This window comes from Rhinoderma darwinii, chromosome 4 (assembly GCF_050947455.1).
Source record: "Rhinoderma darwinii isolate aRhiDar2 chromosome 4, aRhiDar2.hap1, whole genome shotgun sequence".
Classification (NCBI taxonomy): Eukaryota; Metazoa; Chordata; class Amphibia; order Anura; family Rhinodermatidae; genus Rhinoderma; species Rhinoderma darwinii.
The window spans coordinates 172,683,103-172,755,191 of NC_134690.1; the positions used below are offsets into that span (position 1 = coordinate 172,683,103).

At 44.1% G+C, this 72,089-nt stretch overlaps 1 protein-coding gene across 1 annotated transcript; it reads left to right on the top strand.

Moving 5' to 3' along the window:
- Positions 1 to 21,406: 21,406 nt before the first annotated feature.
- PSMD2 (proteasome 26S subunit ubiquitin receptor, non-ATPase 2) lies at positions 21,407 to 52,010 on the top strand. Its single transcript, XM_075861904.1, has 21 exons — positions 21,407 to 21,601; positions 36,921 to 36,977; positions 37,097 to 37,261; positions 37,950 to 38,071; positions 38,375 to 38,599; positions 40,030 to 40,188; positions 42,574 to 42,718; positions 42,807 to 42,867; positions 42,956 to 43,102; positions 43,183 to 43,289; positions 45,414 to 45,541; positions 46,589 to 46,676; positions 47,329 to 47,491; positions 47,600 to 47,701; positions 48,664 to 48,797; positions 48,940 to 49,023; positions 49,683 to 49,851; positions 49,942 to 50,036; positions 50,263 to 50,389; positions 50,485 to 50,603; positions 51,006 to 52,010. Exons 1-21 carry the CDS (start codon positions 21,485 to 21,487, stop codon positions 51,186 to 51,188), a joined length of 2,697 nt encoding a protein of 898 aa, XP_075718019.1. The 5' UTR covers positions 21,407 to 21,484; the 3' UTR covers positions 51,189 to 52,010.
- Positions 52,011 to 72,089: the final 20,079 nt, after the last annotated feature.

Consider the following 72,089-nt stretch of genomic DNA (forward strand, 5'->3'; position numbering starts at 1 on the left):
TTTTATTGAAAAGTGAGTTTGTTTTATCACATTATGAAGTATACAAAAAAAAACAAATGTATAGGACAACAGCGTCCCAATCAATACAACTAAGCACTCGCAGGTGCTGTACAAATCTCAACAATATTGCCATCCTGTTTACTTCACTACCCAAAAGAGGCATAATAAAAATTCACAGATATTACATCCATTCACTTACATTTTCACAACTGTATAATGTTTGTACAATATGTTTATATGTGAGAGGTCCGGGAGATCCACTACTTTATCCGTCTCTTCCCTACCTGTCTATCGTCTCCTCCCTCCCCTCCTCGCATCCACTGCCATCTCTAGTTCCCTCGGGGTGTACGTTGTCTCAGTGCTGTTGCACCATATGTCCCATATTTTATGGAAGTTGTCCGGCCGATCTCTATGTTTAAAAATGATACGTTCATATGATATAGTGGAATTAACCATCTGCTTCCATGCTGCAACCTTAGGAGGTCGGCGATCCATCCATCTCATAGAGATGCCTTTGCGGGCCAAGAAAAGGGTCTCCTGCAGAAATATTTTGGTATGACGGGACCATATGTCTTCCTCCAGTATTCCAAATAGACACAATTCTGGAGTCCCTTCAACAGGAAAAGGTAGCATTAAGTTGAGGAAACCAATAATCTCTGACCAGTAAGAGCGGAGGTGTGGGCACATCCATACCATATGCCAGAAGTCAGCTGGGGCATGTGAACATTTCGGGCAAGCCGGTTCTGGTATGTATTTCATTTGAAATAGGCGCTGAGGCGTCAGATACGCCTGATGGATATAGTACAGCTGGATGAGCTTATTATTAGCAGCAGGTGACACATGTAAGTGTGATTGTAGTAGGTCTTCAATGGAGTCCTCCGTCAAAGAAGGGATTAGTTGAGACCACCTGGAAATAATCGGCAGTGGAGTCGCATTAGCCTTCTGTTCAATCAAGTGAGCGTAAATAGTAGAGATCAGACCTCTGGGGCCCTGTGACCGGACCACCCCGATGAGTGGGTAGGAGGAGATGGGTTGACGCTGTCTCGGGAACTGCTCAGCAAGGAGGTGACGCATCTGCAGATATTTGAAGAAATGTTGTCGAGGAAGCCGAAATTTTTCTTGCATTTGTTCGAAAGACAGAAGGATATTATTTTCATACACGTCTCCGAGCACTGTGACACCTGCATCAATCCAGTATGCGGCATCTGGGAACTTTACCAAGGATTCCAACACCGTGTTATGCCACAGAGGAGTTTCCGCGGGGATGTCTGAAGAACTCGAGATAGTCATAGCCACTTTCCAGACTTCCCTTGCCACTCGACAGACAGGCAGTAAAGAGGATCTTGGCACGTCCTGATGAAACAACACCGGCCACAATGACTTATGTGCAGAATAGTCCAGTAACATACCCTCAAGGCCCGGGGGGCGTTTGGCTTGCGTCCAGGTGCCTAGGTATTTGAGTTGGCCGGCCAGATAGTTGTAATGGATCTGCCAGGCACTACGTCTGTGGAGACTCCCAGGGTTAATCAGTCGACACCTGAGGCCAGACCTCTTAGACTGACACCGGCTCCCACCAATCAGGGTGGCAGGCTCAGGAGTGGGAGAGCCTATCGCGGCCTGGTCAGTCAGAGTTAGCTCCGCCCCCTGTCCATTTATACCTGCAGTTTTCTCTTCCTCATTGCTTGTTATTCTTTTGGATTCCTGGCCCCACTGCTGCTTGCTCCAGCCTGCTTCTGCCGTGCTTCTGCCTTGCTGCAGTTCCCCTTGTCTTGCTTTGCTTTGCCCCTGGCTTGCTTCTGTCTCCGTGCCCGCTCGGGTTACTCACTTCGTCCTGGTCCTGACTGTTCGTTCGCCGCTCCGTTTCCTCGTGGCGTTCCGTGGCTACTGCCCCTTCCCTTGCGTGTTCCCTGTTTGTTTTCCTGTGCACTTAGACAGCGTAGGGACCGCCGCCCAGTTGTACCTCGTCGCCTAGGGCGGGTCGTTGCAAGTAGGCAGGGACAGGGCGGTGGGTAGATTAGGGCTCACTTTCCCTTCACCTCCTTCCTGCCATCACAGAATAACAAGCCCTTACCTAGTCTACCATTTCTCCTACGCTGTCGCTATCATGGACCCCCTTGAGACCCTGACCCAGCAGATGCAGGGCCTCTCCCTACAGGTCCAGGCCCTGGCCCAAGGGGTTGGGCGCACCACCTCACCTCTAGAACCCGACCTCAAGTTACCTGACCGGTTTTCAGGGGACCGTAAGACGTTTCTCTCCTTCCGGGAGAGTTGCAGACTATATTTCCGCCTTAAGCCCCACTCCTCAGGTTCCGAGAACCAGCGGGTGGGTATCATCATATCCCGACTCCAGGAAGGGCCCCAAGAGTGGGCCTTCTCCTTGGCTCCTGACGCCCCTGAACTTTCCTCTGTTGATCGTTTTTTCTCTGCCCTCGGACTCATTTACGACGAGACTGACAGGACTGCTTTAGCCGAGAGTCAGCTGGTGACCTTACGTCAGGGTAGGAGACCGGTTGAGGAATACTGTTCTGATTTTAGGAAGTGGTGCGTAGCTTCTCAGTGGAACGATCCGGCCCTAAGGTGCCAGTTTAGGTTAGGATTATCTGACGCCCTGAAGGATCTGCTGGTTAGTTACCCCTCGTCTGACTCCCTTGACCAGGTTATGGCCCTAGCAGTACGACTTGACCGACGTCTCAGGGAACGTCAGCTAGAACGCTTCAGTGTGCTCCCCTCTGACTTTTCTGCGATCCCCCCCGAGGTCCCGCCTCCTCGCCCCTCCACGGAGGACTCGGAGGTACCCATGCAACTCGGGGCCTCCATGTCCCCTCGACAACGTAGGGAGTTTCGCAGAATGAACGGTCTCTGCTTCTACTGTGGGGACGACAAGCATCTACTGAACACCTGTCCCAGGCGCAAGAATAAGAAGCCGGAAAACCTTCCGCGCCTAAGTGATCATCGGGGAGGTCACTTGGGCGCACAGGTATTTCCCGTTAATGTGAAACGCAATAAAATTTTGCTTCCCTTTCAGGTCTCGTTTGCTGGCCGGTCTGCCACGGGCAGTGCTTTCGTGGATTCTGGTTCATCTGCTAATATCATGTCTGTGGAATTTGCTATGTCTCTAAAGATGCCTTGTATTGATTTACCTTATCCTATCCCTGTAGTAGGTATCGACTCGACTCCCCTTGCTAATGGTTATTTTACTCAGCATACTCCTGTTTTTGAACTCCTTGTTGGCTCCATGCATTTGGAGCAGTGCTCTGTACTGGTGATGCAGGGATTATCGTCTGATCTGGTATTAGGTCTTCCCTGGTTGCAGTTGCATAATCCCACGTTTGATTGGAATACTGGGGATCTCACCAAATGGGGTAATGAATGTCTTACGTCATGTCTCTCTGTTAACTCTATTTCTCCCCGGGAGGAGGTAAACACGCTTCCTGAGTTTGTTCAGGACTTCGCCGATGTGTTTTCTAAGGAGGCCTCCGAGGTGTTGCCCCCCCATAGAGATTACGATTGCGCTATCGATTTGGTGCCTGGTGCCAAGCTTCCTAAGGGTAGGATATTTAATCTTTCATGTCCTGAACGTGAAGCCATGAGGGTGTATATCCAGGAATGCCTGGCCAAGGGTTTCATTCGCCCGTCGACTTCTCCTGTAGGTGCTGGCTTCTTCTTCGTGGGGAAGAAGGATGGTGGTCTTAGGCCGTGCATTGATTATCGTAACCTGAATAAGGTCACTGTAAGGAACCAGTACCCACTTCCTTTGATTCCGGATCTTTTTAATCAGGTTCAGGGAGCCCAATGGTTTTCTAAGTTCGATCTACGGGGGGCATATAACCTTATCCGCATCAAAGAGGGGGATGAGTGGAAAACTGCGTTCAACACACCCGAGGGTCATTTCGAATACCTGGTCATGCCCTTTGGGTTGTGTAACGCCCCTGCTGTCTTCCAGAATTTTATTAATGAAATCCTGAGAGAGTACCTGGGTAATTTTCTTGTTGTGTACCTTGATGACATACTGGTGTTTTCCAAGGACTGGTCCTCTCACGTGGAGCATGTCAGGAAGGTGCTCCAGGTCCTTCGGGAGAATAATCTGTTTGCTAAGACTGAAAAATGTGTCTTTGGGGTACAGGAGATACCATTTTTAGGGCAAATCCTCACTCCTCATGAATTCCGCATGGACCCTGCCAAGGTTCAAGCTGTAGCGGAATGGGTCCAACCTGCCTCCCTTAAGGCGTTACAGTGTTTTTTAGGGTTCGCCAACTATTACAGGAGATTTATTGCCAACTTCTCGGTCGTCGCTAAGCCTCTTACGGACCTTACCCGCAAGGGTGCTGATGTCCTCCATTGGCCCCCTGAGGCCGTCCAGGCCTTTGAGACTCTCAAGAAGTGCTTTATCTCGGCCCCCGTGCTGATTCAGCCCAACCAAGAGGAGCCATTTATTGTGGAGGTTGACGCTTCCGAGGTGGGAGTGGGGGCCGTCTTGTCCCAGGGTACCAGCTCCCTCACCCATCTCCGCCCCTGTGCTTACTTCTCTAGGAAGTTTTCGCCCACGGAGAGTAACTATGATATTGGCAACCGCGAACTTCTAGCCATTAAATGGGCTTTTGAGGAGTGGCGGCACTTCCTGGAGGGGGCCAGACACCAGGTAACGGTCCTTACGGATCACAAGAATCTGGTTTTCCTAGAATCGGCCCGGAGGCTTAATCCTAGACAAGCTCGGTGGGCACTATTCTTTACCAGATTTAATTTCTTGGTTACCTATAGGGCTGGGTCCAAGAATATTAAGGCTGATGCTCTGTCACGTAGTTTCATGGCCAATCCTCCTTCCGAGAAGGATCCCGCTTGTATTTTACCCCCTGGTATAATCGTCTCTGCCACGGATTCTGATTTAGCTTCTGATATCGCGGCTGATCAGGGTGCAGCTCCCGGGAACGCCCCTGGGGACAAACTGTTTGTTCCCCTGCAATACCGGCTGAGGGTACTCAGGGAAAACCATGACTCCGCTCTATCTGGTCATCCTGGCATCTTGGGCACCAAACACCTCATTACCAGAAACTATTGGTGGCCTGGGTTGCCTAAAGATGTTAGGGCTTACGTCGCCGCTTGTGAGGTTTGCGCTAGGTCCAAAACCCCTAGGTCCCGACCTGCGGGCCTACTACGTCCCTTGCCCATTCCCCAGAGACCTTGGACCCATATCTCCATGGATTTTATCACCGATTTGCCTCCATCTCAGGGCAAGTCGGTGGTGTGGGTGGTAGTCGACCGCTTCAGCAAGATGTGCCACTTTGTGCCCCTTAAGAAGCTACCTAACGCCAAGACGTTAGCTTCTTTGTTTGTGAAGCACATCCTGCGTCTCCATGGGGCCCCAGTCAATATCGTTTCGGACAGAGGGGTACAATTTGTTTCCTTATTTTGGAGAGCCTTTTGTAAAAAGTTGGAGATTGATCTGTCCTTCTCCTCCGCCTTCCATCCCGAAACTAACGGCCAAACGGAAAGGACCAACCAATCCCTGGAACAATATTTAAGGTGTTTCATCTCTGACTGTCAATTCGATTGGGTCTCATTCCTTCCCCTTGCTGAATTTTCCCTGAATAACCGGGTCAGTAACTCGTCAGGGGTCTCCCCGTTTTTCTGTAATTTCGGGTTTAACCCAAGGTTCTCCTCCGTCTCCCCTGGTTGTTCCAATAATCCTGAGGTAGAGGATGTTCATCGGGAACTGTGCACTGTCTGGGCCCAGGTTCAGAAGAACCTAGAGGCGTCCCAGAGCGCACAAAAGATTCAGGCAGATAGTAGACGTTCTGCTAACCCCCGGTTTGTCGTCGGGGATTTGGTCTGGTTGTCGTCCAGGAACTTGCGCCTTAAGGTCTCGTCCAGGAAGTTTGCTCCCCGATTTATTGGGCCTTATAAGGTCATTGAAGTCCTCAACCCTGTATCCTTCCGTCTGGAGCTGCCCCCATCCTTCCGCATACACGACGTCTTTCATGCCTCCCTCCTTAAACGCTGCTCCCCGTCCTGGTCCCCCTCTAGGAAACCTCCTGTTCCCGTTCTCACCCCTGAGGGGGTGGAATTCGAGGTGGCCAAGATTGTGGACAGTAGGATGATCCAGGGCTCCCTCCAGTACCTGGTCCATTGGAGAGGATACGGGCCGGAGGAGAGGACTTGGGTACCTGCTCGAGATGTTCACGCTGGGGTATTGGTCAGGAGGTTCCACCTTCTCTTCCCCACTAAACCGGGTCCTCTTAGTAAGGGTCCGGTGGCCCCTCATAAAAGGGGGAGTACTGTAATGGATCTGCCAGGCACTACGTCTGTGGAGACTCCCAGGGTTAATCAGTCGACACCTGAGGCCAGACCTCTTAGACTGACACCGGCTCCCACCAATCAGGGTGGCAGGCTCAGGAGTGGGAGAGCCTATCGCGGCCTGGTCAGTCAGAGTTAGCTCCGCCCCCTGTCCATTTATACCTGCAGTTTTCTCTTCCTCATTGCTTGTTATTCTTTTGGATTCCTGGCCCCACTGCTGCTTGCTCCAGCCTGCTTCTGCCGTGCTTCTGCCTTGCTGCAGTTCCCCTTGTCTTGCTTTGCTTTGCCCCTGGCTTGCTTCTGTCTCCGTGCCCGCTCGGGTTACTCACTTCGTCCTGGTCCTGACTGTTCGTTCGCCGCTCCGTTTCCTCGTGGCGTTCCGTGGCTACTGCCCCTTCCCTTGCGTGTTCCCTGTTTGTTTTCCTGTGCACTTAGACAGCGTAGGGACCGCCGCCCAGTTGTACCTCGTCGCCTAGGGCGGGTCGTTGCAAGTAGGCAGGGACAGGGCGGTGGGTAGATTAGGGCTCACTTTCCCTTCACCTCCTTCCTGCCATCACAATAGTATAGATAAATGTCTGGGAGAGCAATACCAGCCATCTCCTTCGGTCTTTGTAGCTTCTGTAAGGCCAGTTTTGACCTAGACCTTCCCCAAATAAAGGAAATGATGAGGGACTCCAGTTGCCGGAAGAAGGACTTTGGTATAGGAGTGAATATATGTTGCAGAATATAAAGACTCTTAGGAAGTATCACCATTTTAATCAGATTAATTCGTCCCATGACCGACAATGGGAGGGCCGCCCATATCTTAAACTTTTCTCTGGCAATGGATAATAGAGGATACACATTGAGTTGTAGGTAGAGTGCCGCCTTTCTGGTAATAAGTATACCCAGGTATTTAAATTGGTCAACTACAGCAAGTCCTTCTCTCGTGGAGCCCGCCGACTGCGTATCCCCTGGCTGTAAAAACAAGATGGTCGATTTGGACCAGTTAATGCGAAGTCCAGAGTAATCTCCAAAGGTGTTGATAAGATGCATCATTCTCGGAAGGGAAGACTGTATCTGTGAAACAAATAACATAATATCATCTGCGTACAGTGCAATACGGTCCTCACCCGTCTTGTTTGGGACCCCTTTTACTTCCGGGTCTGATCTGATGAGTATTGCCAATGGTTCCATTGCCAGTGCAAAGAGCAGGGGTGACAGGGGGCAGCCCTGCCTAGTTCCCCTACCTAGGTCAAAGGAGGTAGATGTGAGGCCATTCAACGCTATATTAGCCCTGGGATGCTTGTAAATTATCTGTATCCATGACACAAATGCAGGGCCAAATCCAAAACTAGACAGAACACTGGCTAAGTAGGTCCATTCCACAGAGTCGAAAGCCTTAGCCACATCCAAGGAGGCCAGGGCCCAGTCATTTTTGTTACGTTCGCCTATCTGCGCCACCGTCTGGACTCTCCTCAGGTTATCAGACGTACTCCTCCCAGGAATGAACCCAGATTGATCCGGGTAAATAATATCAGAGATGACGGAGTTTAGTCTAAGTGCCAGTACTTTAGTCAGCAGTTTGTAATCTGTGTTGAGCAGAGAGATGGGCCTGTAAGATCCGCAATCCATTGGTGTTTTATCCGGCTTCAGAAGTACAATTATAGTCGCATCATACATTGAGGCTGGCAGAGTCCCTTTTCCAAAGGAGGCATTCAGTATTTCTAGCAATTGTGGTAGGCGTTGCTCCTGATATTTGGTGTATACCTCCAGGGGGAGTCCATCAGGGCCCGAGGCCTTGCCCTTTGCCATGGTGGTCAAAGCTTCCGATAGTTCAGGTAGCGTAATAGGGGCTTCCATATACTCCCTCTGTGACTCCGTTAGTTGTGGAATATCCATGTCCAACAGGTAATCCCTGATGTTCTGTGGAGACACCTGTATTTTAGATTCGTAGAGTTCTTTGTAGAATTCAGCGAAACGAGACATAATCCGCTCATTGTCGTGTACCACTTCCCCTGTCGCGGAGTGAATACGCAATATTGCTGGCGAGGTCGAATTACTATGAATCATGTGTGCCAGCAGACTGCTGGATTGATTACCCAGTTCAAAGTATTTCTGGTTGGAGAAGAATATGCGACGCTTTGTTTTTTCCTGAAGGAGATGTGTAAAGGATCTGCCAGGCACTACGTCTGGGTATACTCCCAGGATTAATCAGTCGACACCTGAGGCCAGACCTCTGAGACTGACACCTGCTCCCACCAATCAGGGTGGCAGGCTCAGGAGTGGGAGAGCCTATCGCGGCCTGGTCAGTCAGAGTTAGCTCCGCCCCCTGTCCATTTATACCTGCCGTTTTCTCTTCCTCCTTGCTTGTTATTCTTCTTGGATTCCTGGCCCCACTGCTGCCTTGCTCCAGCCTGCTTCTGCCGTGCTTCTGCCTTGCTTCAGTTCCGTTTATCCTGCGTTGCTCTGCCCCTGGCTTGCTTCTGCTCCGTGCTCCCGTTTGTATACTACACTACTTCCTGATCCTGACTGGCTCATTCACCGCTCCGTTTCCTCGCGGCGTTCCGTGGGCTACTGTATTCCCTTGTGTGTTCCCTGTTTGTACTCCTTGCACTTAGACAGCGTAGGGACCGCCGCCAAGTTGTACCCCGTCGCCTAGGGCGGGTCGTTGCAAGTAGGCAGGGACAGGGCGGTGGGTAGATTAGGGCTCACTTGTTCCCTTCACCTCCTTCCTGCCATTACATAATAACAAGCCCTTACCTAGTCTACCATTTCTTCTACGCTGACGCTATCATGGACCCCCTTGAGACCCTGACCCAGCAGATGCAGGGCCTCTCCCTACAGGTCCAGGCCCTGGCTCAGAGGGTCAATCAGTCTGACGCTGCCTTTGTAGTACCCCTCACCTCACCTTTAGAACCCAACCTCAAGTTACCTGACCGGTTCTCAGGGGACCGTAAGACTTTTCTCTCCTTCCGGGAGAGTTGCAGACTTTATTTCCGCCTAAGACCTCACTCCTCAGGTTCCGAGAACCAGCGGGTGGGTATCATTATATCCCGACTCCAGGAAGGGCCCCAAGAGTGGACCTTCTCCTTGGCTCCTGATGCCCCTGAACTTTCCTCCGTTGATCGGTTTTTCTCTGCCCTCGGTCTCATTTACGACGAGACTGACAGGACTGCCTTAGCCGAGAGTCAGCTGGTGACCTTACGTCAGGGTAGGAGACCTGTTGAGGAATACTGTTCTGATTTTAGAAAGTGGTGCGTAGCTTCTCGGTGGAACGACCCGGCCCTAAAGTGCCAGTTTAGGTTAGGATTATCTGACGCCCTGAAGGATCTGCTGGTTAGCTACGCCTCTTCTGACTCCCTAGACCAGGTTATGGCCCTAGCTGTACGACTTGACCGACGTCTCAGGGAACGTCAGCTTGAACGTTTCAATGTTTTCCCCTCTGACTGCCCTGCGATTCCCCCCAAGGTCCCGTCTCCTCGCTCTTCCACGGAGGACTCGGAGGTACCTATGCAACTCGGGGCCTCCATGTCCCCTCGACAACGTAGAGAGTTTCGCAGGAAGAATGGTCTCTGCTTCTATTGTGGGGACGACAAGCATCTACTGAACACCTGTCCCAGGCGCAAGAATAAGCAGCCGGAAAACTTCCACGCCTAAGTGATCATCGGGGAGGTCACTTGGGCGCACAGGTATTTCCCGTTAATACTAAACGCAATAAGATTTTGCTTCCCTTTCAGGTCTCGTTTGCTGGCCGGTCTGCCACTGGCAGTGCCTTCGTGGATTCGGGCTCATCTGCTAATATCATGTCCGTGGAATTTGCTATGTCTCTAAAAATGCCTTTTATTGATTTACCTTATCCTATCCCGGTAGTGGGTATCGACTCCACTCCTCTTGCTAATGGTTATTTTACTCAGCATACTCCTGTTTTTGAACTCCGTGTTGGCTCCAGCAGTGCTCTGTACTGGTGATGCAGGGATTATCGTCCGATCTGGTATTAGGTCTTCCCTGGTTGCAGCTGCATAATCCCACGTTTGATTGGAATACTGGGGATCTCACCAAATGGGGTAGTGATTGCCTGATGTCATGTCTTTCGGTTAACTCTATTTCTCCCTGGGAGGAGGTAAACACGCTTCCTGAGTTTGTTCAGGACTTCGCTGATGTGTTTTCTAAGGAGGCCTCCGAGGTGTTGCCCCCTCATAGAGATTACGATTGCGCCATCGATTTGGTGCCTGGTGCCAAGCTTCCTAAGGGGAGGATATTTAATCTTTCATGTCCTGAACGTAAAGCTATGAGGGAGTATATCCAAGAATGCCTGGCCAAGGGTTTCATTCGCCCCTCGACTTCTCCTGTAGGTGCTGGCTTCTTCTTCGTGGGGAAGAAGGATGGTGGTCTTAGGCCGTGCATTGATTATCGGAACTTGAATAAGGTCACAGTAAGGAACCAGTATCCTCTTCCTTTGATTCCGGATCTTTTTAATCAGGTTCAGGGGGCCCAATGGTTCTCTAAGTTCGATCTACGGGGGGCATATAACCTTATCCGCATCAAAGAGGGGGATGAGTGGAAAACTGCGTTCAACACGCCCGAAGGTCATTTCGAATACCTAGTCATGCCCTTTGGGTTGTGTAATGCCCCTGCCGTCTTCCAGAATTTTATTAATGAAATTCTGAGAGATTACCTGGGTAATTTTCTTGTAGTGTACCTTGATGACATACTGGTGTTTTCCAAGGACTGGTCCTCGCACGTGGAGCATGTCAGGAAGGTCCTCCAGGTCCTTAGGGAAAATAATCTGTTTGCGAAGACCGAAAAATGTGTGTTTGGGGTACAGGAGATACCATTTTTAGGTCAAATCCTCACTCCTCATGAATTCCGCATGGACCCTGCCAAGGTTCAGGCTGTGGCGGAATGGGTCCAACCTGCCTCCCTGAAGGCACTACAGTGTTTTTTGGGGTTCGCTAACTATTACAGGAGATTTATTGCCAACTTCTCGGTCGTCGCTAAGCCTCTTACGGACCTCACTCGCAAGGGTGCTGATGTCCTCCATTGGCCCCCTGAGGCCGTCCAGGCTTTTGAGACCCTCAAGAAGTGCTTTATCTCGGCCCCCGTGCTGGTTCAGCCCAACCAAATGGAGCCATTTATTGTGGAGGTTGACGCGTCCGAGGTGGGAGTGGGGGCCGTCTTGTCCCAGGGTACCAGCTCCCTCACCCATCTCCGCCCCTGTGCTTACTTCTCTAGGAAGTTTTCGCCCACGGAGTGTAACTATGATATTGGCAACCGCGAACTTTTAGCCATTAAATGGGCTTTTGAAGAGTGGCGTCACTTCTTGGAGGGGGCCAGACACCAGGTAATGGTCCTTACTGACCACAAGAATCTGGTTTTCCTAGAATCTGCCCGGAGGCTTAATCCTAGACAAGCTCGTTGGGCACTATTCTTTACAAGATTTAATTTCTTGGTTACCTATAGGGCTGGGTCCAAAAATATTAAGGCTGATGCACTGTCACGTAGTTTCATGGCTAATCCTCCTTCTGAGAAGGATCCTGCTTGTATTTTACCCCCTGGTATAATTGTTTCTGCCACTGATTCTGACTTAGCCTCTGACATCGCGGCTGATCAAGGTTCAGCTCCCGGGAACCTCCCTGGGGACAAACTGTTTGTCCCCCTGCAATACCGGCTAAGGGTACTCAGGGAAAACCATGACTCCGCTCTATCTGGTCATCCTGGCATCTTGGGTACCAAACTCCTCATTACCAGAAACTATTGGTGGCCTGGGTTGCCTAAAGACGTTAGGGCTTACGTCGCCGCTTGTGAGGTCTGTGCTAGGTCCAAGACCCCTAGGTCCCGACCTGCGGGCTTACTACGTTCCTTGCCCATTCCCCAGAGACCTTGGACCCATATCTCCATGGATTTTATCACCGATTTGCCTCCATCTCAGGGCAAGTCGGTGGTGTGGGTGGTAGTAGACCGCTTCAGCAAGATGTGCCACTTTGTGCCCCTTAAGAAACTACCTAACGCCAAGACGTTAGCTTCTTTGTTTGTGAAACACATTCTGCGTCTCCATGGGGCCCCAGTCAATATCGTTTCGGACAGAGGGGTACAATTTGTTTCCTTATTTTGGAGAGCTTTTTGTAAAAAGTTGGAGATTGATCTATCCTTCTCCTCCGCCTTCCATCCCGAAACTAATGGCCAAACGGAAAGGACTAACCAATCCCTGGAACAATATTTAAGGTGTTTCATTTCTGACTGTCAATTTGATTGGGTCTCATTCCTTCCCCTCGCCGAATTTTCCCTGAATAACCGGGTCAGTAACTCGTCAGGGGTCTCCCCGTTTTTCTGTAATTTCGGGTTTAATCCTAGGTTCTCCTCCGTTTCCCCTGGTTGTTCCAATAATCCCGAGGTAGAGGACGTTCATCGGGAACTGTGCACAGTCTGGGCCCAGGTTCAGAAGAACCTAGAGGCGTCCCAGAGCGTACAAAAGATTCAGGCTGATTGTAGACGTTCTGCTAACCCCCGGTTTGTCGTCGGGGATCTGGTGTGGTTGTCGTCGAGGAACTTGCGCCTTAAGGTCCCGTCCAGGAAGTTTGCTCCCCGATTTATTGGACCTTATAAGGTCATTGAAGTCCTCAACCCTGTATCCTTCCGTCTGGAGCTGCCCCCATCCTTTCGCATACACGACGTCTTCCATGCCTCCCTCCTGAAACGCTGCTCCCCGTCCTGGTCCCCCTCGAGGAAACCTCCTGTTCCCGTTCTGACCCCTGAGGGGGTGGAATTCGAGGTGGACAAGATTGTGGACAGTAGGATGATCCAGGGCTCCCTCCAGTACCTGGTCCATTGGAGAGGATACGGGCCGGAGGAGAGGACTTGGGTACCTGCTCGAGATGTTCACGCTGGGGTATTGATCAGGAGGTTCCACCTTCTCTTCCTCACTAAACCGGGTCCTCTTAGTAAGGGTCCGGTGGCCCCTCATAAAAGGGGGAGTACTGTAAAGGATCTGCCAGGCACTACGTCTGGGTATACTCCCAGGATTAATCAGTCGACACCTGAGGCCAGACCTCTGAGACTGACACCTGCTCCCACCAATCAGGGTGGCAGGCTCAGGAGTGGGAGAGCCTATCGCGGCCTGGTCAGTCAGAGTTAGCTCCGCCCCCTGTCCATTTATACCTGCCGTTTTCTCTTCCTCCTTGCTTGTTATTCTTCTTGGATTCCTGGCCCCACTGCTGCCTTGCTCCAGCCTGCTTCTGCCGTGCTTCTGCCTTGCTTCAGTTCCGTTTATCCTGCGTTGCTCTGCCCCTGGCTTGCTTCTGCTCCGTGCTCCCGTTTGTATACTCCACTACTTCCTGATCCTGACTGGCTCATTCACCGCTCCGTTTCCTCGCGGCGTTCCGTGGGCTACTGTATTCCCTTGCGTGTTCCCTGTTTGTACTCCTTGCACTTAAGACAGTGTAGGGACCGCCGCCAAGTTGTACCCCGTCGCCTAGGGCGGGTCGTTGCAAGTAGGCAGGGACAGGGCGGTGGGTAGATTAGGGCTCACTTGTTCCCTTCACCTCCTTCCTGCCATTACAAGATGAACATATTCCCTGCCTCTCTGTAGCCACGTCTGTTGGTTTAACGGAGTGGGGTCCTCTATGAATGCGGCTTCCAAAGTTGTACATTCAGCTGCCAGCCGCTGTTCCACCCCAGAGGCCTGCCTTTTGTGGTAGGAGATCGAGGACTGCAAACACCCACGCAGGTATGCTTTCAGTGCGTCCCATAAGGCTGAGTGGTTGTCAAAGGGAAGATTTTCTGCAAAGAACACTGTCAGTTGATCCGGGATGCGGTCCTGATCCCCAAATACTTTAAGCCAGAATGGATGAACCTTCCTAGGCCCTCTATATAGGTGATGGGGTCGTAGATTGAGCTTTACTATTATAGGCGAGTGATCTGACATTGCTCTGGGTAAATGAGAGATACGTTCTAGCATGCCGTAAGTTTTGGCGTTACTGCACACATAATCCTGGATAGCGAGTTTCTCCCAGGTGTGAAGCATGTGTATTCGCGATCATTGGGATGGCGCTGTCTCCACATATCTATCCAACCCATCTCCCCCAAGAATCCAGCCAGCGGAGTAGACCCGGGTAGATGCCCAGGGACCGGTCCAGGATAAAACTTGTCTGTGGAAGGATCTAGAAGAAGGTTGAAGTCTCCCATACATATCACCCCAGCTGCCGGAAATTGGGATGCAAATTTAGCCGCCTCATATAACACATTCATGGAGGCCGGAGGAGGAAGATAAAGCCCAATCAGTACGAACTGCTGACCTTCAATCCATGCATGCACGAAAATTGACCTGCCCTCCTTGTCCGTCTGCACCACACCCGGTTCCCATCTGAGCGATCTATGTATCAAAATGGAAACCCCTCTAGAATATGTACTGTGCGTAGAATGGGCCGACCACTGAATCCATGTTCTATTTAAGCAGCTGGTGGTAGATTGTATAAGATGTGTTTCTTGAAGGCATATTATCTGCGGACCTTGCTGCCGGATAAATGAAAAAGTCAGGTTCCTCTTATGGGAGTCTCCCAGACCCCTCACATTCACAGAAAGAATAGATAATGTCATAATACTTCAATTGCAAGAATATACCAGTAAGAGAACAATGATAAATGCTTTCAGTTGAGATATGCAGTAAAACAGTCAGGTTATCAGCAATAACAAATATAGAACAACCAATGCTATGCACTGATTGCTACGCTTTTTTATTATCACAAAAGTGATAATTAAGGCAAAAACGGGGGATCACCTATATATCAGATGACTAATACAGGTGAGCAAGAACAAAGGAAAAAGAAGGAAGCACAATTGAGGTAAAAAGGAACCGGCGTTGTGATTCCCAATTTCGCGGGTAATTGTCCGCTAACTACAAACATTGCATACTGTTTTTCTAGAAAAGATAAGCCAGCTTCCACACGCCCATTATGCAAATTATCAGCTTAACTTGAGAGGTCATGTATACAGAGAGTAATACCCTTTATAGTCATCTGCCTTACATCGCCCATTACATCAATATAATAATAAACAACGGCATCACTACATGTTCCGCAATTCTTCTCTCAGAACTTTGCATATAAGAAATTACAAGAATGTTATAAGGCAGAACTTGCATGAGAACACCATTTCAGGATAAGATAGACTAATACTCATCTGGACATCTAAAACGAGATCCCGTGCAGGAAGACCGGTGTAACAGAGTGTTCACGGTGAACAGTTCCATATGTTGTTGCAGTCTCCAGTTCTATCTTAGAGGAGAGCGTCCCAGGGAAGACAGCCATTCATCCGCTTCCAACGGTGTGTTGAAGAAAACCGTCTTGTCTTGGTGTATAACTCGCAATCGCGCTGGAAACGCCATTGAATAAAGAATTTGATGATCTCGCAACCGTTTCTTGACTTGTATAAATGAAGCCCTCGTTTTCTGTAATGCCGCAGAAAAATCCGGAAAGAGCAGGATAGTGGTATTCTGGAATCGGATTTCTCCATGCGTACGGGCAGCTTGCAGGATCGCATCCCGGTCACGACTGCTGAGAAAGCGTGCTAGCAGGGGTCTCGGTGGGGCTCCAGGCGGCGGTGGTCTGCCAGGTACATGGTGCGCCCTTTCAATGGTATAAGACGGCGATAATACAGCCTTCGGTAGAATTTCTTTAAACCAGGTTTCAATAAAGGAACTGGGGTCTCTGCCTTCACAGCGCTCTGGGAGCCCAAGGATCCGTATATTATTGCGTCTCAGGCGATTTTCCAGGTCGTCTGCTCGCTGTAGCCATTGAGTAGCCACTCTGTCTAGCTGTGCCAGCTTTCCTGTCTGTGGCGCCACTTTATCTTCTAGCCCAGAAATGCGGTCCTCCGTCTCCCTCACCTGGTCCCTTAAGTTCTGCAGGTCCTGTCTGAGGAGACCCACATCCGACTTTACTTCAGCGATCTTTCCTGTCAGGGAAGAGGTGGAGAGCTGTATAGCGTCCAGGAGCCTGGTTGATACCTGTGCCAGCGTTAGTTCAGGCTCAGGGACAGGCTGAGCCTCTGGTTGTGCGCTCTCTGGTGGGGTAGGCGGCAAGGAGGAAGAGGCGTCGGCGCCATCTTGAGGAGCAGCGCGGGCAAACTCCTTCAACTTCTCTGCAGCCATGGAATGCCGTGTACGGTTCATGTTACCCTCTCTATGTCGGCGAGGTCGTCTTCTGGCTCTGTGAGGAATTGTAGCGGTATGTCAGCAGGATAAATGTAGGGAAATCGGGGCCGAAAGCGGAGCTCCTAAATCATGCGGCCGGTCCTGTCGGCAGTTGGCCACGCCCCCGCCCCCCCCCCCCCCACTCTATGACTTTCTTGTACTCTGGTGCCCAAAACTGTACACAATATTCCATGTTCGGTCTTACTAGAGATGTATAAAGTGGTACAACTGGTAGAGTCGTATATAACTTTCCGCGGGTGTCCAAGTCGCCTAACTTGTGCCGGGGAGCGTAGGACCAGTAACTCTTCTGCATTGCTGTGGGGTTCATCAGACTCGCTAGACGTGGATGATGACAGCTCGAACTGCATCTCATACCACCGCATATACCTGCTCTGTGCTGAAAAATGTCTGCGCCACATTGCTATATATTATAGCAAAATAACTAGGGAAGCTTAATCTGGGGGGATCGTTCTTCACAGTGACTGAGCTCTTCTTCCTCTCACTAGGACAATAATCTGGGGGATCAATATGAAATCTGACTCGGCTCTTCTTCCTGGGGCTATAAGAGGGAGATCTGGGGAGATCTCTATTAGCTTTTTACTACAAAATCGCTTTGGCAGGGCTCTTCTCCAGCTGTACACTGACAGTATCTCTGACAAAAATTAGCTTGTCAAAGCCAGTGATGCCAGTAAAACCAGCCTCCTTTCCCACACATTGCTGTGATTGGTTAGACAGTGGTGTCACTGGACCGCTTTAATTGTCATCGAGATGGGAATTGCGGATGTCCCTAGAAGCGGCAATCTTCTCATTGTCACCATGTCTTTTGACATTGTGACAGTTTATTGTCACATTCTAACTGTACATTTGAATGAGGCAAAGCACTGCCGATCCCGACATACAGTTACGTCATTGCGCGGGAAGGGGTTAAAATTTTATCTGCTCTTATAAAATAAAGCAGGAATTTGTGGTGCCCCTCTCACAATTTGTGGTGCCCTTCTCAGAACTCTCAGCAGCTTTTCCCTTGTCCCTCCCTGGTTGCCCCCCCCCCCCACATTACTATGATTGTCTACTTAAAGAGGCTCTGTCACCAGATTATAAGTGCCCTATCTCCTACATAATCTGATCGGCGCTGTAATGTAGATAAAAACAGTGGTTTTTATTTTTAAAAACTATAATTTTTGAGCAACTTATGAACAATTTTCGATTTATGCTAATTAACACTGACCAACACTTCTCTCCATTCATGTCCATCTGTATTCACAGCACAGCGTGATATCGCGAGATCACACTGTACTGTCACATACACCCACATTAACTTTACTGAAGTGTTTTGAGAGTGAATAGACATTTGCCTCCAAGCCAGGATGTGATGTCTATTGACACTCCTGACAATTCGGTAAAGTTTGTGTGGGACTTACTCACACAGCACAGCGAGATCACGCTGTACTGTCATTCACAGTCATTGTCTTCTTTTTTTGTAGTTTCCCATGATTTATATATATATATATATATATATATAGCAGATATAAAAAAATGGCGACAGCACCCTGCAACACTAATGCCACCTAAACCACTAAATATAAATAGATATGCACTAAAGCTCAATCTACCTACAAATAGGGAGGTTCTTAGTGCACATTTTGATCAAAAAGTGTTAGCCCACCTGCCACGACAAGGCGACCTCTGTAAGGTGGGAACCTACGCTGCACATACACCCAGAACTGGGACTAAGCCTACATATATACCTGGGGATGGTAGGATCCAGCATTGAACTGATATATATATATATATACATACCCCCCTCCAGCTCCATTGAAAGGGGACACTTCCCTTTACACTGTGCTGTGATTAAGTCCCACACAAACTTTACTGAAGTGTTGGCAGTGTGAATAGACATCGATTCCTGGCTGGAGGCAATGTCTATTCACTCTCAAGACACTTCAGTAAAGTTAATGTGGGTGTATGTGACAGCACGTGCATGAGCATGAGCATGTGATGTCACACAGATGTGCATGGGAGGGTTTAAAAGGACAAACTGTCCCACACTCTCCCTCATGTTCCTGCCCCTTTCAAGACACACCAACTCACTAACATTGGACCACATGAACCGCTAAGTATCCACATGTAGCAGCAGCTACACGTAACCCTCTCCCCCCTACACACTTAACCCTTACTTCTCCCCACTAACACAACACTTCCCTGGTCAACCCTTTCCCACCTGCCTGACCTGCATATCACCTGGTACCTGTACAACCCCTGGTACTTGTTTAACCATTTCTCACTATTTACCTGCTATCCCCTGGTACACAGCATCCCATTCCCCTTGTTAACCCTTGCTGCCCCTGAGTTAACCCTTGCTTACCTGCATATCCCCTGGTACACGTTGTTAACTCTTTTACCTGATTAACCCTTAGTGTACAGGGACAGTTATTGCTAGGAGGGAGTGGGATAGAAACAGTGAGCATGTGTATTGTATTGTAACGTAACTTCTATGTATTTTAGTTAGAACCAGGTGGGGGGAGGGTCTCACAGAAGCAAGCATGAGTGAATGCATTGTATGTTTAGGTAAGTGGGTGGTGGTATAAAGTAGGATTGTGATACTATGTTTATACTGTACTACGTATAGTGTGAGTATACTCAGTGTATATTAACTTGTTATATGTATTGGGGTATACTGATACTATACTGTGATTGGTTACTGTGTTCTGTCTTTGGTGTATTTTATATGTAAGTGTGATTATTGTTAGTAATAAATATTACCCTTTATTTACTATGCAGTTTTATATGCTTACTTAGTAGCAAATCAAGTAGACTAACGTTAGTATAAGAAAAAGGTAGGGGAACTAGGCATAACCCTAGTGACCCTGATTAATAAAGGAGGTAGTAATAATGGGTGACACGAGTAAGTGAACGCCTCTATTATACCAGCCCTTTAACACACAGAGTGATCTCGCGAGACCACGCTGTGAATGACAGCACAGCGTGATCTCGCTGTGCGAGTAAGTCCCACACAAACTTTACCGAATTGTCGGGAGTGTCAATAGACATCGCATCCTGGCTTGGAGGCAATGTCTATTCACTCTCAACACACTTCAGTAAAGTTAATGTGGGTGTATGTGACAGTACAGTGTGATCTCGCGAGTTCACGCTGTGCTGTGAATACATATGAACTTGAATGGAGAGAAGTGTATGACGCTGATCGGTCAGTATCATACACTCCTCTGTACAACGCCCACATGGTCAAAAGTAAAAAAACGCCCATTTCAGCATTGAAAAACAAATTAGCATAACACTAACAGTAGGCACTGTGGCTGTCAGGTATGGGGGCATTGTCATCTGTCACTGTTTTGTGGACACTGTGGCTGTAAGTTATGGGGGAATTATTGTCTGTCACTGTTTTGGGGGCACTGTGGCTGTAAGTTATGGGGGAATTGTTGTCTGTCACTGTTTTGGGGACACTGTGGCTGTAAGTTATTGGGGAATTGTCTGTTACTGTTTTGGGGACACTGTGGCTGTAAGTTATGGGGCATTGTCGTCTGTCACTGTTTTGGAGACACTGTGGCTGTAAGTTATGGGGCATTGTTGCCTGTCACTGTTTTGGGTGCACTGTGGCTGTAAGTTTTTGGGGAATTGTCTGTTACTGTTTTGGGGACACTGTGGCTGTAAGTTATGGGGCATTGTCGTCTGTCACTGTTTTGGGGGCACTTTGGCTGTAAGTTATGGGGCATTGTTGCCTGTCACTGTTTTGGGTGCACTGTGGCTGTAAGTTTTTGGGGAATTGTCTGTTACTGTTTTGGGGACACTGTGGCTGTAAGTTAAGGGGCATTGTCGTCTGTCACTGTTTTGGGGGCACTTTGGCTGTAAGTTATGGGGCATTGTCGTCTGTCACTGTTTTGGGGGCACTTTGGCTGTAAGTTATGGGGCATTTTCGTCTGTCACTGTTTTGGGGGCACTTTGGCTGTAAGTTATGGGGCATTGTCGTCTGTCACTGTTTTGGGGGCACTTTGGCTGTAAGTTATGGGGCATTGTCGTCTGTCACTGTTTTGGGGGCACTTTGGCTGTAAGTTATGGGGCATTGTCGTCTGTCACTGTTTTGGGGGCACTTTGGCTGTAAGTTATGGGGCATTGTCGTCTGTCACTGTTTTGGGGGCACTTTGGCTGTAAGTTATGGGGCATTGTCGTCTGTCACTGTTTTGGGGGCACTTTGGCTGTAAGTTATGGGGCATTGTCGTCTGTCACTGTTTTGGGGGCACTTTGGCTGTAAGTTATGAGGCATTGTCGTCTGTCACTGTTTTGGGGGCACTTTGGCTGTAAGTTATGGGGCATTGTCGTCTGTCACTGTTTTGGGGGCACTTTGGCTGTAAGTTATGAGGCATTGTCGTCTGTCACTGTTTTGGGGGCACTTTGGCTGTAAGTTATGGGGCATTGTTGCCTGCCACTGTTTTGGAGGCACTTTGGCTGTCACTGTTCTTCTATAAGCAATATCCAGAGCAATAAAACGAAAGTCCAGCATCCATAAACGTGCAATCCTTATTTCATGTGAAATGTTGGTGATGGAATATAGAAGTCACGACACGGTTTTGTTTTGCTGGCCGATCTTTTATCATTGCCCTGGGTATTGCCTAATCCTAGCGAGGTAAATCCGGTCCCGTGTACACACGATACATGTATACTTCTGCAAATTGCAACTGTATCCCCGCAGTTAAAACTGGAGATGTTGTGCTATTAAAACTCTGTGTGGAAGTTCTTACAATTACGGGTCTACTAGACAGGAGAAGGAATGTGACGCATTCATTTGTGTGGTAATGTAACACTACGGGAGTAATATTCCAATAGTAATATGGAGCAGCTACCAAAATGACGAGAATCACGTGACACACGACGCGCATGCTCCACACTCGGACAATGGAACTCCCAATGGGCAGCGCTTCTTTCTGCGTGTGCGTTTGCCGTCTAGTTACGTACTGTCGCGCATGCGTAGAACAGCCGGTCTGTATGCTTCTGAACTAAGACTCATCGGCGGACATGGAGGAACAGAGCCGGAGTCAACAGACAACCCCGAGCGGGAAAGGCAAGGAGGCCGGCAGTGAACAGCGCGATCCGGTGAAGGATAAGAAGGATAAAAAGGAGGAGCAGGAACTGGTGAGATAGTGAAGCGAATGAGCTGTGTCACGGTATGAGAGAGTCAGCGGCCTACATCGGAGGGAGCTGAGTCACCCGGGCCCATACATAACCGGTTCACATGTTCAGTCTCTGGAGAGCAGACCGGCAGAGCCGCTGTATATCAGGACGGATACCTTTTACTGCATAGGTTTTCTGTGTCATTATACCAGTGTGTGGATGTGAACGGGACCAGACTGGTAATAGAGGGGGCACGATAGTCACTACTGGGCGCACTGTTCGTGAATATGGGCAATAAGTCAAAGCAGGATCATTTATACACGTCAAAGCTTTATTAGAGAGAGTAAAACGCCAGGAATAAGAACAATGTCTAAAAATGACCTATTTTTACTGCGTTTATGAGAAAGATAAATACCGTAGACGTGCACCTAAATGTCTTGTATGTGGCAGGCGAGCATACTTAATACTTCATGCGTTGTGCAGATTGCTAATTCGCCCAGTAATGTAGGGGGAATTATGGGAATTGTAGTACACAGCTGAGCTGTGCAGGTCACGTGACCTTCATCTACAACCCGCCCCACTATAGCACCTGGGAAGTGAACAGAGGAGGACCGACAGGGATGGAAATTAGGGTAAGAAATATCATTGGGGGGGACAGAGCCATTGACAGGGTTTTCTTTTCCATAAATAAAAACATTGCGCAGTGGATAAAAAAGCCTCATTGGTTAAGTTAATAAAAAAAATTATTTACCCTGCACCCCTGTATACCCTGCATACTTTGCACCCCCGTATGCCCTGTATACTTCGCACCCCTGTATACCCTGCAACCCTGTATACATCGCACCCCTGTATACCCTGTATACTTTGCACCCCTGTATACTTCGCACCCCTGTATACCCTGAAAACTTTGCAGCCCTGTATACCCTGCAACCCTGTATACGTCGCACCCCTGTATACTTCGCACCCCTTTGTGCTGGTCTATCATATAATACTTGTGTTTACAATTTGCAAGTATTGTTATTCATACAGTAGGTTGGTTAGGAAATAATTGTAGGTTGGTTAGGAAATAATTGCCATGTCTACTAAATCTCTCTCTGTTAATCATCACGTTGCATGTGGTGTTCCTTCTGTTATACACAACGTAGCTAATCTACCGCTCCCTATGAGTAGCTGCGAGTCAGGTAATGGTGGAGTGCAGCAGCCAGGGAATCAAACTCCGGTAGCCGCTCTCCCCAGCATTGTCAGCAGAATAACGCTGCCCCAAGTGGTACCTGTGTTCTCTGAACTGAGAGTGGAGGAGGGACAAGCATCATGACAGTGCTACATCCTCCTTATTGACCCCTTAATGACCAGGCCTTTTGCGCATTAATGACCATTGATTGGTTTTTGGTTTTTCAGTCGCGTTCCAAGAAAAAAAGGCATAGCTTTTTATTTTATTTTTTTTAAAATATTCCCTCGACATATAAGGCCTTGTGTTTTTTTGTGGGACGAGTTTTATTTTTCAATTGCACCATTTTTGGATGCATATAATATATTGATTAACTTTTGTTAACTTTATTTTAGGAGAGAATTAAAAATAAACAACTATTCCAGCTTTGTTTTTTTGCGTTATAAATTTACGCTGTTCACTATGCGGCGTAAATATCATGTTAACTTTATTCTATGGGTTGGCACGATTACGAGGATACCAAATATGTATAGGTTTTATGTTTTTCTACGTTTGCACAATAAAAACCCAATACAATTAAAATGACTTGTTTTGCATCGCTGCATTCCATGAGTCGTAACTTTTATTTTTCAGTCAATGTAGCCTTGTTTTTTGCGGGACAAGGTGTAGTTTTTATTGGTTTTAATTTGGGGTAGATGGGACTTGTTGAATAACTGTTACTTTTATTTTTTTATCGTGGGAATGGGAGCAAAAAATTAATTTTGGTATTGTTTTTTGCATTTGTTTTGGACACCGTTCACCCAGCGGTTTATTTAATGTGTTAACTTTATTGTTCGAGTCGTTACGATCGCAGCGATACTGTGTATGTGTTATTTTTTTGACACTTTTACAAAATAAAACCAAATTTTTTTGGGAACATTTTTATTTTTACTGTAATTATATATTTTTTTCCAGAGACTTTATTTAGCAGCTTTACTTTTTTTTTGTCACTAGGTGACTTTACTTTGCAATCTTTTGATCTCCGATATAATGCTTTGGTATACTTAGTATACCAAAGCATTATTGCCTGTCAGTGTAAAACTGACAGGCAATCTATTAGGCCATGCCTCTGGTATGGACTAATAGGCGGTTGCGGAAGGCAGACATGGGCCCCCGGCTGCCATGGAAACCCATCGGTGCCCTGCGATCTAGTTGTGGGTGTGCCGATGGGGTGACAGAGGGAGCTTACTCTGTCAAACACATTAGATGCCGCGGTCGCTATTGACAGCAGCATCTAAGGTGTTAAACTGCTGGAATCGGAGAGCTCTTTGATCGCGGCAGGAGCCTGGCTGTGTATAACAGCCGTGCTCCTGCTGCTGATCTCGTGGGTATAGTGGCAGTACCCACGAGAACAGAGTGACTGATATATCCGTCGCTATGCGGGAAATAGCTTCTGCTTGTGACGGATATATTAGTCACTTGTCATTAAGGGGTTAATAGAATATACTCTACATAAAACCCTGATTAACACGCAGTCTAGGGGAATTTATTTGCACCTCAGCAGCTCTCCTTATATCGTCATTAAAGAGGCTCTGTCACCAGATTTTGCAGCCCCTATCTGCTATTGCAGCAGATAGGCGCTGCAATGTAGATTACAGTAACGTTTTTATTTTTAAAAAACGAGCATTTTTGGCCAAGTTATGACCATATTGTATTTATGCAAATGAGGCTTTCTAAAGTCCAACTGGGCGTGTTTACAGTAAAAGTCCAACTGGGCGTGTATTATGTGCGTACATCGGGGCGTTTTTACTACTTTTACTAGCTGGGCGTTCTGACGAGAAGTATCATCCACTTCTCTTCACAACGCCCAGCTTCTGGCAGTGCAGACACACAGCGTGTTCTTGAGATCATGCTGTGTCGTCACTCACAGGTCCTGCATCGTGTCAGACGAGCGAGGACACATCGGCACCAGAGGCTACAGATGATTCTGCAGCAGCATTGGCGTTTGCAGGTAAGTCGATGTAGCTACTTACCTGCAATTGCTGCTGCAGAATCAACTGAAGCCTCTGGTGCCGATGTGTCCTCGCTCGTCTGACACGATGCAGGACCTGTGAGTGACGTCACATCGTGATCTCTCGAGAACACGCTGTGTGTCTGCACTGCCAGAAGCTGGGCGTTCTGAAGAGAAGTGGATGATACTTCTCGTCAGAACGCCCAGCTAGTAAAAGTAGTAAAAACGCCCCGATGTACGCACATAATACACGCCCAGTTGTACTTTTACTTTTAAACACGCCCAGTTGTACTTTTGCAAGCCTCATTTGCATAAATACAAAAATGGTCATAACTTGGCCAAAAATGCTCGTTTTTTAAAAATAAAAACGTTACTGTAATCTACATTGCAGCGCCTATCTGCTGCAATAGCAGATAGGGGTTGCAAAATCTGGTGACAGAGCCTCTTTAAAGGGAAAGTGTCGCTAGAAAAATATTTTTTTTTTTTAGTTAAACTGTTAGTATATAAATGTTTAAACATTGTTCTAATTTTTTTATTTTTTTTTCACATGTCAGGAAATATTATAAATTAGATTCTAATTTATAACATTTCCATGTGCTGGTCACTAGAGGGAGCGATTCCCAAAATTGCAGCATTGGCATGTGGTAAAGCAACCTCATTGCTTTATGCTGCAAAATTGGAGAAGACACACTCGCTCTAGTGTCCTCAAACAATCCCCCCTCCTTTATCCTGGCTAGTGTCAGGGGAAAGGAGGGGGTTGAATGTTCAAACCTCCTACACTGTGTGCCGCCATTTTTTGAGCGAATGCACAGTGCAGGAGGATTAGATACAGTGGTTATAACACGAACATACACACAATCACATACACAAACATAACTTACCTGCTCCTTCCGCTCCCTCCGCGCCTAGTCCTTGCTTCTGAACATATCGACGGAAGCCGCGACCGGAAAATGGTGCCGGATGTCGCTTGGCCGAAGACCTTCCTTTTGGACTGTGTGGGAGCGGCGCATGCGCCGTTCCCACACAGATGGCGTACGCTATAGTGAATGGAACGGCTCCCGTTCGCATTCCCTATCGGGATGTATGTGCCGTATTCCATCTCTGTGTGTGTCGTTAATCGACACATACAGAGATGAAAATTAAAATGGCAGCCCCCATAGAGAAGTAAAAGTAAGAAAATAGTACAACACAAAAACACAAATAAATAACATTTATTTTAATAACACACTAAAAGCAATAACATATAAAAAATAATAATTTTGCGACACCTTCCCTTTAAGGTAACAATATTTTGGGAAATTGCTGAATATGCAATTCTATTGTTTAAAAAAAGTTGAAGGCTCTCTTTAACACCAAGTACACAGCATCGTTTGGACCTTAATGACCAGCCTATTTTAGACCTTAAAGGGAACCCGTCACCAGCATTTCACCTATTGAACTTTACTTATCCCTCACTGGCCGCTGCTATAAAAGTTCATTGCCGTTATCCCCTCTCCTAAACTCCTCCTCTGACTGTAAATAACGGTCTGCAAACATTTTGCGCCTTTTATCGTAATAATTCGGTGTCCCGTTGTACGCTCACACCAGAAGAGGACGTCAATGCACAAGCGCAGTATTTTGTGTGCTGGAGGAAGGTGAGGAGCTGTCAATCAAAAGTAAGGCGACGGGATATAACTCTGAAAGACTTGAGGAATGAAGATATGACTCTTTTCAAACGAAGATATGACTCTCTTCTGCTCATTAGCATACGGTGCAGGAACACTAGAAAACTGAATAATAAAGGTACAGAGCCGGCTAAGAAGACAATTATAGGTTATATAAAAATTATTTTTCACCCACTACCACCAGGTATTGCTGGTTTAATAGGTGAAATGCTTGTGGCAGGTTCCCTTTAAAGAGGCTCTGTTCCCAGTTTATAAGTGCCCTATCTCCTACATAATGTGATCGGCGCTGTAATGTAGATAAGTGGTTTTTATTTTGAATAAACGATCATTTTTGACGAAGTTATAAACAATTTTAGATTTATGCTAATTACTTTCTTAATAGACAATTGGGCGTGTTTTTACTTTTTACCAAGTGGGTGTTGTACAGAGGAGTGTATGATGCTGACCAATCAGTGACCAATCAGTGTCATACACTTCTCATTGTTCCAGTCCAGCTTCTTTCACTGCACAATCACACTGGGCTGGAACAATAAGAAATGTATGAGCGCCGCATCTGAAGGGTTAAACGGGTGAGATCGATACTAATATTGATCTCACCCGGTCGAACAGGGATGCCCCCAGCCCTCAGCTACATCTGACAGCTGGGAGATTTAACGACTCCCTGCTCTGTTTATTTATTCCGATGCAGCGCCGTAAAAAGGTTATTGCACCGGAATAAATCCCGTTAGTGGCCGCCGTAAAAAAACACTATGGGGCGGTCACTAACGGGTTAAAGGGATTGTATCACCTACTTTTTATTTTTCCTAATTTAAAACCAGACCGTGAAAAAAAATGTTTTTTTATATTCTATTTTCTGTACATAGTTATGAGGACAGCCATCTTTATGCTGTTAACAGCATTTAGAGATTTGCTTTACAGCAGCCACATTGGCCATATGAACCTGTATACTGGAGATGTTCATTTACTATGGGAGCGTTTTCTAGGCTTTCTCTGTGACCTGTGCAGGAAGGAATAGGAGGAAAGCTGTGTCCATCACCTATTGTCAATGGAGAATCCTGTGTTCTCTATATAGAGGTGTTACCTTTCATAGTAATCCTGCCTGTAATGACAACGAGATGACTGCTGAGAAGTGATCTCTACAGAACAGGAAGTGTCAGTCTATTATGAATGGTGGATCTTGTGTTATCTACCGTATATAAATGTGTAAAGGCCCTTTTACACAGGCTGATATTCGGCTGGTACAGCGAGCACGTTGATCGGCGCTCGTTTGCTCCTGTCACACGGCGCTATGGATGGGGATGAACGGTCGTTACTCTGATCGCTCGTCCCCATACGTTATCATCATGTCGGCAACGTGTCTCCCTATTTACACAGGCAGATGTGCTGCCAGCAACGATAATCTTTTACATTTTTAAAACGATATAACCAGCAGACGTTGACCTCTTTGAACGCTCGTTTGCCCGATAATCGCCCAGTGTAGAATCCCCTTTAAAACCGTGATCTCTACAGAACAGGAAGTTTCAGTCTACTGTGAGGCTCAGTGGTCAGTGTGAAAACTGCAAGATTTTAGTATTTATTTAACCCCTTCAGGACACAGACTATTTTTTTCAAATCTGACGTGTTACTTTATGTGGTAATAACTCCGGAATGCTTTTACCTATCCAAGCGATTCTGAGATTTGTTTTCTCGTGACATGTTATACTTTTTATGTTAGTGAAAAAATGTGGTCGATAAATTTTGGTATTTATTTCTGAAAAACACCAACATTTTAAGAAAATTTGCAAAAACTGATAGTAATACCACACAAAATAATTACTAATTAACATTTTCAAACTTTGTTTGCATCGTTTTTTGAACGTCCTTTTATTTTTCTAGGACGTTACAAGGCTTAGAACTTTAGCAGCAATTTCACATATTTTAAAGAAAATTTAAAAAGGCTATTTTTTCAGGGACCAGTTCAGTTCTGAAGTGGCTTTGAGGGCCTTATATATTAGAAAGTCCCCATAAATCACCCCATTTTGAAAACTGCACCCCTCAAGGTATTCGAATCAGCATTCACAGTGTTTTAACCCTTTAGGCGTTTCACAGGAATTAACCCCTTCCCGCTCCTTGACGTACTATTACGTCATGGCAGCTGTATCGTTCGCGCTCCATGCCGTAATAGTACGTCTCGGGAGTAACGGCCGTTTCGGCCGTCCTCCCGACACATACAGGAGCTGTGACGCTGCTGTCTTGTTCAGCAGCTGTCACAGCTCCTACAGCGGGGACCGATCGCTGTGTCCCCGCTGATTAACCCCTTAAAAGCCGCGTTCTATAGAGATCGCGGCTTTTTAGGGGTTAAGCTGCCATCGCCGGCCTGCTACGCGATAGCGGCCGGCGATGGTGACTATGGCAACCGGACACCAAACAATGGCGTCCGGCTATGCCATAGACGGAAGCCTAGTGGGTCCTGACAACGTCAGGACCCACTATGCTTGCTGTCAGTGAGTAGCTGACAGTTCTAATACACTGCACTACGCATGTAGTGCAGTGTATTAGAATAGCGATCAGGGCCTCCTGCCCTCATGTCCCCTAGTGGGACAAAGTAATAAAGTAAAAAAAAAGTTAAAAAAAGATGTGTAAAAATAAGAAAATAAAAGTTTTAAAAGTAATAAAAGTAAAAGTCCCACTTTTTCCCTTATCAGGCCTTTATTATTAATAAAAATATATAAACAAACAAATAAACTATACATAATTGGTATCGCCGCGTCCGTAACGGCCTGAACTACAAAATTATTTTGTTATTTATCCCGCACGGTGAACGCCGTAAAAAAAAATATTAATAAACCGTACCACAATCACAATTGTTTGGTCACTTCACCTCCCAAAAAATGGAATAAAAAGAGATCAAAAAGTCGCATGTACCTAAAAATGGTACTGATTGAAACTACAGTTCGTTACGCAAAAAATAAGTCCTCGCACGGCTTTATTGATTGAAAAATAAAACAGTTCTGGCTCTTAGAATAAGGTAACACAAAAAGTGAATGATTGTTTACAAAACGTATTTTATTGTGCAAACGCCATAAGACATAAAAAAAACCTATAAACATCTGGTATCGCCGTAATCGTATCGCCCCGCAGAATAAAGTGAATATGTCATTTATAGCGCACGGTGAACGCTGAAAAAAAAATAGTATACAAAAACAATAGTAGAATTGCTGTTTATTAGTCACCACGCCACCTAAAAATGGAATAAAAACTGATCAAAAAGCCGCATGCACCCCAAGAAAACTACAATGGATTCCTCAAGGGGTCTAGTTTCCAAATTGGGGTCACTTTTGGGGGGTTTCCAATGTTTTGGCACCACAAGACCTCTTCAAACCGGACATGGTGCCTAATAAAAAAGAGGGCTCAAAATCCGCTAGGTGCTCCTTTGCTTCGGAGGCCGGTGCTTCAGTCCATTACCGCCCGAGGGCCACATGTGGGATATTTCTCTAAACTGCAGAATCTGGGCAATAAGTATTGAGTTGCGTTTCTCTGATAAATCCTTTTGTGTTATAAAAAAAATGGTATAAAAAGAGTAAATTTCACCTCTACTTTGCTCTAAATTTCTGTGAAACACCTAAAGGGTTCATAAACTTTCTAAATGCTGTTGTGAATACTTTGAGGGGTCTAGAATGGGGTGTTTGATAGGGGTTTCTAATATATGGGCCCCTCAAAGCAACTTCAGAAATGAACTGGAACCTAAAAAAATAAATAAATGAGGCAATACTTCGCTTCTTACATTATACTGATAATGAGCCGTGCCCACTCCGAGATGACCCCAGTTTTGACCGTTTGTATAAACGGAGACCCCTATTAGACCGTTCCAGTGCCCGGTTTTCCCAAGCATACACCCCCGAGAAGTGTTTTTCTATTGATGAGTCCCTGGTACATTTTAAAGGGAGGGTTCAATTCCGCCAGTACCTGCCAGGTAAGAGGGCAAGGTATGGCGTGAAGATGTATAAGCTGTGCGAGAGTGCATCAGGGTATACCTACAGGTTTAGGATATATGAAGGAAAGGCCACCCCCAAACCAGACTGCATCCTGGACTACAATAGGTACATGGGAGGGATGGACTTGTCAAATCAAGTCCTGAAGCCCTACAGCGCCATGCGGTGTAGTATAAGAAGCTGGCCGGGCACATCATACAGATGGCTTTGTACAATGCGTATGTGCTACGTCGATGTGCAGGCCAGAGGGGAACTTTCCTGGAATTTCAAGATCTAATCTTTAGGGACCAGGAAGGGGGGGCGCATCGTACCAGGGCAACACTTTCCAGGAGAAGGTCCCCAAACCGGTGGAAAGGGAAAGAGTCAAAAGAGGTGCAGAGTCTGCTATAAGAGGGGGATAAGGAAGAACACAATATACCAATGTGACACGTGTCCCGAAAAACCAGGGCTCTGTATAAAAGATTGTTTTAAAATGTATCATACATCCCTTGATTTTCAATTTACCCTGATGCACTCCGCACAGCTTACCCCCCTCATCTTTCCCTTCTGAGCCCTGCCGTATGCCCAGGCAGCTGATAACAGCCACATGTAGGGTATTGTCGTACCCAGGAGAACCCACATTACAATTTAAGGGGTGTATATCTCCGGTGGCGCATGCTGGGCACACTATATTGGACACTGAAATGGCATATACATATATAAAATTGCAAATCTCACACTGCACCATCTGCTGCGCATTATCTTTTACACAGTACCTGTGGGGTCAAAATGCTCACTACACCTCTAGATGAATGTCTTAAGGGGTGTAGTTTTTAAAATGGGGTCACTTCTCGGGGGTTTCAACTGTACTGGTACCTCAGGGGCTTCTGCACACATGACTTAGCACCAGAAAAGCTCCAGTAGGCCAAATGGTGGTCCTTTCCTTCTGAGCCCTCCCATGGGCCCAAAGGGCAGTTTATCACCACAAATGGGGTATTGCCGCACTAAGGACAAATTGGGCAACAAAATGGGGTATGTTGTTCCTTGTGAAAATAAGAAATTTTGATCAAAAATGACATCTTATTGGAAAAAATATCATTTTTTTCATTTCACAGCCCAATTCAAATAGGTGCTGTGAAAAAACTGTGCGGTCAAAATGATAACAAAAACCATAAATGAATTCCTTGAGGGGTGTAGTTTCCAAAATGGGGTCACTTCTGGTGGGTTTCCATTGCTTTGATACCTCTGGGGCTCTGCAAATGCAACATGGCACCCGAAAACCAATCCAGCAAAATCTGGACTCCAACAAACACATAGCGCTCCTTTCCTTCTGAGCCCTCCCATGGGCCCAAACGGCAGTTTATCACCACAAATGGGGTATTGCCGCACTAAGGACAAATTGGGCAACAAAATGGGGTATGTTGTTCCCTGTGAAAATAAGAAAATTTGATCAAAAATGACATTTTATTGGAAAAAATATCATTTTTTTCATTTCACAGCCCAATTCAAATAGGTGCTGTGAAAAAACTGTGCGGTCAAAATGATAACAAAAACCATAAATGAATTCCTTGAGGGGTGTAATTTCCAAAATGGGGTCACTTCTGGTGGGTTTCCATTGTTTTGATACCTCAACGCCTCTTCAAACCTGGCATGCTGCCTAAAATATATTCTATTAAAAAAGAGGCCTCAAAATGCACTAGGTGCTTCTTTGCTTCTAGGGCTTGTGTTTTAGTCCACGAGCGCACTAGAGCCACATGTGGGACATTTCTAAAAACTGCAGAATCTGGACAATACATATTTAGTAGTGTTTCTCTGGTAAAACCTTCTCTGTTACTAAAAAAAAATTTAATAAAATTGAAATTCAGCAGAAAAAATGAAATTTGCAAATTTAATTTCCACTTTGCTTTAATTCCTGTGAAATGCCTGAAGGGTTAAAAAACTTTCTATATGCTGTTTTGAATACTTTGAGGGGTCTAGTTTTTAAAATGGGGTGTTTTATGGGGGTTTCTAATACATAGGCCCCTCAAATCCACTTCAGAACTGAACTGGCACCTTCAAAAAAAGGCTTTTGAAATTTTCTTAAGAATATGAGAAATTTCTGTTTATGTTCTAAGCCTTGTAACGTCCAAGAAAAATAAAAGAATGTTCAAAAAACGATGCCAATCTAAAGTAGACATATGGGAAATGTGAACTAGTAACTATTTTGGGTGGTATAACCGTCTGTTTTTCAAGCAGATGCATTTAAATTCTGAAAAATGCTATTTTTTGTAAATTTTCTCTAAATTTTGCAATTTTTCACAAATAAAGACTGAATATATCGACCAAATTTTACCACGAACATGAAGCCCAAAGTGTCACGAGAAAACAATCTCAGAATCGCTTGGATAGGTTTAAGCATTCCGACGTTATTACCACATAAAGTGAAATATGTCAGATTTGAAAAATGGGCTCTGAGCCTTAAGGCCCAAACTAGGCTGCGTCCTTAAGGGGTTAAAGCAAAGTAGAGGTGAAATGTACAAATTTTATTTTTTTTGCCGACATTCATTTCTAATACATTTTTTCTGTAACACAGAAAGTTTTATGCAACTCAATATTCATTGCCCAGATTCTGCAATTTTTACAAATATCCCATATGTGGCCCTAGTGCGCTAATGGACTGAAGCACCGGCCTCCGAAGCAAAGGAGCACCTAGAGGATTTTGGGCCTCCTTTTTTTTTTAGAATATATTTTAGGCACCTTGTCAGGTTTGAAGAGGTCTTGTGGTGCCAAAACAGTGGAAACCCCCAAAGTGACAGCCCGTTTTGGAAACTACACCCCTCAAGGAATTTATCTAGGGGTATAGTGAGCACTTTGACCACACAGGTTTTTCACTAAATATGGAATTAGTCTGTAAAATGAAAATCTACTTTTTTTCTGAAAAAACATAGAAATTTTTAATATTTACAAGGAATAACAAAGAAAATGTACCCCAACATTTGTAAAGCATTATAGCTGGGGTTGTTACAAACGTGGTGATACCAAATATGTGTACTTTTTTTTCCTATAATGAAAGTCTTATTATAGGAAAAAACTAATTTTTTGTTTATATAACTTTTAAAAAAGGTGTAAAAATAAAACATTTTTATTACTTTTTTTTTTTTCTTGTCCCACTAGGGGACATTTAGACTTGCAGCTTTGATCGCTGCTAGAGTACATTACACTACCTACGTAGTGTAATGTATTCTAACCGTCATTGTGATGTGACAGTCACACTGACAGGAAGCCAAGGAGGACCGCCCAGAGGCTGCTCCTCCAAGGCTTCCGTACATGGCAACCCGGAGGTCATTGTCTGGCCTCCGATTGCCACGACAAGCATTGGCAGCCCCCACAATTACTTCGTGGGGGCTGCCGATGTGCTTCAAACCCCTTAAATGCGGCGATCGCAATCGGTCGCCGCTTTTATGGGGTTAATTGCCTAAATCAGCGGCGATGGTCTGCTGACCGGCAAGACTGGTGTCAGCTGTCGGGGACAGCTGACCTCCCGTTCCCGGACACTGTCCGTTAAGACAGTGTGCGCCGGGAACCGCTCCGCAACTGTACGTCCTGGTGCGGGAAGCAAGCCCTCTCCAGGACGTACAGTTGCGGTGCAGCGCGGGAAGAGGTTAATATAGATAATCTAAATAAAAATCTCAATATTTTTGGTGAACGTAAAAACTTGATTTAAATAGTATGTTTTCTGCTGACATTCTCTTTACGGCTTGTCCACACGTAGCGGAATTGCTGCAGAAAATGTTTAATTTTGCAATTCAGCAGAAAGTAGCAGGATTTCCGCTGCAGAAAAACCGCACCATTTCCTGCATGTTTTACAGCAGAAAATGGTGTGGAATTTGCTGCATTTTTCCCAATGCTGGGAAATTGTGATATCTTTTCTGAAAAACACAGCAGTTCTGTCCACTTTCTGTAGCAGGAATTTACGTGCTGCGGTACGAAAAATATGCACCGCGGGTCAATTTCTGGTCGGAAATTTTATGCAGCGTGTGGATCAGATTTGTTAAATCTCACCCACTATGCTGCTACTGTATTCTGCTGCGTATTTTCCGTCCGCAATGCCTGACAGAAAATCCGCAGCAATTCCGCTACGTGTGGACAAGCCCTAAAGGGGTTGCCCCAAGATTAAAAATGATCACTTACCCACTGCTTGGAAACAAGTGATCTCTGTACTCAACTGTATCTGTCAGTTCCATTGACTTGATTGGCAGGGTGCATTGTCGTCTCAATTCAAATTTCTCCTCGTTGAGATTGTGCAGTGCGGAAGTTTCTGAGAGTTTGCGACCCCCGTTCTAGTGATCTACAGAAGTCAACATTCCAAAAGCCATAACTGTCTGTTTTTTTTTTTTTTCCATAGCCATATTAGAGCTTGTTTTTTTGCAGAATTGGTTGTATGTTTTTAATGGCCCCATAATTTGGGCTACATATAATGTATTAAAAAACTCTTATAAAAAATTTTTTTCCGGTGATTGGAAAAACAAACCGCAATTCTCCTGTTCTGGGGGTCTTATTTTTACAGTGTGGTGCATCTGCATTCCAAGAGCAATTTTTTAGTCCCGCTAGGGGTTTTGACTCTGCAATAGGGATGTCACGATACCAGAATTTAAACTTCGATACCGATACTTCGTTTAGTATTGCGATTTCGATACCAATTTCGATACTTTGCCAACCGTAATAAAAAAAAAAGTTCTTCCGTTTTCTGATGTGAGGCGCGTGGTGTGATGATGAATTTAACCTCCACGTGCCTCACATTAATAGTAATTAACTCCATGTTTCTCAGTCATAATGGGTTAATGTGTAAGGTACATGATGGGGTTAATTACTATTAATGTGAGGAACATGGAGGGTAAATTCATCATCACACCTCGCGCCTCACATTAATAAGTGAAAGAAAGCCGTGTTTATTTTTTTTTTTTTTACAGCGTACGGCTCATAAATGATGCAAAAAAATTGTTGTGCGCACCAATACTGAATGTGTATATTTTATGTATTGAGACTTATTTTAATGTTTATTGTAAAAAAGGTGTATGTGTTTTTTTTTTTTTTTTAAATTTGACATTACTTTGTTTTTACTTTTATTTTTAAACTTTAATATACTGGCATATATCCGATATGTGCCAGTACATTAGCCTGTGGACGGATAGTACACAGGCTGTTGTTAGGACATACCCAAGTATTCCCTAACAGGAAATATGGTAAGACAGCCCTGGGGTCCGTCAATAGACCCTGGGCTGTCTGCCCATATATGGTATGGCCCTCGATCGCGTCACAGGAATTCCCTGTGATGCGAGACATGGGCATCTCCCTTCTCATTTTCTCCTGAATACTGCAGTCCGCTGTGATCGCAGCATTCATGGGAATAGCGGCAGAGATGAGCGATTTCTATGATCTCCACCAGCAGGGCTGCAGCTGTGTAATACAACCATTGTCCCACTCCTGACAGGAAGTGCACGCGCGGTCAGCATGAGGAGATTTGGCAGGCGCTGCATATTAATGAGCGGCGGTTCAGGCACTGAAGACAGAACATCGGGGTGTTTTGCAGTGCACCCACCGTGTTCTGTCTTCAGTGCCGCTGCTCATTAGTGCAGCGCCGGCCGCATCACATCATACTGACCCCGCGCACTTGTTATCAGGACTTAGGAGCGCGGCAATGACTGTATTACACAGCCGCAGCCTCGCTCTCATACATTCATGTATTACTATACTTAGCTGTGCGGCTGCGCAGCTAAGTATCGAAATACAGGAAATAGCGGTATCGAACCGTTTGGGGATGCACAGTATCGAAACAGTATCGAAGTTTCGATGCATCGTGCATCCCTACTCTGCAATCATTTGATCGTCAACTTACTAAACTGCAGTACTCCTGTATTGCAGTGTATTATTGTGGTCATTATTACAGGCAGCCTATTAGGTCTTCCCATACCTCAGGGCTCATTCAGACGAGCGTAAAACTCGTCCCTGTGCGATGCATGGAAATCACTCACACCACACGGACCCATTGATTTCAATGGGGCTGTTCACACGTGTGAGTTTTCATATAGCGACAGTCCTATATTGGTGCGTTTTCAAAATGAAGACAATGGGTGCGTGAAAACCACGCACCGCACGCAAGGGAGCCTCCTGCCTCTAAAACCATTAAGACATCTGAGGGGTTAAGCGGCCACAATTGGAGTTATTTCCTAGTATAAATCCTACCACAATGTGGTCCCTGTTAGCGGATTTCAGGGACTGCAGCTGCCATTTCTTGTTTGTTTATACACGAATACACCATGTGCATAGGCGCTGTGTATATAGTGCATCCATGCACGGTCAGGCTTTATGTAAACGCTATGTACGCGCTACCTCCGGACCACATTTTAGTAAGGTATGTATCAGTAATTGCTCAGAGATATTTGTCCTTTTCTAAAAGTCTTGATTGAAAAGAAGAGCATGTGACCTTTTTCTTTTTGAGTTTTATAGTATGTCTACTATTGGTATGAGCAGGTCAGGAGTACAGTACAACAATGAGACTTGCCACTACATATGCTACTTGTTCTTACAGTCTGAAGAAGACAAGCAACTGCAAGATGAACTTGAAATGCTGGTGGAAAGACTGGGGGTCAGTATCCTGCCGTTTTTTGTCTGTCCACTATTTATTGGAGAACACATCCATCATTTTGTTGTCTTATAAATGCATTTGTCGTTCCATAAATGTTTTGTATTTTTTTTTCCCTATAGGAGAATGACAGCTCACTTTACAAACCGGCTCTGGAAGAACTGCGTAGACAGATTCGCTCTTCCACCACCTCTATGACCTCTGTTCCCAAACCTCTGAAGTTCTTGAGGCCACACTATGGAAAACTTAAGGAGGTTTATGAGAATATGGAACCAGGAGAAAATAAGGTGAATATTAGTATGTTGGTTGTTTTTTTTAGCAGCCTAGGGTATTATGGGTTGTGAAGAGCTGCCTTTCTAATGATAAATACATTTTTGGAAATCAACGTTGAGCTGTTTTTTTTTTCGTTTTTTTTTATGTGCTTTTTAATTCTGTTTTTCTCCTTGTTAAATACTCATTTATGCCAACTTGACCGTTGCTCATCCCAGCCCTGTTCTCTTAAAACTACTGGCAGCCTTGTTTAGATGCCGACAGAAGGTTCTCTCACACATGTGGCATGTCCAGGACAGTCCAAACATGATTGTCATGCCTCTCGACTATTAAACATTGTGCAGGGCAATGATGTGGAGCATGACCATGAGAATTGGCCTTATAGAATAGAAAAAGAGGTTGGCTTGATAAAAATACTTTCTGCTGATATTTCAATACTAAGAGATGTAAGGGAATGGGTTAGGTGAGTGTTATGGGAAGACCCTGGTAATTGAGTTTTTCCTAGAATATGTTTAAACTACAGATCTCGTAGGTGGGTTAAGGTTTCTTTATATCTATATGTGTAAATTCTATAAAAGTGGAAGAACTCTGTGTGTTCTGATGGTTTTGGTTATTTGGAATTCATGCATAAATCCAAATATTACAATCCATATAGTGGTATTTTGGGTCAAATTCTGATCAATAATGACTATTTTTTTTTCTTAGCGTTTTGCAGCTGATATAATATCTGTTCTTGCTATGACTATGAGTGCTGAAAGAGAATGTCTCAAGTACAGACTCTTAGGTTCACAGGAGGAACTGGCATCATGGGGACATGAGTATGTAAGGTAAGGCACAGAATCCTGTTTGGGTATTCAAAATCGCTTTTGTGTAGCCATTGTTTTAAATGTTAGGTGTTAGTAAATCCCTTTTACTGATATATTGTTATGATTTTAAAGTATGTATTCCTCCAATATGTATGGATTGCTTCTGCATCGGACTGAAAGTAATATGTAACTTAAATGTGACCAAAAATGCCATCTAGATTCAATCTTTATTACAGTCTCCCTCGAATGTGTGCAGTTATTTTTGTATGAATATAAAACCGAAATATGTGTTATAATTTCGGTTCTCACTTTGATCTTTGTTAGGCACTTGGCTGGGGAGGTGGCCAAAGAATGGCAAGAAGTGGAGGAATCTGATAAATCCCAGAGGGATACTCTGCTGACATTGGTAAAGGAAATTATCCCATACAATATGGCGCACAATGCTGAACATGAAGCCTGTGACCTGCTCATGGAAATAGAGCAAATGGACATGCTGGAAAAGTACATTGATGATAATGCATATTCTAAAGTTTGCCTCTACCTCACCAGGTGAGTCCCATATGCCTGTCCAGTATACCAGTCCTTTTTAAAAAATAAAAAAAATTACACCAGTTATCAAATGTAAGTCGCAATCTGGGAGAAGTTAAGACTTCCTGATGAATAATTCCAGCAGCTTACCTGAGCTTTGTTAGTTAGGGAATTCGTTCAGGAGACGGTCTACCAACAGCACTGCCATCAGTGACTTAAACTGCTCGATCGTCGTGCTCCTGGTGATTTAGCAGTGTCGTGACGTAAAGGGCAGAAGGGCTGGTGGCACCTATTGATCCGTGCTATTAGCATTTCCGCCCCCTACTCTTTGTTGGAGAAGTTAGCGGCGGGTCCTTAGTGTGTGTGTGTGTGTGTGTGTGTGTGTGTGGATTCTAAAATGAGGTGGGCTGAGGCAGTTTGCAAGGTGGGACGTTGGGTTTGATGTATGAAAACTATCTATAGCAACTAATGAGTTCTGCTTTAATTTAGTAAATTGCACTAGCAAAAAATATAGTCCCAAATTTGATACAGGAAGACCATTACCTCCTGGAGAGTTTATTTAGCCATTGTATTTTTTAGTCTGGACGGTTTTCCTAATGTGCTGCTAATACACTTAAAGTTTTTGTCCTCAGTTGAAGTTTTATGCAGGATCACTGGGGATGTACTGGTCCTGTATCACTGTTTAGAACTGTTCTGTAATATTTACTTTTGAGTGATATTCACCCAGTTTACCCGGCGCCAGTATCTAGTTTTCTATCAGCTTGGGGGCGTGGAAGTCTGGCAATATTACTCTGTGCCAGACTTCCCTACCCTCACTTCCCCTGAGGCTTTCCGGCTTACTCGGGGGCGTGCACGAAGCCTCTGCCAATCGGCTTCAATCCCTGCCCCTCTGTGTATCCCGGTCGGCTGGTACACAGAGGGGGTCTGCAACATGCCTTCCGGCCAATCGCATTCAAGAACCATCAAAATGCTCGACCCTCTGTTTTGCCTGCTCGGCTTCTGTACATGCAGGAGCAACGGATGTTCCTATCAGACTGCACAATGGTAAGTCCACTGCCCGTGCTTTGCCTGTGATTTACTTTATTACATTGTTTCACTGCATACGAAGTATCTTTCTCTATGTATGCAACGGAGCAATGTAATATGGATACAGAGGCTCTATTTCTGTTGCCTGAAGAGACCCGCCCACCAACTTCCTGCATTCCGTCTCAGCATCCTCTGCTGCTATAGACGGAATTCTCTTCCTAACAGGCAGCGGGCAGCAAGTTCCAAAGATAGGAGCCCCCTAGTGGTAGGACATTATGAACAGAGTTTCACACAGAAAATCTCAGAATTGCAACAACGAATTGCAATTATGGTCAGCCTCAGCGGAACTATTTAATGAGAATAAGTTGTGGCCATTTAACTATTCTTTTTTTTTTTTTTTTTTTTTTTTTTTCATTTTCATTCAGTTGTGTGAGTTATGTTCCTGAACCTGAGAATTCTTCCCTCTTGCGCTGCGCACTCTCCATCTTTCGCAAGTTCAATCGTTCTCCAGAGGCGCTGCGCCTTGCTCTCATCCTCAATGACATGGAGCTTGTGGAAGACATCTTCACTTCTTGCAAGGATGTGTAAGTTTGTTTTTATGTTTATTTGCCGTTAATATATAATGGTTTCTTACTGGGCATATAATTCAATCCAGTAATTTTTACTGACTTATAATGTAGCATATTCTGTTATGCTTTTTTACCCAAAAAAAGACTCCATTACACACACATGCAATGACCGTTCTCTAATAACCTGGGGCACCTATGTTTTACAGCCTAACCTAATGTTTTTGTGAGAAAACAGTATAACAACTCAAAGTATCGAATATAAAAAAAGGCAAGATGAGAGGTGGTCCATGCAGGCCGGGCAAAGAGGACTACTCCACATCAGAGACATAAAACAAAGGAAACCAAGGCAATGAACATAAACAGGAGCGTCGAGGTCAAAATATGCATATAACAAAGAAGCATTAGGACTTAACCTAGTTGGGGAGAAAAAGAGACCGCCATTAGGCTACAAACATAGTTGAAAAAAATAAGTCCAGGCCTTGATTTAAGATACGAAATACCTCAATTCGGGTACACTTGTTATAGGGAGGTGGTAGAGAGAAGGGGAGGGGAATGGCAATAGGTGTACAGGAAGACATAATAGACTTCTATTCATCCACCTCCATATAGAGGATCCTGTAGAACCACGTTTTAGCTAATTTATCAGTGGTATGATGTACACTTGTAGTGAGATCCTCCATGAGTATGATCTCTCTGGTTTTGGCAAACCAGAGCTGTAATGCTGGACTCTTACTGCCCCACAGAACTGGGATGCATGCATGTGCAGCATTTATAAGACGCTGAATGACATGACGTTGTGATTGCACCGAGGTGTCACAATCCTGGAGTAGAAAGAGAGCCTGAGAACAAAGTCTATAAATGTAGAGGAGATTTGCCAGAGCTCCTCCCAAAAACCCTGCTTCCTTCTTTGTTCCCTTGCTCCTCCCCTTTTTTTTTTTTTTTTTTTTTTTTATTTAACTTCATATTTGTGACATCCTGGTGCAATCATACCACCGTTCTGTCATTCAGCATCTTACTAATCTTCAGGCCACATCACCAGCAAATTGGGGAGACTGATAGGAACATCTGGTGGAGCCAACAGGGGACCCTGTACCAGTGTTAAAGCAGCTAGACGCCTGCTTCTTGATATCGGCTGGAGTGGAAGTACTTGTGGGTAAACTAATAAATGATCGCATTGTTCTTAGGTAAAGTGTAATTCCAAGGTCAGGTTCCCAGTGGGGGAGGTAGCTAGGGGGGGTGCTCCTGATGAGTAGATGACGACAAAATAGCATACATTAGAGAGCGGGAACATCTAATGGGGCAGTTGCCACAGCAGAGCAATTCAAAGGAGGTTTGAGCTTGCGAGAAAGACGGGGAGGTAGTGAAAGCAGAAAGTGTAGCAGCTGGAACTCTTTCCAGAAACCAAGCACAAATCCAAGTCGGTAAACAGGGAGGCATTGGTTGTACTCCAGAAACTGAGGCTCAAAGCCAGTTGTGCTCAGACCATTTAGAAAACCAGACATCTGATGTTCTGAAGGGAAAGCACTATTACATAGAATTGGAAAATAAAGGTGAGGGGAAATTGCTGTCCGGGTGAGGAAAGGGTGAGTGGGCGGTATAGTGGCGCCTATGACAGGATGTTTGGGCAACTGAGGGAGATTGTTGATGTCTTCTGAAGAAATCCAACCAGGGTAGGGGCTTGTCCACATGGAATTGCTGCTAAAAATTTCTGCAGCAATTCTGGATAAACCGCACAATTTCCTGCAGAAATTGGTGCGGATTTTGCGGCGTTTTTCTTTATGCTGGGAGATGGTGAGATCTCCTGAAAAACGCAGCAATTTAGTCCAGTCTCCAAAGGTGGAATTAACGTGCTGCGGTACGAAAAATACACACCGCAGGTGAATTTCTGCGCCGATTTTACGCAGCGTTTGGATGAGATTTGTTAAATCTCATTCACTTTGCTGCTACTGTTTTTCTTCTGTAACTGTGGCTGCCATAGAAACCTAAGTAACCTAAACAGCCCTTATATTGTGAAGGGAAGTGTCTGGTAAAGCCCAGCAGCTGTGCCCTGCAGTGGGCACCCGGTGGTCACATGATCTCTCACTACTGGGTAATAAAACAAGATGTAACTCGTGAATAAATAAACTTGATTAGTTGACCTTTCCTACATAAGCCTCTACCAGGTCTGCTATTTTAACATGTAACTTTTGAATACAATAAAATTAGTTTAATTTGGTCTTATCAAAATTTCAGAGTTGAGTATCGGACTAAATCTCAATGTGTTCAGTTCTTCTATTTCATATGTACGATATATAAATAGTGAGATTGATAAATCCAAGCCAAGTGTTACTAGGGTTAAAATGTTTCTTCCTGAATTTTTGAATGTTCTCTCTACTCACATTTAAAGACGTGTTTTTCCAGGGTTATTCAGAAACAGATGGCTTTTATGCTTGGCCGACATGGCGTCTACCTCAGTCTGAATGAAGATGTAGAGGAGTATGAGGATTTAACCGAAATAATGTCCAACGTCCAACTTAATAGCAATTTCCTTGCCTTGGCCCGGGAGGTGAGTTCTCTGATTTGACCCTTCTTTTTCCACATTCTTTTGTACTGTAATCTATATACCCACCTCTTGTTCTATTTGCCGCCTTTAGCTTGACATCATGGAGCCCAAAGTGCCAGATGATATTTACAAAACGCACCTGGAGAATAACCGTAAGTTGCGTAAAGTGATTCCATGTGTAGAAAGTAAGCGAGAGTCATGTATGTATCCCTTTTATAATATCTGTATATTTATTGAAAGGATTTGGAGGTAGTGGATCTCAAGTGGATTCAGCAAGGATGAATTTGGCTTCCTCCTTTGTGAATGGATTTGTTAATGCAGCCTTTGGTCAAGACAAGCTGCTGACCGATGATGGGAACAAGTGGCTGTATAAAAACAAGGATCATGGTAAGCGTAACTAGCGCGCGTTGCTTCTTTATTCCGCTCATTCTGCAGTACGTAGCTCACTAGTTTCCATTTGTCTTTAGGAATGTTGAGTGCAGCTGCTTCTTTGGGAATGATCCTTCTCTGGGATGTGGATGGAGGTCTTACTCAAATAGACAAGTACTTATATTCTTCAGAGGACTACATTAAGGTAAGAATCGCTTCATAGGAAGAGAATACAGAGTTCACATTCTTGATTTCAGGTTTCAAAATAATTAGTGTTTTTCATCGTACATTTTACTGTTTGCGCAGCTATGAGAGCTTACAGGGATGTTAGTGGATGCTACTTCATCCGCCACATTTCCTTAAAGGGGTTGGTCAGTCTTTTATGAAAACGGCATTCCTGGTACTCACGGCTGCTGTTTACTTTAAGCACTTCGGCCCCATGTGCACAACCGTAGATTTCATCTGTAATTACAGACCCATCACTTCTTTTGACCACTGACACCTTCCCGTATATTTACAAGAAGGTGTCCGCGCCGTAGAAAGGCTCCGCAAATGATAGGACATGCCCTATTATTTTCTTTTACGGACCATGCTTTATAATGTGGGTGGCTGTCGCCGGCCGTGTACGTAATCGTGGACCGTGATTACGGTCACGGTCGTGTGCAGGGGGCCTAAGATGATTCTGTCTCTCCATCACGTAGCCAAAGCCAGAATGCCATCATAGTGCAAGTGGGGGAAGGGCCTGAGAACAAGTGGCATTGATGCAATGGTTTTAAGTGTATAGTACTTTTTTTGTTTTGTTTTTTTTTTTACTAAATAGTTATTGGTTTTTAAAAGAAAATAAAGATTACAGACATATCAATAATAGAGCAAACAAAGGTAGCCCTTCAAGAGCAAAAATACTGAGCAGTACAAATCGAACGCTAAGGCTTCATTCACATCTGCATTGTGGCATCCGTTTTAGCGGATCTGTAGAAACGAAAAAAATAAATAAAACAATGTTTTTTTTAGTTAGTTTTTTTGACTGATCAGTTTAACGGATCTGTGAAAAGGACTATTTTCTTTCCGTTTGTGTATTTGTCATCAGTAAGGCTTCGTTGAAGTCTGCGCCAGGTTTCCGTTGCAACGGGACCCTGACTGAGGTTTCCGTTTCCATCACCATTGATTTCAATGGTGACGGATCCGCTGCCAATGGTTTCCATTTGTCTCCATTGTGTAAGGGTTCCGTCGTTTTGACAGAATCAATAGCGTAATTGACTACACTATTGATTCAGTCGAAACGACTGAACCCTTGCACAACTGAGACAGATGTAAACCATTGGCACCGGATCCGTCACCATTGAAATCAGTGGTGATGGAAACGGAAACCTTTTCGTTTGTGTCAGTCAGGGTCCCGTTCTGATGGAAAGCTCCGTCGGAACGGAACTCTGGCGCAGATGTGAACGAAGCCTTATACTGCGTTTTTAACGGATCCGTTTTTATCTTTGCATCTTTCTTGCTTTCATTTTTAGTCCGCATGTGCAGAAAAAAGCCGGTTCCGTTAAACGTAATACATAACCGATGGCATTTCAGTTTGTACCAGTCATCCATTGACTTCAATGTTAAAAAAAAACAGAAACCTGATGGAACGGAGCCTAATTGAGCACAATTGATTAAAAAACAAAACCCATTGAAATCAACTGTTTTTTTTTTTTTTTACCGAAATGTTTACTTCCGTTCCTGTGGTCCTCTGACTGATCTGCTAGAACGGAAGGAACAAGGCAGATGTGAACGAAGCCTAAGATAGCCATGGAGTACAAACATTATGACTTTGACAAAAATAGATCACACACAGAATCGTATCATTTGAAGGTACATTAGTATAGTAAGGAAAACCTTTTAACTTTTTTTTTTTTAAACCAGGTGAAGGGGGACCAATCCTTGATGGAATGTAGTCTATATAGGGCATCCAAAAAAAAGAAAGGGGAGAAAAACACAAAAGGGGGGGGGGGGAGGGGTCAGTTCTACCATGTTTAAAAAAAACAAAAACTTATTGCAGCTTCCCACACCCTTTATTTAGAACAACACCTGTTCTGGGAAGAGTGGGGGGTTTGTCAAATAATATGCTAATGACTCGGCCTGAACCCTCTTATTCCCTAGTTAGCGCTACATGGGCTCACGTGTCGACCACTAGTAACATTCTTCTAGGGTTTCTAACGTTTAATATAATGGTACCCCTAGATTTTTCAGTTATTAAATATGCTGCTCTAATCTAGGATCACAAAGAAACAATCTGTCTTGTTAACTGTCTGACGCGAGGCATTTTTCCTATTCGTATTCTTCTCTACAGTCTGGCGCTCTCTTGGCCTGTGGTATTGTGAACTCCGGTGTGAGAAATGAATGCGACCCAGCTTTGGCTCTTCTCTCAGACTATGTCCTCCATAATAGCAACACAATGCGTCTTGGTGCCATTTTTGGGTGAGTGACATAGCGCAATAAGAACATATTTAAAACAGGATGGGCTCTAGTTCTATTGCGTGTGTGAAGGGGGGGGCTCTTGCAAGCATAATGACAGAAGAATTAGTTTGTTTATAAGAATGTTTTATGGTTATGGACTGAGCTTTATTTATATATATATGTGTGTGTGTTTATATTTATATATTAATATTATTATTTTTTTTTTTTTTTATTAGTTGGTAAGGGGTACCCCAATTTCATACTATATGTATTTTGAAAGACTGTTTTCAATCCGCTATATTGTCCAGATGTTCATGAGTAAAATATGTGCCCAGGTTGCACTCTTCCACAATTTGTACCTTTTGTAGTTGCAAGACTTGCCTAGACATAAGGGTTAAAGTGGCTGTCTCATCAAGACCACCCCTGTTCATATTCCCTATTAGGGCCCATGGATGTCATAGAAGGTGGTACACCAGAACTCTATAAGCCAGAACACAGAGATGCTAAGTAAGAGTGGCTCTGGTGGACTCGGCCTGCCATGTGTTACATTTCAAATTCTCAGAGAAATGTAGGGCCAGACAAACTACAATATGGCTGATCACTGGGGGTTCCAGATCAAGGGCTGTCTTGATGAGACAACCCTTTAAAGTGTCACTCCACTTTTATTTGTATTTAGCACATGCATCGATGCATTTTATTTTGAAGGATTTCTTTATATGATTAATTAAAGGGGGTCCATGTATCACCTATCCACACAGGTGAATACATATCTGATCGGTGTTCACAACAAGCGGAGCTAGTCTATATCCAGCTTCTAGTCACAGGGGGGGATAAGTTTGTCAGAGGCTTTAATTGATCATATGACATGATAGGTCATACTGCATAGATGGTTTAAATGTGTTCTTTATGTACCCAACAAATGGAAAACTACCTTGCTTTGCTATTTGTGTATTCCTTCTGCTTGTGCTTACCTTCACTAGAGCCAGGTCTCTTTTTTTTTTTTTTTTTATTGGATTTTTACATCCTAATGTTTTCTTCATCTAAAATCCCCTCGTTCCCTGTTTGCAGTCTGGGACTTGCATATGCTGGTTCCAATCGTGAGGATGTTCTGACACTTCTACTTCCAGTAATGGGGGATTCGAAGTCCAGCATGGAGGTAAGACATTACTAAGTGTGATGTGAATCCCCCTGTCTTTTCAGTACATTGTATGCTTGAGTTAGGCCTTGTTCACACGGGCGTGATCGGTCCGTGATGTACAGACCGCGTGTCGGCTGCATTTCCCGGGCTGGACATGGTTAAGGGAGCCGGGCTCCTAGCATCATAGTTATGTATGATGCTAGGTGTCCCTGCCTCCCCGCATGAATACTGTCCCGGGGGAGGCAGGGACCCCTAGCGTCATACAAAACTATGATACTAGGAGCCCAGCTCCCTGAACGGTGTTCGGTCTGGGAAATGTGGCCGGCATGCGGTCCGTTTGTCAAGACCGAACATGGCTGTGTGAATAAGGCCTTAGTGATCTTTTAGAAATATCGAATTGTGTGAATTTAGAAATAAAGGAGTTGTCTGATATTCTTATAAATGCCCGGAATAGACTAGACCTGCAAAATAAAGCTATTCTAATATACTTGCCACCAAAAAGATTTGATCCCTGTCGCTGTTGGGCCGGTGAATAAACTAGTCCTCTGTGACGTTGCTTCCATAGTGACAATGTCACGTGGACATGGCGTACGTTTTATTTTTAGTTCACTCATTTTCAAGTCTGATCTTGGAATTTTTTTTACAATTCCCGAGTATTGTTTTTTTGTAGGTAGTTGGAGTAACAGCCATTGCTTGTGGGATGATTGCTGTGGGATCATGCAATGGGGATGTGACCTCCACAATTCTTCAGACAATTATGGAGAAATCTGAGCAGGAACTAAAGGACACATTTGCTCGTTGGCTTCCACTTGGCCTGGGACTAAACCATCTGGGTAAGTAATTTTGTGTTGCCGGTCACAGTGACTTGTATAGCCAGAATGGTTTGTCGACGTTATTACTCCTTTTTACTTAATAGCATTCTCCTCCTATTTCTCATAAAGGAAAGGGTGAAGCTATTGAGGCCATCCTGGCTGCTTTGGAGGTTGTTTCTGAGCCGTTCCGAAGCTTTGCCAATACTCTTGTTGATATCTGTGCATATGCAGGTAGGTTCAGAGAAAGAGGTATAGTAGAATAAATTCACTTTTCTGAGGTTTACCGAGTCATCATGGGGTCCCATAGCAAAAGTTGGAATGGTTCTATAGTCTTCCATGGAACTCACTCACTCTCTCGTGTGTTGTCTGTCTCTCACTCTCTCGTGTGTTGTCTCTCACTCTCTCGTGTGTTGTCTCTCACTCTCTCGTGTGTTGTCTCTCACTCTCTCGTGTGTTGTCTCTCACTCTCTCGTGTGTTGTCTCTCACTCTCTCGTGTGTTGTCTCTCACTCTCTCGTGTGTTATCTGTCTCTCACTCTTTCGTGGGTTGTCGTTGTCTCTCACTCTCTCGTGTGTTGTCTCTCACTCTCTCGTGTTGTCTGTCTCTCACTCTTTCGTGGGTTGTCTATGTCTCTCACTCTCTCGTGGGTTGTCTATGTCTCTCACTCTCTCGTGGGTTGTCTCTCTCTTTTTGTCTCTCTCTTTTTGTCTCTCTCTTTTTGTCTCTCTCTTTTTGTCTCTCTCTTTTTGTCTCTCTCTTTTTGTCTCTCTCTTTTGGTCTCTCTCTTTTGGTCTCTCTCTTTTGGTCTCTCTTTTGGTCCCTCTCTTTTTGTCCCTCTCTTTTTGTCCCCCTCTTTTTGTCCCCCTCTTTTTGTCCCCCTCTTTTTGTCCCCCTCTTTTTGTCCCCCTCTTTTTGTCCCCCCCTTTTTGTCCCCCCCTTTTTGTCTCTCTCTGTCTCTGTCTGTCTGTCTCTCTCTGTCTCTGTCTCTCTCTGTCTGTCTCTGTCTGTCTGTCTGTCTCTCTCTGTCTGTCTCTCTCTGTCTGTCTCAAGATTTATTTTACTATTGATTTTATGGGTAAAAAAATATAATAATTAAACGACGGTTACACTTTAAGGACGTTATAAGAGCCCTAGAATCTTCTAACACTTTCTTTACTAAGCATAAATAACCGTTGCAACATTTTTTTTATTAGGTTCTGGAAATGTACTTAAGGTCCAGCAGCTTCTTCATATTTGCAGTGAACACTATGACTCCAAGGAGAAGGAAGAGGAGAAAAAAGACAAGAAGGAGAAGAAAGAGAGTGCTGCTGACATGGGATCACACCAGGTGCTGCTTTACTCTGGTCTTGCTGCTTATTTCATATGGTGACCTTAGATGAATGCAAAGGAGATTAACAAGTGATCGGATGTTCTCTGCGTACCAATGGAGCATCTGTCCTGCCTTTCCTTCACTATCTTTTTTCTTATAGGGTGTGGCAGTCCTTGGCATTGCTCTCATTGCAATGGGTGAAGAAATTGGATCAGAGATGGCACTTCGCACCTTTGGGCATTTGGTAATATATGTGATTTGATTCTACTGCCCTCCTATTGAAGAGCTATTTTAATTGTTTTTCTTGGGGTTTGTTGAGATTACTTTTTTAGTGAATACAGTAAGCACTTGATAGTTGTTGTTCTTATCACACATCTTCAGTCTTATTCATTTGTGCTCTGTGTTTTTTGAGCGCTACCCATACAAGCACTTCCCTGCAATAAAGGCCACGCCACTCAAGTGGCCTGGTGTGATGTTAATAGCAAAAGGATGAATTATGTTGTTGGACCAGGCCCATTTTTATTCACCTATGAAAGTCTGAAGTAGAGAAAAACAAAGTAGACAAAGTTGTTTTTTTTCTTTTTATATTTATAATCTGTTCTGAACCCTGTAAATCGCCCGTTAAAGAGCCAAATGTGTAGAACAATATTGCTTTCTCAAAAGCAGCCTATATAATATATATATATGCACAAAATGGTTTTAAAATATAGAAATGTACTTTTGTTATCCAAAGAGAGTGATGCTTTCTTCTACTGATGTATGTATATAAATGCGTACTAAAACGGGCTGCAAACCTTCCTCCCTTTAACAGAGTATTTGTGTTAGGAAGTTGTGTAAAACTTTCTCATAAGTTCATTAGCTCTTTCCCTTTAATAACTACTTTTTTTTGCTTCTCTACCGTAGCTAAGATATGGAGAGCCCACACTCCGGAGAGCAGTTCCTCTGGCTCTGGCCCTCATCTCTGTCTCCAATCCAAGGTTAAATATTTTGGACACATTGAGCAAGTTCTCCCATGATGCCGACCCTGAAGTGTCCTATAATTCCATCTTTGCCATGGGCATGGTGGGCAGTGGTAAGCAATTGTACAGCATTTGTTGTTCTTTCCATATATCTGTTCTATCGCTAGAGAAGTTTATCTATTTATTTTTCTCCATTCCCATAGGCACAAACAATGCTCGTCTTGCTGCTATGCTGAGACAGTTAGCCCAGTATCACGCAAAGGATCCCAATAATCTGTTTATGGTGCGACTGGCACAGGTAGATACAACCGCTTGAAACATTTGCTTACATATATGATCTTTTTTTTGTAGTATTGTTTAAAACCTGGGCTAATATATGTGACTTCCACTTCCTGGAGAATGGTCAATTTAGATTTGGTCAATTTCTAATGGTAAAACAAAGCAGAAATTCAGTTGGTCAAACAGTGCGATAGATGGTGATGCTGATTGTGAATAGTGTATGTAAATTCTCCTGTTTTTCTTAGGGACTCACTCATCTGGGAAAAGGGACACTCACGCTGTGCCCATACCATAGTGATCGGCAGCTCATGAGTCAAGTGGCGGTGGCTGGATTATTAACTGTTCTTGTGTCCTTCTTGGATGTTAGGAACAGTAAGTAATGGTTTATCGAATGACCATATTTTGTGTTTTTGCCTACTATGTGTATTTTTAACTTGGCTTTCTTTTCTTCTTTTTTTTTTCTACAGTTGTGTTGGGGAAGTCGCATTATATACTGTATGGTTTAGTAGCTGCAATGCAGCCTCGAATGTTGGTCACATTTGATGAGGAGCTTCGGCCTCTACCAGTTTCTGTCCGAGTGGGACAAGTACGTTTTCTATTCTGCATTTCTCTGAACAAAACAGGTCCTACTTACTGATACAACAGCTAGTTAATACGCCAGTTCTCGGGAGGGTTCAGACCAGCTACAATGTTTAATGGTCGCCTAATGGTCACACCCATATTATTAGACCAGGCGGGCTGCCCAGCATCTTCTTAGTACACCCCGCACAGTACCGACACCTTATTCTCCCCCCAACATCATGAGATGAATTTTTTATACCCTAGGTTTTTACATGATAATTCTATCCTAAAGTAAACCTTTACTCATTAAGCTTTCTTCTAGTCATACAATGTACACATTTCTATATAAATGACAATGAATTCAGAGAAATTGTATTTGTAAGATGATATATTAATGTCGTCCCTTTTTTTTTTTTTTTTTTTGAAGGCTGTGGACGTAGTTGGCCAGGCTGGTAAGCCCAAGACAATCACCGGATTCCAGACGCACACGACGCCTGTATTGCTGGCACATGGCGAGCGGGCAGAACTGGCTACAGAAGAGTATCTGCCTGTAACCCCCATTCTTGAGGGATTTGTCATCCTTCGAAAGAACCCTAATTATGATGTGTAGTGCTTAAAAAAAGTGCTGGGAGGGAAAGTTGTGGTATCATGGGACTAGTTGTGTTTTTTCTTTTTGTTACTAAATCTTATTAAATAATTTCACAACCATACCTATATTCTGAATTATCAGCCTATCCTTTCTTAAGCATAATTCATTCCAGGCTTTGATGCAGTACATTGGGTTTTTTCTTCTTGAACAGAAGCAAATCCAGTTGGTTACAATTCTGGTATGTATTGGGCCTTTGGAAATTGCTTACCATTGCAATAAGTGTCTCTGTGGATCCACTTAGACAATAAGCATCACTGGATCAATTTGGTTTCATTTTTAGCATTTTTATTGTATTGGCCTTTCAAATCCACCCAGGTCCAATCTGGATACATTGTATATGTATTTTACATGTTCTTTCTTCTAGACAAAGGGTAAGTGAAATAAGTAAAATTCCCTAACACAATACCCGAGGGCCTCTCCACATATACAGGAAGTAATTAATGGTCCTTTAAACCAACTGTTTCACTCATTTACAGGTGCAGAAAATAAAATAAATTCTGTTTTTATGGGTCTTGAGACAAAGTTCATGACAATTATTTTATTGTCTGAAATGCACAATGTATCTCAAAGCAGTTGTAGTAATCACATAGGTTTCCAAACCTCAGAGGGCTTGAATTCATATGTTAACTTTGTTTGCATTTAGGAAGAGTTGAGTAAAAGTTCTTAAGTATGTGTGTGTGAACCCTACCAACAAATATAATTTCGTCTTGAAGTGAATGTCCACCTTTAAACCCAGTGGGGGAATAAATGTAATTTTATTAAAATATCTCTTATAAAGGTCGACTTTTTTGTTTTTGTGATGAATTTTCTGTAAAGACCTAGTCAAACGATAAAATTCGAGCTGCCTGCAGGCATCACTTAAAGAGGCTCTGTCACCAGATTTTGCAACCCCTATCTCCTATTGCAGCAGATCGGCGCTGCAATGTAGATAACAGTAACGTTGTTTTTTTTCAAAAACGAGCATTTTTGGCCAAGTTATGGCCATTTTTATATTTATGCAAATGAGCCTTAAGTACAACTGGGCGTGTTTAAAGTTATGTCCAAGTGGGCGTGTATTATGTGTGTACATCTGGGCGTTTTTACTTGTTTTACTAGCAGGGCGTTGTGAATAGAAGTGTAGGATGCTGACGAATCCGCATCATCCACTTCTCTTCGTTACCACCCAGCTTCTGGCAGTGCACAGACACACAGCGTGTCCTCGCGAGATCACGCTGTGACGTCACTCACTTCCTCCCACAGGAACTTCATCGCGTCGGATGAGCGAGGACACGCTGTGTGTCTGAACTGCCAGAAGCTGGGTGGTAACGAAGAGAAGTGGATGATGCTGATTCGTCAGCATCATACACTTCTATTCACAACGCCCAGCTAGTAAAACAAGTAAAAACGCCCAGATGTACACACACAATACACGCCCACTTGGACATAACTTTAAACACGCCCAGTTGTTCTTAAGAAAGGCTCATTTGCATAAATATAAAAATGGTCATAACTTGGCCAAAAATGCTCGTTTAAAAAAACAAACAAAATGTTACTGTTCTCTACATTGCAGCGCCGATCTGCAGCAATACGAGATAGGGGTTTGAAAATCTGGTGACAGAGCCTCTTTAAGACCTATTAAAGCGGTTATCCAGTGCCATAAAACGTTATGGCAATCATGTAGTAACATAAAATTAGGGGACTTACTAATATGCTCCTTGTTTTTGTTGTGCGCCGATTTCCCGAATGAAAATACGGTCACATGGTCCCGGAAGTTCAGAACTTTTCTGCTTTGACGCGCTGACAGTCCCATGTGATCGAGAAAGCTTTTCCCTCCACTGCGTCGGAACGTCATCGAAGCACATGACCGCAAGGGTGCTGGCACAGGGACAAAGTTGAAGTAAGCCAGCCCCCTTCCACAGTGCTGCCTCTTTTTTTTTTTTTCCTGCGCATTGTAAGACCTCGCACAGCGCTGGGAATGATGGCTGCTGTAAACCTGGAAATGGGGAGAGTGGGTATGCATGCATTCATGAGCTGTGGGGAAAGTAGGGCGTGATCGGACTTGCAGTTTTCAAAGTGTGCTGAAACTGCAAATGCCACCCATAACACTGAAGTTTTACTGTGGCAATATCGTGCAGGCAGAGTGGATTTAGCAATATGTAATGTTAATTCCACATTTTATATTTTTTATTATTTATGATTTTAAAATATATAAATTTACTGTTATCCAAAGAGGGTGCCGCTTTCTCCTACTATTGATGTTAATATGTGAGGAATAAGAATCCTAATTCAATCAGTTCAAGTTGAACGAAATACTTAATTGTTTTTTTTCTTCTGGGTGATGGGAGTGTTCGTTTTATTTAAGTCAAGAATTATAAAATATTTTCTCCTCTGTATCATTGGGGGACACGGGAACCATAGGGAATAAAGCATGTCACTAGGAGGCATATACTAAGAACCTACGGGCACTGAGATAATCCATTTTTAGCTTAGTGTCAGTAGGAGGCAGACACATCTGGGTTCTCCAGACCTGTATCTTGCAACTGTCTAATTTTCTTTCTTTTTAAGATTACTGGGCCTCACTTTCTTCCCTAATGCGAGACAAGTTAAGTGCGCAGAAGCTGTCCTCTGTCAGTGAAGCGTACGTCGGGATGAACCCGGCAATAGAGCAGGGAAAGTACAATTGAGGGAGAGAATAGGATGTTTGCCCACCTAATGTGTTAAAGCTATCAGACTAAGGCCTGATGTGCACGACCGTAAAAAATCGCCGTAATTGCGGACCCGCCCGGTTCTTTTGGCCACGGACACCTTTCCGTATCGCTACGGATAGGTGTCCGTGCCATAGAACCGTGCCGGGAGTTATGGAGCATGTCCTACTTTTTTTTTTTTTACAGGCAGTGCTCCCATATGTGGGAAATGATGGACCACTTTATCCAGCCCTTCCCCCCCCCCCCCCCCCGCTATACTCTTCAAATCAAGGATGCAGAGGCCTCTACCTCACAAACGCAACCAAGTTTGCTGAAGTCAGGGAATGGAAGCAACATGTCAAGCATTTTTTTTTAAAAACCCAAACGCATGGATGTCTTTTGCCTCTGCCTGGCTGAGCTTTTGTCCCAAGTGGACGTCTTTGTTTACTGTGGATTCTCTAGTGTCTCGGCTCTCCAAATTGACCATGCTTCTTTTGGCAGATGCAGTTGCTCTGAAGGGTACAGATGGGTGCATTAAGGGTCTAGCTAAACCTAGTTTTGAAGTGGCCAGTTCAACTCTCCTAGCCGTTTCATCCACTTGGGTCTCTATGACAGTTTCCAAGTGGGACAAAGAGCTCAGACGGGATCCTAATCAGAGCTCTAGAGTATTTCGCTAACCGAATCATGCTAGCAAGTATCTTTTGTACGGCATCTTTGGAGTCAGCCATATGTTCCTCTCAACCAGCCAGAAACATTGTGGCCATTCGCAGGTTTTAGCGGCTGAAGACTTGGAGCACTGATGCAGCTACTATCAAATCCTTGGCTGGCCTTCTTTTACAGGAAGCAGTCTGACCTGCACGCAGCTGAACAAAATAATTTCTGAGCTCACCGGTGGCAAGAGTTCTCTTATCTTGCAGTTTCGACTAAGACATCCAGGCCATAGCAATAAGTCTGCTCTCTTTCGGTCCTTTCGTCAATTTGCAATACTCTTGTATGGAAAGACCATCTACCTCCCAGGAGAAGAGACCATCCTTCAAACTGCAACCCTCATGGCAACCCTGCAATCGTCCAGGCTACACATCTACAGTCCAGAGGCCTCTGCCTGTAAGGGCGCTCCCACCGGAGTCTCCCACTCAAAAGGTTGTATGGCTCTCGTGGAGGACGCGTGGGTCAGGGACATTGTTAGAACCGGTTACAAAGTAGAGTTTTCATCTATTCCTCCCAGTCAGTTTTTCCAGTCAAGTTTTTTTCGCCGTTCTACCTCTCTCGCTTCTGATTTATAAACTAGCATTATGTTCTCTGCTAGACCATGGTGGAATTTTTCCAGTTTTCTATTACGAAGGATTCACAGGTTTCTATTCAAACCTGTTGTTCCAAAAAGGGTTGGCATGGTCCATCCCATCCTAGACCTGAAGCGCCTCAATCCTGTTCAGGAGTCTCAATTTTGGATGGAGTCTCTCCACTCCGTCATCTCCTCCATGGAATCCGGGTTACAGTCATCGGTGGACATAGACGCATACCTACACATCCGCATTCTACCCTCCTCTCCCATCAGTGTTTTCTCTGCTTTGCGGTCGAATGCAAACACTTTTTTGTTTCGAGGCCCTCTGATTTGGGTTGGACACGACTCCGTGTCTTCACTAAGGGCCCATTGAGACTCTCTGAAGTTTTCTGCCCATCAACACCCTGGAGCTCAGAGCAATCTTACTCTCTCCTTCACTGGAAAAAAACTCCTGGCCGGATACCCCCTCTGGATTCAGAAGGACAATGCCACAGCCGGGTCATAATCAGCCCCTGGGTAACACCCACAGCAAAACAGTCATCAAGGAAGCAGTTAGAAAACCATGTTATGGCTTTATCTGCCATCCTCATTCCCGGAGTGTAGAATAGGGTCGCCCGCTGCCTAAGGTGACAACAGCTCTATTCTGGAGAGTGGACTATTCAACCAGCAATGAAACCCTTGGGGCAAACCAGACCTTGACCTCATGGCATCTCTGATAAACCATATGGTACCACGCTTCGTCAACAGAGCTCGTGACCATCTGGCAGTCATGACGAACACATTCATGATGCCGTGGACTCCGTTCTCACTGCCTTATCTCTCTCCCCTTCTCCCGCGGGTCCTCAAGAAGTTTAAGGTGGAAGGGATTTCTGTCAGACTAGTGGCTCTGGATTGGCCGAGACACTCTGACGTCATCCGTATACCAAATCTCGTGACACATGCTCCCTTGGCGTCGTCCTCTTCGTCCGGATCTGCTCTGTCATCATCCCCCCTCAACGGTTTTTCAGACCAGGTCATCAGGACTAAGATCTGGGCACAGAAGCCAGCCGCTTCTTGTATTTACCGTCACACCTTGAAAGCCCACTATGGGGGGTGCGAAGAGAAGACTAATCTCCCCTATCCTTCTTTTTTTTTTTTTTTTTTTTTTTTTTAAAGGTTTTATTTATTTTCCAAGTACAATAGTACAAACAAATAAACATACAATATAATTACCAACCCAAAAACTAGTTGGCAATAACAAGGCACCATGGTATACAATACATTCAAAGTTCAGAGAAGGCAGTTAACAAATAAAGGAGTATCTCAACACAGTCTATACTTTGCGGTTTATCAGAATAAGTGACCACAGTAAATGCCAAAGAAGAACTAAAATAACACACATGCACTCACCATTCAACCAAGCGCTCCAGTCATCCTGCATTGCTCCCGTTCCAGCCAGAAGGGCAAACAAAAATGAGATGGCAGTGTCAGAGGCGTCCAACCATCTAGACCAGATCTTCCTAAATTTGTCAGGGCATCTCCTGTTGAGGTAGTTTTTGATACATAGGTACATATTTATTTACGAATTGGATCCAGTGCTCCAGACACGGACACGTTGTGGCCTTCCACACCATAATCAGAACCTTCCTAGCACAAAGCAAAGCGTAAAAATATTTTATCATAATAGCCTTGTACAATCTCATTCATAACGCCCAAAAGGCACACTCGAGGGGCGAGGAGCCGAGGAAATTCTAATTTCTCATGAAGGAACACCACTAACTCAGATGGTGAAACCTTAGGACATAACCATGTTTAATGGAGGTATGTGCCAACAGCAGATTGACACCTAAAGCAGCTATCTGACCCGGAGGCCCCGATTCGCTGAAGTCTAACTGGGGTATAATCTATCCGGTGTATAAATCTCGACTATCAGGAAATCCCTTACACTGACAACTGAGTCAAGGAATGAAAGCTCCACCTCCCTCAACTCGTCTTCCAAGTCAGGAATATCTCTCCTCCACCCCACGAATGCCACTTTTTATAGTAGACAGCAACAAGACATAAGTTTTGAGTGAGGGTATGTTCTAACACTGACCAAAAACGTCTGAAAATACGGAGCTGTTTTCTGGCGAAAACAGCTCCTGATTTTCAGACTTTTTTGTAGCACCTCGCGTTTTTTGCGGCGTATTTTACGGACTTTATTGGAGCTGTTTTTCAATGGTCAATGAAAAACTGCTCCAAAAACGTCCCAAGAAGTGACATGCACTCTTTTTCGCGGACGTCTTTTTACGTGCTGTATTTTGAGCGATGCGTAATTACATCTGAAAACACTGCGTGTGAACATACCCTAAGAGTCTTGGGAAGGTCCGGGGTGCCAAGCAATTCCTCCACTCTAGAAAACTTCCCTATCCTTTTTTAACTCCCTACTCTTGTTTCCTTTTTACAGTTAGATCTAGATGCAAGGCTAGCCCTTAGTTTCCTGAATGTTCAGATTTCTGCTCTCGATCCTTTTTCAGCAATCTTTGGCCTCCAAGTCCCATTTTAGGACTTTCCTATAAGGGGTTTTGCAGTCAGGTACTCCATACACATCTCCAGTGCTCTCATGGGATCTGAACCTGGTTTTGGATGCACTTTTAGCTTCCTCCTTTCGAGCCCCTCAGAGAGGTGTCCTAGCGTCTTGTCGCTTGGAAGGTTGCTTGTGACCTCAATCAGACAGGTTTCCGAGCTGGCAGCTCTCTCCTGCTGCTCTCCGCCTTTCATCTAAATAAAGAGATCGTGTTGCCATCTTTCAGGTTTTTTTCCCATCCCAGGAAGTGGTCCATATATAAGTTTGATGTGGTGCTGGCTCTCCACCTGTGTCTTTCACTTTTACACTCCCAGAGCAGCCGTTCTACCATTGGAAACCATTACTTGCTCAGCTATATGTGAGGCCTACCGTGTGAAAGGACGAGATCCTCCCTTCCAGATTACATCACACTGTATCCAGGCAGAGGCAGCGTCACCAGGCTTCTGTGCTACAGGTGTACAAGGCCGCTACCTGATCTGTCATCCACACCTTCACTAGATTTTACAAGGTGCATACGCTCGACACGAGCCTTGGCCGCAAAGCGTTGCAGGTAGCAATGGCTCAACCTTCCTTCTATACGACACTTTTATTCCCACTCTAGGGACTGCTATATGACGTCCCATGGTTCCTGTGTCCCCCAATGATACGAACAGAAAAGGAGGATATTGTACTCATCTGTAAGTTCTCTTTTTTTTCTTGAGCTAATTGGGGATGCCGCTCCATCCCATTTATTCTTCTGTTTATATTATGACTCTTTTTGTGCTGCTTTCTCTTTTTATGGTTACCTGACATGTTTACTTTTGCTTCTCCTACTGCTGCAGTACAAACTGATTAGTTCAGTGCCTGTAGGCAGATTATAGTCTGCATTGGTTGGGAGTATCTGCATTTTTTTTTTGTTTTCTTAGTGTACACTTCCTAGTGGCAGGATCTATACCCATGGTACCTGTGGCCCCCAATGAAAGCTACAAAATAAGTTTTCTAGTGAGTACAAAAATCCTCTTAATGTAGGGGGACTTCTGATATAAAAATGGTGGGAAAAGAACTCCAATGTATATGGGGCTATAATTATTAGGAAAAATATATTTTACATTTTCACGGCCCAATTCTAATAAAATCTCCTCTGGGGTCAAAATTCTCACTACACTACTAGACCATTTCATTGAGGGTGTAATTTCCAAAATGCAGTCACTTCTTGGGGCGGGGGGTTCATCTGTTCTTGTACCTCAGGGAAACCAATCCCGCAGAATTTTCACTCTAAAAGTAAAAGGCCGCTCCTTCCCTCGTGAGCCCTGCGGTTTCTCCAAATAACAGTTTGATTACATATTAGGTAATGCTGGAGAAATTGCATAAGAAATTGTGGGGTGCTTTTTATCCCATATTTCCAGTAGAAATGAAAGACTTTTAGCTAAAACTGCAGTGCTGTGAAAAAAGTATTTGCCCCTGCCCCTATTTTTTGCTAATTTGTCACATTTTTAAATGTTTCAGATCATTTAACTAATTTTAGGATAAAGTATAAAACATTCATTGCGCTCTACCTGTTCGACGTGATCCGGGATATAGTAGTATTCCGTCGCCTCTGGTTCCACAAATGAGTTTAATTGACCTAGTTTCTTGAACCAGAGGCGAAGGAATACTACTATATCCCTCTTCACGTCGAACTGGTAGAGCGCAATGAATGTTTTATACTAAATATGACTTTGAAAGAAATTGGACACTGTTACTTCGAGAAATTGCTGCTCACAATTTTTATTGGTTATTGGACAGGTCTTATTAGTAATTTTAATGTAAGATAAAAATATGAGTAAACACAATACAGCGGATCATCCATTTAATGAGGATAAAAATGTATTCAAAATCTAGATCACCAGTGTGAAAAGGTAATTGCCCCCCTAAACCTAATAAACTGCTGCGCCACCGTTTGCAATGAAAACTGTAATCAAATATTTGCGATAACTTGTGATGAACCTTTTACATCGCTGTGGAGGGGTTTTCGGCCCACTATTCTTTGCAGTATTGTTTTTAATTTATCTACATTGGAGGGTATTCCAGCATGAACTGCCCATTTAAGATCTTGCCTCAACAACTCAATGGGATTCAAGTCAGGATTTTGACTGCCGCTCCATAACCAATTTTGTTTTCTTTTGAGCCATTCAGAGGTGGACTTGTTTGTGTGCTTCGGATCATTGTTCTGCTAAATAACACAACTGCGCTTGAGATTCAGGTCACAAACAGAAACGCAAACATTCTCCTGCAGGATTTCTTGATAAAGATTCCATCATTTATGACAAGTTGTCAAGGTCCTTCAGAAGCAAAGCAGCCCCAGACAATCACACTACCATCACCATGTTTGACTGTTGGTATGATGTTCTTATGGTGAAATACAGTGTTCGCTTTATGCAAGGTGTAACAAGACCCATATCTTGCAAAAATTTCCAATTTTGACTCTTCAATCAACAGAATATTATCCCAAAAATCTTGGTGGTCATCTTAACGGTTTTTGGAAAATTGCGAAACCTAGCCTTTTGTTTTATGTTTTGGTCAGCAGTGGATGCCATTTTTGCCAAGTGTGTATTTTTTTTTTTCTATTGCGAAATTATGTACATTGAGGCAAGTGAGGCCTGCATTTCTTTAGATAATCGTTTTGAGTTATTTTGTGAACTCTGGGATTAGTTGGCAATGTTCTCTTGGTGAAATTTTGGTTGGCCAACCCATCCTGGGAAAGTTGACCACTGTACCATGTTTTATCCATTCTTGGATAATGGCTCTCACTGTAAATAGCCGGAGTCCCAGAGCCTAAGCAACCCTCTCCAGTCTGCTAGATTTCAATGACTTGGTGTACAAATAAATATGTGAGGCACTACAGTCTCACACTGCAGAATATATTATATGATTTTAAAATAATTTCTCCAAAGACGTTGAAAAGGAGCATTTTGGCAATGCAGCCGATCAATCAATGGGATCACACCTGTCCTCCAAATGCGGGACTATGCTACTATACCTAAAGTTAACTGTTTTGTTTGGTTACACAAATGTGCCTTCCTTTTTATTCTGGACTTATTTGTTTCATGAGAAATATCGCCGGCAGATGGAAATGAGAATATGCTTGGAAATGTGGACATATTGTTCTTTGTATTATGTCTCCTATTGGTAGTGATTACTCTATTTTCACCCTCCTTTACTATACCATAGTGGTTGATTAATGTATACATGTCATGGAATGTCAGAGGATTGGGCACACCTCTCAAGAGAGTTAAAGTATTTTCCCACATTAGACAGTATAAGCCTTGTATTTTAGGTCTCCAAGAGACTCATATGACTACTGAATCGGTCAGGTGGCTAAAAAAAAATCATGTGTCTAATTGTCCGCTCATTCACTTCACACTTGCTATTCTAGGGGAGTATCTCTTCTTATACACGGATCACTTCGTTGGGAGGTTAAAGAGACTCTGTCACCACATTATAAGTGCCCTATCTCCTATATAAGGAGATTGGCGCTGTAATGTAGGTGACAGCAATGCTTTTTATTTAAAAAAAACGATCTATTTTCACAACGTTAGGAGCGATTTTGGTTTATGCTAATGAGCTTTCTTAATGCCCAAGTGGGCGTACTTTTACTTTCGACCAAGTGGGCGTTGTACAGAGGAGTGCATGACGCTGACCAATCAGCATCATGCACTCCTCTCCATTCATTTACACTGCACTAGCGATATAGTTTATATCACTATGTGCAGCTACATACACAAGCCCCAACATTACTACAGTGTCCTGATAATGAATACACATGACCATCCAGCCTGGACGTCATGTGTACTCAGAATCCTGACACTTCTAACTCTTTTTTTTTTTTTGTGAGATTCCGGCAAGTGAAACCAAATCTCGCGAGATTACGGATCTAAACGAGATTTGGTTTCACTTGCCGGAATCTCACAAAAAAAGAGTCAGAAGTGTCAGGATTCTGAGTACACATGACGTCCAGGCTGGATGGTCATGTGTATTCATTATCAGGACACTGTAGTAATGTTAGGGCTTGTGTATGAGGCTGCACATAGCGATATAACTATATCGCTAGTGCAGTGTAAATGAATGGAGAGGAGTGCATGATGCCGATTGGTCAGCGTCATGCACTCCTCTGTACAACGCCCACTTGGTCGAAAGTAAAAGTACGCCCACTTGGGCATTAAGAAAGCTCATTAGCATAAACCAAAATCGCTCCTAACGTTGTGAAAAAAGATAGTAATGCTTTTTATTTTAAAAAAAAACTGTCACCTACATTAAAGCATCGATCTCCTTATGTAGGAGATAGGGCACTTATAATGTGGTGACAGAGTCTCTTTAAGGTGACTCGCAGAGATCCAGAGGGCAGTTTTTTTTTATTACTATTTCAAGTCTCTTTCATTTTTCATGTAACAAATCATACATTAGGGACAATCCCCCAAGAATAAACCACAAAATTTCACATGCAAAGTATATATCCCATTCCCAACCCCCCCCCCCCCCCCTAACCATTCATTTTAATTTAGCGTTCTACAGTAAAAAAATTGTGTAGTATCGTGTTAGCCTGAAACAGTATGCAATGCTTTTGTGACAAAAGTATGGTAGGTATGATACCTTTTTATTGGCTAACCATAACAGTTCTATATGCAAACTTTCAGAGCACACAGGCTCCTTCTTCAGACAGGTTTACAAATGAATGACTTCGAAAAAAGCACAACATTTAAGATGTTACACAAAGACAATTAGTACATGAGGTGATAAATCGTTAGGATAAGCCGGCCCCTAAAACTGAGATTATAGGGGTGATGATCTAGGAGTTAAGGCATCTGGAGTCAGTAGGATGGGGGATGTGATGTGTGTCAATGTAGTGACTCATAAATCCAGGTGTTCGATTTGAGTGCTTGTTTCAATGACTGGAATCTGATCAGCTTGAATTTCCAATTTTTTTTTCCTCTGTTCTTAACCCCTTAAGGACGCAGCCTAGTTTTGGCCTTAAAGAGGCTCTGTCACCAGATTTTGCAACCCCTATCTGCTATTGCAGCAGATCGGCGCTGCAATGTAGATTACAGTAACGTTTTTATTTTTTAAAAACGAGCATTTTTGGCCAAGTTATGACCATTTTTGTAGTTATGCAAATGAGGCTTGCAAAAGTCCAAGTGGGTGTGTTTAAAAGTAAAAGTCCAAGTGGGCGTGTATTATGTGTGTACATCGGGGCGTTTTTAATACTTTACTAGCTGGGCGCTCTGAAGAGAAGTATCATCCACTTCTCTTCAGAACGCCCAGCTTCTGACAGTGCAGATCTGTGACGTCACTCACAGGTCCTGCATCGTGTCGGCCACATCGGCACCAGAGGCTACAGTTGATTCTGCAGCAGCATCAGCGTTTGCAGGTAAGTAGCTACATCGACTTACCTGCAAACGCCGATGCTGCTGCAGAATCAACTGTAGCCTCTGGTGCCGATGTGGCCGACACGATGCAGGACCTGTGAGTGACGTCACAGATCTGCACTGTCAGAAGCTGGGCGTTCTGAAGAGAAGTGGATGATACTTCTCTTCAGAGCGCCCAGCTAGTAAAGTATTAAAAACGCCCCGATGTACGCACATAATACACGCCCACTTGGACTTTTACTTTTAAACACACCCACTTGGACTTTTGCAAGCCTCATTTGCATAACTACAAAAATGGTCATAACTTGGCCAAAAATGCTCGTTTTTTAAAAATAAAAACGTTACTGTAATCTACATTGCAGCGCCTATCTGCTGCAATAGCAGATAGGGGTTGCAAAATCTGGTGACAGAGCCTCTTTAAGGCTCAGAGCCCATTTTTCAAATCTGACATATTTCACTTTATGTGGTAATAACGTGGGAATGCTTAAACCTACCCAAGCAATTCTGAGATTGTTTTCTCGTGACACATTGGGCTTCATGTTCGTGGTAAAATTTGGTCGATATATTCAGTGTTTATTGGTGAAAAATTGCAACATTTTGAGAAAATTTTGAAAAAATTGAATTTTTCAGAATTTAAATGCATCTGCTTGTAAAATAGACGGTTATACCACCCAAAATAGTGACTAGTTCACATTTCCCATATGTCTACTTCAGATTGGCATCGTTTTTTGAACATTCTTTTATTTTTCTTGGACTTTACAAGCCTTAGAACATAAACAGCAATTTCTCATATTTTTAAGAAAATTTCAAATGCCTTTTATTTAAGGTACCTGTTCAGTTCTGAAGTGGCTTTGAGGGGCCTATGTATTAGAAACCCAGATAAAACACCCCATTTTAAAAACTAGACCCCTCAAAGTATTCAAAACAGCATTTAGAAAGTTTTTTAACCCTTCAGGCATTCCACAGGAATTAAAGCAAAGTGGAGGTGAAATTTGCAAATTTCATTTTTCTTGCTGAATTTCAATTTTATTCATTTTTTTTTTCTGTAACACAGAAGGTTTTACCAGAGAAACACTACTAAATATGTATTGTCCAGATTCTGCAGTTTTTAGAAATGTCCCACATGTGGCCCTACTGCGCTCGTGGACTAAAACACAAGCCCTAGAAGCAAAGAAGCACCTAGTGCATTTTGAGTCCTCTTTTTTATTAGAATATATTTTAGGCAGCATGCCAGGTTTGAAGAGGTGCCAAAACAGTAGGAATCCCCCAATCGTGACCCCATTTTGGAAACTACACCCCTCAAGGAATTCATTTATGGTTGTTGTTACCATTTTGACCGCACAGTTTTTTCACAGCACGTATTTGAATTGGGCTGTGAAATTAAAAAAAATTTCATTTTTTCCAATAAAATGTCATTTGTGATCAAAATTTCTTATTTTCACAGAGAACAAAATACCCCATTTGGTTGCCCAATTTGTCCTTAGTGTGGCAATACCCCATTTGTGGTGATAAACTGCCGTTTGGGCCCATGGGAGGGCTCAGAAGGAAAGGAGCGCTATATGTTTGTTGGAGTCCAGATTTTGCTGGATTGGTTTTCGGGTGCCATGTCGCATTTGCAGAGCCCCAGAGCTATCAAAGCAATAGAAACCAATCACAAATGACCCCATTTTGGAAACTACACCCCTCAAGGAATTCATTTATGGGTGTTGTGACTATTTTGACCCCATAGTTTTTTCACAGAACTAATTTGAATTGGGCTGGGAATGAAAACAAAATTATTTTTTTCAAATAATATGTAGTTTTGGCTGAAAATTTCTTATTTTCACAAGAAACAAAATACCCCATTCTGTTGCGCAATTTGTTCTGAGGGCCGCAATACCCCATTTGTTGTGATAAACTGCCGTTTGGGCCCATGGGAGGGCTCAGAAGGAAAGGACCACCATTTGGCCTACTGGGGATTTTCTAGTGCGAAGTCATGTATGCAGAAGCACCTGAGGTACCAGTACAGTTGAAACCCGCAAGAAGTGACCCCGTTTTAAAAATTACACCCTTAAGGCATTCATCTAGAGGTGTAGTGAGCATTTTGACCGGAGACCTACACCCCATAAACTGTAATGTGGGTTCTCCCGGGTATGGCAATACCCTACATGTGGCTGTTATCAGCTGCCTGGGCACACAGCAGGGCTCAGAGGGGAAAGACGAGGGGGGATAAGCTGTGCGGAGTGCATCAGGGTAAGTAAAATTGGGGTAAATTATAAACCAAGGGATGTATGATAAATTTTAAAACACTCTTTCATACAGAGCTCTGGTTATTCGGGACACGTGTCACATTGATATATTGTGTCATCCCTTATCGCCCTCTTATAGCAGACTTTGCACCTCTTTTGACTTTTTCCCTTCTTGCCAGTTTGGGGAACTTCCCCTGGAAAGTGTTGCCGCCCTGGTACGATGTGTGTGGCCCCGCTTCCAGAAGTACTGGGTGCCCCCCCTTCTTGGTCCCTAAAGATTAGGTTCTTGATTATCACCTCTTGAAATTCCAGGAAAGTACCCGTCTGGCCTGCACATCGACGTAGCACGTACACATTGTACAAAGCCATCTGTATGATGTGCCCGGCCAGCTTCTTATACCACACCGCATAGCGCTGTAGGGCTTGATCTTACAAGTCCATCCCTCCCATGTACCTATTGTAGTCCAGGATGCAGTCTGGTTTGGGGGTGGCCTTTCCTTCAAATATCCTAAACCTGTAGGTATACCCTGATGCACTCTCGCAGCTTATACATCTTCATGCCATACCTTGCCCTCTTACCCGGCAGGTACTCGCGGAATTGAACCCTCCCTTTAAAATGTACCAGGGACTCATCAATAGAAATACACTTCTCGGGGGCGTATGCTTGGGAAAACCGGGCACTGGAACGGTCTAATAGGGTCTCCGTTTATACAAACGGTCACAACTGGGTTCATCTCGGGGTGGGCACGGCTCATTATCCGTATAATGTAAGAAGCGAAGTATTGCCTCATTTATTTATTTTTTTAGGTTCCAGTTCAGTTCTGAAGTTGCTTTGAGGGGCCCATATATTAGAAACCCCTATGAAATACCCCATTTTAGAAACTAGACCCCTCAAAGTATTCACAACAGCATTTAGAAAGTTTATGAACCCTTTAGGTGTTTCACAAAAATTTAGAGCAAAGTAGAGGTGAAATTAACTTTTTTTTTTTTGTCAGAAAATCCTCTTTATACCATTTTTTTTTTTTATAACATAAAAGGATTTATCAGTGAAACGCAAATTAATACGTATTGCCCAGATTCTGCAGTTTTTATAAATATCCCACATGTGGCCCTAGTGCGGTAATGGACTGATACACCGGCCTCAGAAGCAAAGGAGCACCTAGTGGATTTTGAGGCCTCTTTTTTAGGGTATGTGCACACACACTAATTACGTCCGTAATTGACGGACGTATTTCGGCCGCAGGTACCGGACCGAACACAGTGCAGGGATACGGGCTCCTAGCATCATACTTATGTACGATGCTAGGAGTCCCTGCCTCGCTGCAGGACAACAGTCCCGTACTGAAAACATGATTACAGTACGTGACAGTTGTCCTGCAGCGAGGCAGGGACTCCTAGCATCGTACATAAGTATGATGCTAGGAGCCCGGCTCCCTGCACTGTGTTCGGTCCGGTACTTGCGGCCGAAATACGTCCGTCAATTACGGACGTAAATAGTGTGTGTGCACATACCCTTATTAGGCACCATGTCCGGTTTGAAGAGGTCTTGTGGTGCCAAAACATTGGGAACCCCCCAAAAGTGACCCCAATTTGGAAACTAGACCCCTTGAGGAATCCATTGTAGTTTTCTTGGGGTGCATGCGGCTTTTTGATCAGTTTTTATTCTATTTTTAGGTGGCGTGGTGACTAAAAATCAGCAATTCTACTATTGTTTGTTTATTGGTTTTTTTTTTACAGCGTTCACCGTGCGCTATAAATGACACATTCACTTTATTCTGCGGGGTGATACGATTACGGCGATACTAGATGTTTATAGGTTTTTTTTGTGTCTTATGGCGTTTGCACAATAAAATACGTTTTGTAAACAATCATTCACTTTTTGTGTTACCTTATTCTAAGAGCCATAACGTTTTTATTTTTTAATCAATAAAGCCGTGCGAGGACTTATTTTTTGCGTAACGAACTGTAGTTTCGATCAGTACCATTTTTCGGTACATGCGACTTTTTGATCTCTTTTTATTCCATTTTTTGGGAGGTGAAGTGACCAAAGAATTGTGATTGTGGTACGGTTTATTATTATTTTATTTTACGGCGTTCACCGTGCGGGATAAATAATGAAATAATTTTGTAGTTCAGGCCGTTACGGACGCGGTGATACCAATTATGTATAGTTTATTTGTTTGTTTATATATTTTTATTAATAATAAAGGACTGATAAGGGAAAAGGGGGGATTTTTACTTTTATTACTTTCAAATCTTTTATTTTCTTATTTTTACACATCTTTTTTTAACTTTATTACTTTGTCCCACTAGGGGACATGAGGGCAGGAGGCCCTGATCGCTATTCTAATACACTGCACTACATGCGTAGTGCAGTGTATTAGAACTGTCAGCTACTCACTGACAGCAAGCATAGTGGGTCCTGACGTTGTCAGGACCCACTAGGCTTCCGTCTATGGCATAGCCGGACGCCATTGTTTGGTGTCCGGTTGCCATAGTCACCATCGCCGGCCGCTATCGCGTAGCAGGCCGGCGATGGCAGCTTAACCCCTAAAAAGCCGCGATCTCTATAGAACGCGGCTTTTAAGGTGTTAATCAGCGGGGACACAGCGATCGGTCCCCGCTGTAGGAGCTGTGACAGCTGCTGAACAAGACAGCAGCGTCACAGCTCCTGTATGTGTCGGGAGGACGGCCGAGACGGCCGTTACTCCCGAGACGTACTATTACGTCATGGAGCGTGAACGATACAGCTGCCATGACGTAATAGTACGTCAAGGAGCGGGAAGGGGTTAAAATAACCCTTCAGTATTAGGACCTTTAAATCTGCCAAACTGTGGTCTGATCCAGAGAAGTGATTTCCCACGGGTGTATCCAGCTGCTTTTTTTTTTTTATTGTAGGTCTGGGAAGATTCATCCTATATATTTATTTGCATTGTGCACAGAGAAATAAGTATTTGATCCCCTACCAACCATTAAGAGTTCAGCCTCCTCCAGACCAGTTACACGCTCCAAATCAACAATCAAAGTGATTGGGAGAAGGTGCTGTGGTCAGATGAGACTAAAATTGAGCTCTTTGGCATTAACTCAACTCGCCGTGTTTGGAGGAAGAGAAATGCTGCCTATGACCCAAAGAACACCGTCCCCACTGTCAAGCATGGAGGTGGAAACATTATGTTTTGGGGGTGTTTCTCTGCTAAGGGCACTGGACTACTTCACCGCATCAATGGGAGAATGGATGGAGCCATGTACCGTCAAATCCTGAGTGACAACCTCCTTCCCTCCACCAGGACATTAAAAATGGCTCGTGGCTGGGTCTTCCAGCACGACAATGACCCGAAACATACAACCAAGGCAACAAAGGAGTGGCTCAAAAAGAATCACATTAAGGTCATGGAGTGGCCTAGCCAGTCTCCAGACCTTAATCCCATCGAAAACTTATGGAGGGAGCTGAAGATCCGAGTTGCCAAGCGACAGCCTCGAAATCTTAATGATTTACAGATGATCTGCAAAGAGGAGTGGGCCAAAATTCCATCTATCATGTGTGCAAACCTCATCATCAACTACAAAAAACGTCTGACTGCTGTGCTTGCCAACAAGGGTTTTGCCACCAAGTATTAAGTCTTGTTTGCCAAAGGGATCAAATACTTATTTCTCTGTGCACAATGCAAATAAATATATATAATTTTGACTATGTGATCTTCTGTTTTTTTTTTTAATGTAATCTATCTCTCACTGGTAAAATTAACCTAGCCTAAAAATTCTAGACTGTTCATGTCTGATAGTGGGCAAACTTACAAAATCAGCAAGGGATCAAATACTTATTTCCTTCTCTCTGTGTGTATATATATATATATATCTCCGTATATTCCACAAATAACTCGAATGTAACAAAATGGAGCCTGAATCGGGAACACGCCTATGGAGACACCACCCCTGGAATGCAGGAGGAGTGTACAGATGAACTTACAGCTGAATAGAGCCAATAGGGCTTAAGCACATCCCACCTACCTACAGAGAAGATTTTTTTTTGTAACCTCTTTGTTTAATCTTACTTCACTGAGGGAGGATGTGTACCAACTTGTCTGCCTGGTATATTTCTTCCATGCATGCACTCAGTTTCCAATTTGCAGAGGTGGCTATTCGGTGTGAAATAACAGGGAGAAGGAAGTTACCCTGACAATTGGCACCCGAAACGTGGGGCCACACTCTAGGGGATCTCTGAATCCGGACAACCGACGATTACAGGGTGAAGCAGACGACCCGGGACTGCCCACTGAAGGAGCCTGATCACCTCCACAATAACACGGTAAGTCAGTTGGTTTTATAAATCTTCGACTTATCTGTGTTAGTGGACGGTCTTGTGGTAGTCTGTAGAACCCTGGTCGATTGCCTGGATTAGCTCAGGCGACAGGAGCGACATCCCCGCTGTGGTCACGAACCCGTAAGAAATTAGTCGCGCCCGACTAACCATCCTTTGGGTAATTAAGGACTAGATAGAAAATATAACCTGTCTTATGTCTTATACAGGGGCACGATAAGACGTGTGATGAGAAATTGTAATATTCCAGCCAGACCTAGTGAGTTGCAAACTGAGAAATTTTAATATTCCAGCCAGACCAGGAGAGTTGCAGACTGAAATGATGTTAAATGTTGGCCAGACTACGGTGAAACCGGTCACCAGAGAGTTGCAGACCAAACATTGTTATATAGATTACGTGAAGGATATAGAAGGTTATAATGGATGGTTTACGGTCCATATTCAAATCATCAGGATCACCCGTACCCGGACGATCCTATTCGTATGATTTGGTGAAGGGAAGGGAAACAGTATGTGAGTAAAACGAAGAAATAGATGGAAGTGGCGGGATGCATAGGGGAGGGCGGCTACAAGCCGGAGACTGGGCAAAAGGTATTCAGAGAGAACAAAGGGAAGTTAGAAATAAGAAAGGCATTGTATTATGTTATATGTATTAGAAACCACAGGACCAGCCACCGCCCTATAATGGCGGCAGTCCCTCATGTTGGGTGTGTCCTCATTGTGGGCAGCAAAACTCCTCACAGCTGAGCAGTGTGTTTCCTGTGGGAGAGGCTGCCCCCCACCCCCTGATGAGGTCACGCCCGGCCCAACCAAATCAGTATGAAATGATAGCCTTGTTAATTTTGTCATTTCCCTCAGTAAAGAGTTGCCAGTAACACATGCTGCAGTGTTTTCTTCTATTCTAGATTCCGTCCCAGGGGTGCAGGACACTATGCACTGGTGAAAAGACACGTCATCATAATATAGAGATAGTGGCCGACAGATTGGACACTGTCACAGATTGTGTTTGATGTTTTGAACGTAGATCATTCCTATATAATAGTGTGTTGAATGATTGCAGATACGTACGTTATCTTGGGTTGTTGTACAGATGTGTGACTCTTGGAGGTTCATTGTATGGGAGAATTTTTGCTGGCAGTGAAATTGTTAAGATTGTGAGAACAGAAGCTGTGAGGAGTGAGTGCGTGACCCCCTCCTGTAGAATTTGATGTAACGTGTGTGATAGAGTGTGACGGGGAGGGGGGCTGTGTGCAGTGTGAAGTCTGAGAAGCAGAACTGGTATAAGCTTGTACATAGAGCATGGGCTGATGACACAAGGGATTACAATATTGCACTGATTTTAGATCTATATTGTATGCTCTTATTTTTAACAGCAGTAATGTCTAAAAAAAATTCTTAGTGTTTTGTGTATGGGGTTAAAATCAGTTTCTTTTTTCTGGGTAAAGGAAAGTTTATTATCTTTGCGCATGCGCTGTTGTCCGTAACTTCACCAAGCGAGAAAAATATTACAGACCGCTGGATTTGTCTGCAAAATTATAAGTTACGCTGCACATTTATGTGTTATGTGATCAGATTTAATGTTGGAATGTTTTGATGTTAATTCAAATGAATTAAAATAAAGATATTGTGAGACACGAGGTCTTGAAAATGTATGTACCCCCACTGTTCCCTATTTTTATATACAGTTTATTGGTTTGCAGTAATTAATATTAGCAGATATATATAATTTTCTGTTTTATTGGATAACTAATTACAATTGTTTTGTTTTTGTTTTCACACATGAGGCGGGTGCTATAGTGCTGCCTGAATGTTATTTTTGATAATATGATGTTTTACAGGTAAATGATTGCAAGTCATTTTTAAGATGTATTTTTGTCAGGAGAAAGTCATTTTTGTTCCAGGCTGTTGTGTATTACAGGGGGTTAAACTAGTGCCCCCCAGATAGAGTGCCTGTCCTTATTATGTTGAGATGTAGTTTTGTACCCTGCTACATTACTTTCGCAGAGTCCAAAAAGGGGGGAATGGTGAAGGGACTGATCAGGTACAATTTTGGTTTGTTTTGAGTTAATGAATTTGGTTCCAGGAGATCTACAAAATGTGTAAGAGACCCCAATGAGTAATCCACATTAAATGTGTATGAGAGTAACCTAAATGTTGAGGTTTTTCTGTGTAGATCCTTCCAGAACGGTAAATATGGCACTGGGTATGCTATGCTGTAGTCTCCACCCAATATGAGGTATTGTGTAAGAGACCATCCCCCTCCAGCAAATTTACACAAGAGGCCAAGGTCACTCACAGATCAGTCTTTACAGATTTAGTAGGGAAGGAGGTGAAAATGATCTGAACATTGTTAATTTTATGTAAAGATTTTAGTAATTTAGATTTGTTTTTGTATTAATCAAGTATTTACAGAACCTGATAAAAGTGAGATTCTCAGTGTTCTGG

Excerpts from the sequence above, each read along its gene's own strand:
- PSMD2 (XM_075861904.1), top strand. The coding sequence starts at position 21,485 with ATGGAGGAACAGAGCCGGAGTCAACAGACAACCCCGAGCGGGAAAGGC. Across the intron at positions 43,290-45,413 it reads CTTCAGAGGACTACATTAAG|TCTGGCGCTCTCTTGGCCTG; the intron begins GTAAGAATCGCT and ends TCTTCTCTACAG. Across the intron at positions 50,037-50,262 it reads TTATGGTGCGACTGGCACAG|GGACTCACTCATCTGGGAAA; the intron begins GTAGATACAACC and ends TGTTTTTCTTAG.